The 71,485-nt window shown below is 44.3% G+C and overlaps 4 protein-coding genes across 8 annotated transcripts in view; 1 reads left to right on the top strand and 3 right to left on the bottom strand.

Annotated features, from left to right (window-relative positions):
* The window catches only part of LOC137534595 (oocyte zinc finger protein XlCOF6-like), a 15,153-nt gene extending 12,973 nt beyond the window's left edge, over positions 1–2,180 (bottom strand). For 2 of the 3 annotated variants that reach the window (XM_068256173.1, XM_068256175.1), the window contains exon 1: positions 2,121–2,167. The gene's annotated coding sequence lies outside the window, so the exon portion shown is untranslated. Of the gene's footprint in view, positions 1–2,120 lie in introns of all 3 variants that reach the window. The other variant, XM_068256174.1, reaches the window with a different exon arrangement.
* A 76-nt stretch (positions 2,181–2,256) lies between these two features.
* Positions 2,257–9,624, top strand: LOC137536355 (uncharacterized). Its single transcript, XM_068258536.1, has 2 exons — positions 2,257–2,328; positions 6,738–9,624. Exon 2 carries the CDS (start codon positions 6,743–6,745, stop codon positions 8,102–8,104), a length of 1,362 nt encoding a protein of 453 aa, XP_068114637.1. The 5' UTR covers positions 2,257–2,328; positions 6,738–6,742; the 3' UTR covers positions 8,105–9,624.
* A 6,992-nt stretch (positions 9,625–16,616) lies between these two features.
* Positions 16,617–38,013, bottom strand: LOC137534592 (gastrula zinc finger protein XlCGF48.2-like). Its single transcript, XM_068256169.1, has 7 exons — positions 37,960–38,013; positions 27,712–27,808; positions 25,579–25,722; positions 23,512–23,590; positions 22,872–22,969; positions 22,676–22,775; positions 16,617–22,597 (listed from the first exon to the last, which is right to left on the bottom strand). The coding sequence occupies exons 2-7, from the start codon at positions 27,784–27,786 to the stop codon at positions 21,591–21,593; spliced, it is 1,503 nt and encodes a 500-aa protein (XP_068112270.1). The 5' UTR covers positions 27,787–27,808; positions 37,960–38,013; the 3' UTR covers positions 16,617–21,590.
* Positions 38,014–53,735: 15,722 nt separating this feature from the next.
* LOC137534591 (oocyte zinc finger protein XlCOF7.1-like) lies at positions 53,736–67,031 on the bottom strand. Of its 3 annotated transcripts, none has more exons than XM_068256166.1 (7): positions 66,953–67,031; positions 65,463–65,595; positions 64,149–64,325; positions 63,940–64,063; positions 62,616–62,713; positions 62,347–62,455; positions 53,736–57,511 (listed from the first exon to the last, which is right to left on the bottom strand). In XM_068256166.1, exons 2-7 carry the CDS (start codon positions 65,535–65,537, stop codon positions 56,382–56,384), a joined length of 1,713 nt encoding a protein of 570 aa, XP_068112267.1. In that variant the 5' UTR covers positions 65,538–65,595; positions 66,953–67,031; the 3' UTR covers positions 53,736–56,381. The 3 variants fall into 3 exon arrangements, with proteins under 3 accessions (XP_068112267.1, XP_068112268.1, XP_068112269.1); XM_068256167.1 differs by having other exon boundaries at positions 66,924–67,007; XM_068256168.1 differs by lacking the exon at positions 66,953–67,031 and adding an exon at positions 66,722–66,903.
* Positions 67,032–71,485: the final 4,454 nt, after the last annotated feature.

Raw genomic sequence — 71,485 nt, 5'->3', positions numbered from 1 at the left:
TGCTGGAGAGGTACGCAAACAGCGCACTTTTCCTGCGTAGACTGGAGCCAACTGACATAAGTGCGGGGACCCGGTTCCCGAAGCTGCGCACAGCAGCATGGGAGTGATCCAAGCGGATGGGGCTGGAGGAAGCCCCAGGTATGTATAAATCTTTTTCTTTTTGTCAGCTCCGAGTCCCTTTAAAGAGGAACTCCAGTGCAAAAGATAGAGCCTGTTATTTAAGGCTCTGATGCCAGGATCAATGGGTATCCGGGTTTAATAACTCAATTGTTTGGCCGTAATTAGAAAGGTGACACTCCGCAGAACACCCTGACCACCCCCACCCATGGAAAATTTGCAGCAACACTTTTTTTTTCAAAAGTCTTCCAAAGGTCTAGCCATGCCTACCTGCGTTGCCATGCCCCCCCCCCCCCCCCCCATGCCAATTGGGCAGCGGCAACGGATGTGGGGGTAGCCACAGAGCTTCAGGAGGCTTCGGAAAGATGGCTGCGGCAGCCTTGCTGCTGGAGGGGGCAGCGCTTTACCTGTCTAATAAATTACAAGCAAGCAGGCAGGCAGGCAAGTTATTAACCCTGAGAGCCCTGATTCTGCAGCATTAAGTCTTACATGACAGGTTGGCTTTTACATTGGAAGTACTGTTTACAAACCAATAGCCATCAATTAACTAAACAGAGTTGATGTATTTTTTTCTCTCCAATAAGGTATAAAATAAACTGTGTTAAACAGAATGAATTACCCATCTTTTTTATATTTATATATTGGTATGTAGCCCTGCACTCCCAGTAATATTTAGCCTAAGCTGTTGTCACAAGTTCACTTTACGGAACACAGCAGGAAACTTCATAAGGAAATTCATCTAAAGTGATTGGTGGAATGGCATCCTCTCGATCTGCTAGGTTTCAAATAGGTTGTAGTAAACTACGCCCACATTATTCAGCCAATCACAACACCTTGTGCTGTAAGAGGGTACTGTGATTGGAGAACTGTTCCCTAAGAGGTTTCCAGTTGGGTTGCCTAAAGTAGACTAGCGCCAAGCTGTTAAGTTATGCAGAATTCTCCTACCAGAGCATTTTGGGAGACAGGTATTTTTTCTACTGGCTTCGGAACACTGAGCATTCAAACATTCCGTAGAGATGCACCTGGCAGGAGTAAAGATGTCACCGCCTGTGATACATTTCACAATGTATATCAGGGTGAAAGAAGATGTTACAATGGGCAAACACTGACTAATAATTTAATCATTTAATTACAATAGAGTAAAGTAATATTGTAGAAAATAAGCAATGTTAGTAATTACGTTATTTTTAGTACAGCTCCTTTTTTAACTGTATGTGAGAATACTCTATAATAGCAGAATCCAGAGAAGTAGTGTGCTTGAGGCAAAGAACTGTGTGGCATTTCACAGCCTAAGCCACATGTACACTGATCAGCCACTGACAGATGAATTATTATCTCGATACAGCAGCACCTGTCAAGTGGTGAGCACTTTAACGAGGGATTGAACTTCATCCCAATCAGTAGCTGATCCCCCCTTTCTCATGAGAAATCTTCCCCTTTTCTCGAATAGATCATCAGAGGGCTCTGTGTGACTGATATTGTAGTGAAATCCCTCCCAGAGTGTGATGCCATGACAAAGGTTCTGACAGTTAGCTGACTGTGAAGCTTGTTGCATTGTGGGAAATAAGGTATTTTTCCAACCTCCAAGCAAGCAGTATCTCCCTCTGTGTGTAGAATGCTCAGTAACGAACATTCCATACAGATCACCTGGCAGAACTAAAGATGACACCACCAGTGACACATTTCAGAATGTAAATCAGGGAGAGGAAATATTCTACAATGGGCAAACACTGATTACATAATCTATAAATGAATATTGTAAAGAAATAAGAGGAATTAGTGATGAACAGTCATTTTTGTAGCTGATAAATTGAATACTGTAGCAATATGCAGAGTACCCCCCCCCCCCAAAAAAAAAAGGCAGTGTCCCACAAGTAAGTTAGTAATATATAGTGCCGTCATCCCTCCCTCTCAAGAACAGCAATTTTGCAGAGTGCCCCTGTATATCAGAACACCCAAGCAATGCTGTTCAGTGGTTCCTGCAAAGAAGACAGCATACTCACCGGAAACTGCAGGCATAACAGTGTCCCTGGCAGCACCGATCCCCCTGCTGTCTCCTAGCCGGAACTACAAGAAGACCAAGACTGATGCGCCAATCAATGCTGTGGTGATAGACGCTGGCGGATTAATACAGACACACCACGCCTGGTCTTCATGTAGTTCCGGAGGTTGGGTGCTGGTGCTGCCGGGGACAGGGAGGCCGCTGTTCCGGTGTGTATAAAGTCTTAATATGCAGACACTTTATACCAGCGCAGCGCGCAGTCACGGCCACAGCGGGCCCTAACTTTTAATACACATTCCAAGAGAAGTCTTCAGGGGCACTATAGAGAAAAGGCAGTTTAGGAGCCGCTGGTCTAGGTAGATAGCTATGCCCCCCTCCCCATCACAGGGTATCAACAATCAATAGGACCCCCTCATTTGGGATGGTTGGGGACAGAAATAATGCCATTGCAGCCTAATGTCACTAGTCCACTCTAGCAGTGGGATTTTGCTATTGCTGTGGAGTTGGTACAATAAGCATTCCACTTCTCATTTTATAGTTTATGAAACTATTGACTATGTTCATAAAATTGTTTCCACACCAAAGCCCTGGGTTTTACCTCCTGGCTGTCTAAGGGCAGGTTCACATTCGTTTCGATTTTGCTGTGATTTGCGTTTTGATTGCCATTCAGCTGAACGAGAATCACAATGCAATTGCCCCCAAAGCGCTGCTGGTGATCAGCAAGCGTTTAAGTGTGAACCAGCCCTAATGCGACACACAAACACAACACACACACATTCACTCACTCTCGAGTGCCGTAATAGATTTGGGCGCAGCCGGCGCACCATAGACCGTAATGGGAATTTTGGCTTTAGCGGCGCACAGGGAGTAACTTCGGTGCTGTCAGAAGATGGAGCTGAAGTTACTTTTAAAACACTGCAATTCAGCCAATAGCTGGAAGCCGAATTACATCTTTCCGCACCATTCACGTGGACCTGGAGGGGGAATAGTAACACTGCCGGGACTTGTGCAGGTGCAGTCATATAGTGGCTATATCCTGCGTCCAAGTCCCAGCATCCCAGCGGTGATTTCATATGTATGCCTCTCTCTCTACACACACTCTCTCTCTCTGTTTATTGCTGTGGAGGGCAATGAAGTGGCTTCCACTAGGTGGGGTAAGGAGGAGAGTAATGTGGTAGGGCATTGTTGCTAAACATGTGGTGTGCCGGATCTTTAGGTTACGTTTTAAGACATCTGTACATACACAAGGTTCTTGGCATAGACAGTCCTAAACGACCGCCTCGACTGAATGTCATCTAGTGTGTGTACCTAGCTTAAAGGGGTCAGAAGTAGTCAACAGGGTAGTGATTCTATGGCTGGGGTTTAGGTTGGACAATCGTCTTGTCATTTAACTGTCCTTCTGAGGGGCTCACAATCTAATCCCTACCATAGTTGCATGTCTATGTATGTATTGTGTAGTGTATGTATCGTAGTCTAGGGCCAATTTACAGGGAAGCCAATACACTTATCTGTATGTTTTTGGGATGTGGGGGGGAACTGGAGTGCTCGGAAGAAACCCACAGACACAGGGAGAGCATACAAACTCCATGCAGATAGCGCCCTGGCTGAGATTCGAACCGGGGACCCAGCGCTGCAAGGCGAGAGTGCTAACCACTACGCCGCCGTGCTGCCAAAGTTTGGTGGGAGGGGGGGCCAAGTAGCTGATCTCCATACTTGTTTTGGGTCAGTGCTGTAAAGTATAATTGTCAATATGCAACATGTTCCTTCCCCTAACCAAAAACAAACAAAAACCAAGGCTGAGCCTTCTAAGTAGAATTACACCTGATATGTGTGAGAACCAGAGACAAAGCACCCTCATGGATTTTACTACATTTATCAGTGGGAACATGACAGTAAACACTTACACTGCTTTTAGTTTCACTCTTCTCTGCTCAATTTGCCTGTTATCAGCTGTGATAATAATCCCCGACTGAGCATTCAGTCTAGGTTTGACCTGGAATCATTATAGCGGAGTCAGTCTTCTGTGAAGTCTTTTCAAGCCTGCCCCCTCCTGGCTCAGCTTTCCTGCTCTGCATACTCAGAGCTCTGATGACATGGGAGGGGCTGCTCTGCTGAGAAAGAAGTTCTGAGTTTGAAACAACAGACAAGTGTGGCTGCTATGTGATCTGTGTGCACGGTGCAGTCATTTTCATTCCTATGAGAGACACTTCCTACAGGCAGCCACACAGCATACCAGAATAATAAAGTTGAAAGCACACAGATGAAAGCACACAGTTGAAAGCACACAGATGTGCTTGTCTAGAGCCTAGACAGCACATCCAGAACAACTCATAACCCGGAAGCAGAAGGGATATGAGCTGGCAGCCATATAGGATTTTTCCTGGAGCAATAATGGATAAAAAAAAAACACTCAAAAAGGCACACCAGAGCGGTGAAATTATCATTTATTCTTTACAAGCTATTGAATGATATGTTTATTTTGTGTGAAACGTTCATCTCTGCTTCCCTTTAACACTCACTCTGTCGCTTCCAAAGGGGCCTATTTGAACCATATTATTTATACATTTCCTTTTAACTATTGATACAGTCTTAAATAGTCATACATCTGGATACCCAATTATTGTATTATGTTTGGTTATCCATATTGTGCCAGTAAAGTGTTGTCCGGTGTTAGTTGTGGAGCACATATGCAGACCATCAAACCAACGTTGATTCAGACAAGACCTTTAACCACTTCAGCTTTTTGGGGTTTTTTTTCACCTTATGCATCCGAGCAGTTTTCACCTCCCATTCATTCGCCAAATAAATTTATCACTACTTAACACAATAAATTGATCTATATCTTGTTTTTTTGCGTAACCAATTAGGCTTTCTTTGGGTGGTACATTTTGCTAAGAATTATTTTTTTCTAAATGCATTTTAAAAGGAATATTAAGAAAAAAAATGGAAAAAAAATCATTATTTCTCAGTTTTCGGCCATTATAGCTTTAAAATAATACATCCTACCATGATTAAAACCCACATATTTTATTTGCCCATTCGTCCCGGTTATTACACCATTTAAATTATGTCTCTATCACAATGTATGGCGCCACTATTTTATTTGGAAATACAGGTGCATTTTTCAGTTTTGCATCCATCACTATTTACAAGCTTATAATTAAAAAAATAATACTAATATACCCTCTTGACATGCATATTAAAAAAGTTCAGACCTTTCGGTACCTATTTATGTTTTTGTATTTTTTTTTACTTAAAATTTTTATTTGGGTATTTTTTGTAGAGTGTGGGAGGTAAACAGTTAATTTCTATATGTAATTGTATATCTGTTTATTAAAAAATTGTATGTAGATGTAGTTTTACTATTTGGCAACAAGATGGCCTCTTTTTTTTTTCATCCTGTAAGCGAGCGCTCACGCTTACAGGAAGTAAAGGGAGGGCGTGAATTTTATTTTTTTTTACTTCAGAAAGATCGCAACTTCTCATTGAAGCTGTCAGTCTTTCTAATGGGGACTTAGATCAATGAATGGGAACTGTGTTACCATTCATTGATCTCCGGGCTAACAGGCGGCGGCACGGGAGCGCGCAGCAGCCTTTTGGACGTAGCAGCTACGTCCAAAAGGTTTCATTTTTAATGACTAACTGGGCATCGTTTAGTGCAAGCTTTCGAAACTATAAGTTTCTTCTTCAGGCATTATACTGAATTGGATCAGAACGGATCTGATCCAGTTCTATATATTGCCTGAAGAGGAAACTTAACATTTAGAAAGCTTGCACTAAATTATGCCCATTTAGTCGTCAAAGGTCTTGCTTGATTAAACTTTTGCTGGTTTGATGTCTGCAGTATTATGCCAGTGCACCAGCCATTGAATAATGTTGGTGCGGCCTTATCTCTGGGGTGTCTTCCATGTTATGGCCACATCCTTGCCAGCTGTTTGTTCAGTGGAATGGAGGCAGAGCTTTCAACATCTCAGTCGTAGACTTCCGCATCTATGTCCTTATCAAAAACCCCATTCCAAGTCAACAGAAAGCCCACCCATCGTCTCCCTCCTACCTTTTCAAGGTAGACAAGATTATGTAATTATTTACAGCTCTCAGTATAGAGGTCTTGGGCGATAGACCACAAAGTTAATGAATAAGTCCACTTTCAGATTGGAGGCTGAACTGCGCGTTTGCCGAACAGTTCAGTCTCCTGTCTGCCGCTCACCAGTGTAATTCGGGTGCAATTTAAATGCAGCCAAATCGAAACGGTAGTTACACCACATGTCGAGTGCTGATGTGTGGTGTTACGGTGGCAGAGAACTGCGGCATGTCGAGGCAGCGGCTAGAACTGACTGGTACTGACCGCTAACAAGTCCCCAGCCGGTGCAGAAGAGCAGATGACAGACGGTGAATTTACCACCTGTCAGCTGCCTGTGTGAAAAAGGCATTAGTCTTATTAAACCAACATTTTGGCAAGCCTTGCTGTGGTCCAGTATTGTCCAGACAACAGTTTAGATACATTTCTATAAATTCAGACTAGGTTTTCGGAAGCATGTTCCCAGCCCTAGAATACTATTTTTAAACATGTTACTTTGAATGTGCTGTTTTCTTAATGCTTATGTTGTTATGATTGCAGACAGAATGCCTTCCTGCATTGTGAAGGGCTGTAACTTTTCCTGGAAAAAGAAAGACCCAAATGTCATTCTACATTCCTTCCCGGGTGATCTTAATGCCATCAAGGCTTGGCTGCTGGCATTGAGACGAGCAACGCAACAAGAGTTTGATAATATAGATGAGTTTTGCCAAAAAATCCTGATGGGTAAGCCAAAAGGTTTATACCGGATGTGCTCTCAGCATTTTACAGTGGACTGCTATTACCAAAGAGGTATGCTTCTTTCCTTAAAAAAAGAAGCCCTACCAACAATCTTTCCTGACAAGCAGACCATCGGGTTGAAGGCTTTGAGACCAAAAGTCTATAAACCTCGACAGAAAAAAGTTCCTCCTCCTGACCCACCGATTATAACTTCTGGGAATACTAGCTGTAGCAACGTCCCCACTTCAGAAGTAATGTGTCTTCCATTAAGAATCATTAAACTGGAGAAAGAGGATCCACTGCCCCAAAGCACCCCAAGTCTAATATCAGAAAAAGGGTACTATGTACCCTGTGTAGATGTCTACAGTCAGAAAAGGAAATGGACCTCACAAGAGAACAATAGTACTGAAAAGGCTTTTCCTCTACACAAGAGAACCAAATCTCTTGGCACTAATACAGAATATTTTCCAGGCCAAAGACATAAATCAACCGTCACTGATATATGTACTAGTGTGAGGCATAAGGAGGTACAAACAGAAATTACTAAAGACAACAGGATATCATGCAGGTGTAATCATAATGAAGAGACAAGATGGGCCACAGATTCCCACCTTGGAATAAGAACTGCACCACCAACCGTGATAGCTTCAGCAAAAGCTCTTGAAATGACCCCAGAGTTACTTCCCACGAGTGAGAAATCTCTTGTAGCGGAACACCATCGTTCAGAGGTAGGGTCTTTATTAGATGTTGATAGAAGATCCACAGGGGGTGCACGTTCCCATAAATGTAGTTATTCTACTTCAAACCACATTGTCAAAGAAGAAGACTCATTTCTGATTCCCATTTCAAGCCCAGAAAAAGATTTACTAGATGTGTTCACATTGCCTAAAAATCAAAATATTACCAGTAAAGGACAATCAGGAAAATGTAACATTAAGCTTGAAGACACAGATTTAGAAAGTGTAGAAATCCCAGGGGCAAGTGGCCAACAAGACTCCAATTCTGAAAAAAAATATATTGTTTTTGACAGCTGCCTTAACAGACTACTTATGTACTGCAGATGTCTGGCCGATGATGGCTGTAATGGACGTATAGTGAGGTTTGAAAAATATTGTACTGGATCAAGTGTATCTGTAAGGGGTGAGTGTTCAAACCACCATGAGTTCCATATGTGGGACAGTCAACCATAAATGCCAAAAAATACAACGGACAGTTGATTGATTGTAGTTAGTATACAGTGCACCAGTTTGTGAGGTTTTCTTTTGTTTGTTTTCTAGAAAGTAAGTTTATGATAAAATACATTTCATAGGAATCAAGTTCAGCTCTCTTGAATGCACAATTTTTTAAGAGTCCAAGAGCTGAGGTCTTCCAAATATTCTAGGAATCAAGTGCTGTTATCGTGAATACATGGCGTTTCATGAACCATGGCCTTCCCAATGCCTAGCGAAAAATTTGCAATGGCTTTGGTTATCCATTGTGCCACCCTATTTTAATTCCTCCTGAATTTTTCAGTCAAATATTGTGGATCATTTGACAAAAAAATTCACATCCCAACAAGTTTTACCAACCTTAAAATGTTTACATAGACCCACAGCATATTTATAGAGATGGGTCATCTTGAACCAGATGAGTTACAATGGCAGATTTGATGAAAAGACAATCATGGAAGGAACCACGCCAAGAAAAACTAAAGCAATGCTGATATTTTATTGTGAACTGGCTGGTTGTAGAGTATCTGATGAAAAGAGGACCTTTCCTACCAAACTGTATTGTCCGCTCCCATGGCTTTCAGATTTACCAAATGATAGATGCAGCACCCCAAAAAGTATAAAATAAGGTATAGTTAGCTTACTTCTCCCATGGATTTAAAACCAGTCAATATAACTCGATTCAAGAGTTTATTGCACAAAATAGGGTCAAACAACTTGTACCTACCCAGAAGCTCTTGAGTCTCAGTAGAGTAATATCGGCTCTTTTGGCTGCCTTGAAACCCACGAGAGAGGTAAGCCAACTACAGCTCTTCTTTTTAAACTGTTTTTAATGATTTTATACTTTTTGGGCACCTCCATCTATCAATTATTACTTACTACACCTCTGTTGGGAGGTTGTATTTTTAGCATAGCTCTTGTCCCCAGGACCTACCTAACTACCAGGAGTGCCACCTTCAAGGATCATTGCAAGCCTGAATGGGGGTGGGTTTTCCTCTGTAAGCCTTATTGTTGCAGTTTTTTTGCAACCTGAAATTTGTGTCTGACTCTCTTTACACCATTTATCCTGGCGTTATAATGTATTGCACTATTGGCTCCCGGTATTTTGTCTGCCTTGTGTTTTCTAGGCCCACAGATTGCCTTGGCCCACCCCTTTCCATTTCAGCTTTAAACATTTCAGAGATTAATAGCAAAATCTCTCCAGCTTGCTCAAATGACTGCAATCTGCAAATAAAATACAGCCATTCAAAACTGCTTCTATTAAAAAAAAAGATGGGAGTGCCAGACAGCTTGCAGACAGTAACAAGGGCTCCTGCTTTGTGCAGCTAGTAATGCTAGCAGGACAGTGGGAGTTTCTGGGCAGGCTGTACTACACAACAAATACTGCTGCATTGGTGTAAAGAATGAATATTTGACCTTTATTCGCTTTTGTTTCTTTACCGCTGTCTGCAAGTCTAAATGGAAAAAGCATTTTAAGAACTTTAAAGAGAACCAGAGCTAAAGTAAAGAAAAGATTCTATACATACCTGGGGCTTCCTCCAGCCCCATACGCGCTGATCGATCCCACGCCGCCATCCACCACTGCCCGCATCTACGAGAACCGGCTCCCCGCTCTTCCGTCAGTCGGAGCCAGTCTAGAGTAGCAGAAGTGCGCTCTTTGCGTATCTCTGCAGCAGCCGCTGGAGAGATACATAGAGGGCGCACTTCTCCAGCGTTGCCCGGCTCCAATGACGTCAGTAACGGGAGCTGGTTCTCGTAGATGCGGGCAGCGGTGGATGGCGGCATGGGATCGAACAGCGCGTATGGGGCTGGAGGAAGCCCCAGGTATGTATAGAATCTTTTCTTTACTTAAGCTCTGGTTCCCTTTTAAAGTAGAAAAAGACTTGCAAAGCACAAAACTTTATCACAATTTACCACGAAAGTGGAATATTTTACTAAGATATTCAAGTTTTTACAGTTTCAAAGTGTCATCTGATGATAAGCAGTCTATGGGCATATTGGACCTCCTACATAAGGTGTGTAGAAGAGTCAGTGTGTCTCCTAGCAACCAGTTTGCTCCTCTCTTTCCTGTTACCATGGTTTGTTACAGTAGGTGAACAGAGCACTGGTGGTAAATAAAGTAAAAAAAAAAGTGCTGTCCGGCGAAACATTTCATATATACCAGTCTGTGTTATGCTATTTCAGTGCAATTTTTCTTCCTGGCCTTTCCTGCTGCCTGCAGCTCTAAACTTTCATTGTGGACTTTATTTATTTGCACAGTGTACTTGTTTTAGATTTTAGGATTTTGTGAAAGTTATACTACCTTTGCTTTGAAGTATACACTATGTATTAAACATCTATTATTCTTTTAGTCTGTCTTGTCTGTATCCTCCTTTCAGTCTCTGAATTGTGTTACTCATGATGCACAAGAATGTTACATTATTGTCAGATACCTCTGGCACAATGAAAGATGATCTGACGGGGTTCTGATGTTCCAAAACAGACCCAAACTATAACATTCCCACCACTATGCTTTACAGTTGATATATGGTTCACCTGGTAAAATGCTTTGCTTGTTTTTTTCTTCTGAAAACGTGCCAGATAACTATTGTTGCTTCATGTGTCCAAAGTATGTAGTTGCATAATTTGTTGCCTAGATGCTCATAAGAAAACTTATGTCTTTCCCAGGTGTTGATTCTGGACAGCAAGTTTCCTGCTGCTACACTTACCAAGTAGATCTATTTTGTGTAGTTCTTTTCTGCTGGTTGGTTTATGCACTTTGACGTCAGCAGTGGTGATCTGTAGGTCACTCGATCAACTTTTGAGTATCCTTGGGACTTTTTTTCAGGGTCTTGTGCTTTTGCTGGGGCAGCCTGGTTTTGACCAGATGTTTGAAAACTTAAGGTGCCCATTGATGGTACACTCTTTCAAACAATCCTCCGTTCTGATCGGGGATCGGTTGGAAATGATCGTTTAGGCACATAAATGAGGGAGGAAAACTGTGATGAAAGCCAATGCAGTCAGTGGGTTCGATCTGAAAAAATGTATTGTTGAAACAATCGATCAGAACCATCAATGCTGTGTAGAACCAACTCATCAGATGGAAGAGTGTACCTTTTAATTGGAACCTTTAATCCCTATCAGATCATCTTTTAGGCAGTGAAACAATTGATGCGTAATTGCTTTGTGATTGTCTGCCAGATTTTTAAATCATTTTGAAGACTCGGACCTCTTGCACACTACATCCATTTCCGATTTTCAATTTTGACGCAATTTTACATGCAATTCCGATTTGCGAATTTTAATCATTACTGCATGCTGCGTTTTTTTCTGCGTTTTTCTTTTGATAGCGTCCAGGGAAAATCGGAATCACAAATCAGATTTGCGGTGTTCAGGGAGCCTCATAGTGTCATCTATAACCTTCTTTCTGAAGACCCCAAAAAGTACCAGCGCCTGCGCAATATCACGGCTTCTTCTCCATGCACAAGTGACTCCGTGATACTGCCCAGGCATGAGCCCAGTGGCACCTGCACAGTGGAGCTGTGCTGGTACACAGAACAGACCGTGAAGATAGAAAGTCCCGGCCAGCAGAAGAAGGGTCTAGAAGCATTTGGAAAGCCTTTGAAGGATCCAGAGGCTTCCCCCTACTGAGGTAAATATCTAACTTTTTTGTGTTGGATTACAGGTGTGCTTTAAGTTGTAACAGCAGTAACCATTGTGCTTTAATCACTGCTAGTCACGAGGCTGTCCTGCTGATTTACTTCGGAGTAACAAACCACTATGCAAGCAATGGACTCGGAATCCCCGATCTGCATACTCATTCTGGGTCTGTGACTTACAGAAAATGTGACAAAAAAAAAGAGACCTTAGATACTTACTTCAGCAGAGGGAAACTTCTGTATGATGTGCTTCTCTGACCCTTCTCAATCCCACCGCTGTTTGCTGGGACCCTTTTAATTTGCAGCCACACTCACGCCCATGTAAAAGCATACAGCCGCAAAATGCAGCCAGTGCCGTAGCAAAAAGCAATGGACATGTTACTGTGCAAGCGCAGACCCGTACATGCGTTTGTGCAATGTGGCCGTGCTTGTACATGGACAGGAGGGCGGCCGCGAGGTCAATTTCAACAAGGCTTGTGGGATATATTCAGAGGCTTCCAGCGCTGAAAGGCAAGGTCAGGGAGGATGGGGTAAGCTGCTGGACCACAAGTGTCAAACTTAAAGCCCACAGGCCTTCATGCCATTTTATGAGGCCATTGAGAGCTTCAAATGTGCATCATAAGCAGTAAAAGAATGACAGCACTTTGCCTTCCTATCAAAAGGAGCACACCCATGACAGCGTTTCTGGTTGAAAATATCATCTGTTTGAGCCAGGGAACAGCAACAACCCATAGGACCCTTATAAAATTAGCATGGGGCCCCCTCTTGGGATCCAAACCCCCTTGTGTGACTGGCAAAAACACACACAAGCCTATAGACTTCCCTTGCCTCACATTGCAGAGTAGCACAATGGAGCAATGTAATGTTTACCCGCTCCACCGATGCGTCGGATCTCTTCTGTTCTTCCATACCTCCTACTGATCACATGACATGCAGCATAGAGCATGTGGCTGTCAGGAGGATTAGATGAGTCCCAAAGCAGCACTGGAGCAGGTAAATAATCTGATCCACAGAGCTACTCTGCTGAAGGTGGAGGAACAAGTCTCCCCATGATCGCTATAGTTACACCACTTAGATTGCAACTGTTTATTAAATGTTAAATCTTAATAAATAATTGGCACGCAACTTAGATTTTGGCCCCTTAGGTGATTGAGTTTGATTGACAGCCCTGCTCTGGACTTCCTGGGACTATCCAGAGGCTCCTTCTACTGAGCTATCTATATTTTCACTTTTTTTTCCACAGGTCCACTTTAAGCAAAACTGCTAAAAACCTGCAGTATACAAGCAAGTAAAAAATGGCCCCGTCCAGATTTCCTCACATCAGGTTCATTTTACCAATGGATTAAAGGGACTCTGAGCAGAGGCATACATTGAAAATCTGGACTTACCTGGGGCTTCCTCCAGCCCCCTGTAGCCCACGAGGTCCACCAGCATCCTCCGGGTCCCGCTGGCAGCTCCAGTAATGCAGCAATTTCGGCTGAAGTTGCGCACCCAGTGTGTCATCACGCCGGTCGCAATAAGCATTCTGCACATGCGCGGTTCTCTAAAGACTGAACTGCCAGTCACAGCCCCAGGTAAGTCCAGATTTTCAGTTTATGCCTCTGCTCAGGGACCCTTTATAAAGAACCTGTTTGCAGAGTGGCAAACAACAAATTCTGATAAAGTAAACATCTGTATATAGTCAACTCAGTCATCAGGTCCCAGCAGATGCGTCTTTATAAGTAAACAATGTATGGCCAATTCTGATATAGTAAAGTTCTGATATAGTAAACTAATTTTCCTGGTCCCTTCCTGATTTACTATAAAGAAATTCCACTGTACTACAATCATGAAGTGGGAACGGTGATAACTGAAATCTAACCCGAGAGCAACAACAGAAGAGACTGTAGAAAAATAAAACTTTTATTACCGTACATAATAACATTATAGAAAAAACTTGACAGCAAAGGATAATAGCAAACACTTTGTGAAAATAATTATAGTTAAAAAAAAAACATTTTATGAACCTTTTCAAAGAGACATGCTCTACCTCTTCCATATCTGTATAATTTACACTGCTCTTTGTGAACTAAATACATTTTTTACAGTCCTAAAACGTTAAACAAATGAGTCCAAAACAAAAGTCTCAGTCTCAATCCTAGGTTCAGCGAAAACAGATCATGCAAGTAAGACCACCCATGTCCATCAGTTGATGATCTTCTATAAGGATGAATGGGCTAAAATTGCTCCAATATGATTGACAAACTCCTAAAGCTCACTGGGGGTAACTCTGGACTCTGCACTCTCATTTAGACCACATATTAATCCATTAATTACCTCCTGCTACTTCCAGCTCAAAAACATTTCCAGAATTCCTCTCTTCCTTGCACAGGAGGCTACTAAGATGCCTTTATATGCTGTAATCATATCCCATTTTGACTATTGTAACACCCTACCAAAAACCAGATGGGCACCTTTCCAGTCCCCACTGAACTCTGCTGCCCGCCTCTCCTCCTGCTCCTTTGATGCAGCCCCCCCCTCTGCTAATCTCTCCATTGACCACCTATTAAACAAAGGATCCAGTTTAAACTCCTTACCTTATCATACAAAGATCTATATACCTTATATACTCACATATAAGCTGACTCGTGTATAAGCAGAGGTACCTACATTTCCCTCAGAAACCAGGAAAAAGTTATTGACTCATGTTTAAGCCTCCTCCTCAGTATAGCCCCCTCCACAGTAGCCAGATGTGCCCCCAGTACAAGTCAGCCCCCTCCCCATAGCCAGATGTGCCCCAAGGATGATATAGCTGAGTCTCAAGATATGAGACACCGCGATTGCCACACAGTAAGAACAGCAAAAAATTGCACCGCTGACACATTGCTTGCTTGGTCCACTCCACAACCCAGGGTACACAGGTAGTCTTAAGCAGCGCACTCTGCACAACATGTTGCAGGTAATGGGGGGCACGGACACACCAGGAAGCCAGCTGGCAAGAGCAGGATCAGTAGTGCAAGATCCGTACAATCCTCTGCCAGTAACAAAACCTGCTCCACCATCTGTTCTGCTCCACTGACTCTCATATGAGCCGAGAGGGTAACTTTTCAGCACATTTTTTGTGCTGAAAAATTAGGCTTATATGGGAGTATATAAGGTAAGTTGTACCCTCCTTACATTTCCTCATTAATCTCCAGATTCCATGCCACTCAGAGCCTTCACTTCTCCCAGAAGACCCTCTTGTCATCTAGCTTAGTCACCTTCTCTCACTCCCACATCGAGGACTTCTCATGATCATCAAATCTGGAACATTTTCCCACAGCCTGTCAGTCATGCTCCAAGCCTGAAAACCTTCAAACATACTCTAAAAACAAACCTTTTCAGACAAGCCTATTAGTTGCTATAGGTAACATTAGAGGTTCACTGCCTTGACCGCTAACCCCCAGGTCTCCTTCCCTAACGTCTCCAAACCACTACCCTCAAGATTGTAAGCCCACAAGGACAGGGACCTTTTTCTGTTTCTTATTCTGCTGTAATTTTATCATATGAACATGCACCAGTATTAGTGATGTCTATGTATTTGCATTGCTGGATGTCCTGAATGTTTTGAAAGTCTTATGTATCTCTGCTCCCCACTATTTGTTTTGTACTATGTACATCACTATGGTAGATGTTGGAGTAATATAAATAAAATATAATGAAAATAATGTTTTGCACTAATCTATTTAATAAACTCATTTTAGGACTTATTTAACCCCCTTGGCGGTATGAAAAATACCGCCAGGGGGAAGCGCAGCAGTTTTTTTTAAATTTTTTTTTTTTTTTTTTTATCATGTAGCGAGCCGAGGGCTCGCTACATGATAGCCGCTGCTCAGCGGCATCCCCCCGCCCGCTTCGATCGCCTTCGGCGATCACCGATCAGGAAATCCCGTTCAAAGAACGGGATTTCCTGGAGGGCTTCCCCCGTCGCCATGGCGACGGGGCGGGATCGTCGGGACGTCATTGGGAGACCCGATCCACCCCTCGGCGCTGCCTGGCACTGATTGGCCAGGCAGCGCTCGGGGTCTGGGGGGGGAGGCCGCGCGCCGCACCGGATAGCGGCGATCGGGCGCGCGGCGGCGGCGATCGGGGTGCTGGCGCAGCTAGCAAAGTGCTAGCTGCGTCCAGCAAAAAAAATTAAGTAAATCGGCCCAGCAGGGCCTGAGCGGCACCCTCCGGCGGCTTACCCCGTGTCACACACGGGGTTACCGCTAAGGAGGTTAAAAAACAGTTCACATTTTAGGTCAAAATCCGGCAAAACTATTGCAATTCAAAAAAGTTTAGCACCACTGTATATTAGGGTTTGCCTACTAGACTCTTCAATGTCTACCACCAAACAACTACTGTTTTCCACAAGTAGCTCTTAGGCTGTTGCCAACCCTAACGGGAACCCAAGGTGAGAGTGACATGAAGGCTGCCATTTTTATTTCCTTGTAAACAATACCAGTTACTTGGCAGTCCTGCTGATCTTCTGGCATACGTAGTGTCTGAGTCAAAACCCTGGAACAAGCATATGGCATATCCAGTAAAATTTGAGTCAGCTGAGTCAGAGTACCTGATCCACATATGCTTGTTCAGGGTCTATGGTGGCTAAAAGCATTAGAGACACAGGATCAGCAGGACTGCCAGGCAACTGGCATTGTCTAAAAGGAAATAATTATGCCAGCCACCATATCCCTCTCATCTCGGGATCCCTTTAAGAAGAAGCCCCAAGTGATTACTCTGGTGACTCACAAACCTACAAGTATTACATTATTATGATTTACATTACCTTATATATTTGGCATTCAAAACAGATGGAATTTCCCCTCTCAAAACAAGGGACCTTCGACCCCCCCCCCCCCCCCCCAGCCTTGTGAAACTTTGCCTCCCCAAAGATGGGGGTTTGGGGATACCGGATGTCAGATGCTAAAATACTGCCTATTTGACGAGGCATGTGCGTTACTGGAATTCCAGCACCTCTGTCGTCTCTGGAGGCCTCGATGGCAGAACCTTGGCAATACTCTTTGGTAGGTCTTCTGCATGCAAGCTGGCCACAGCTACCTATTTGTCTTAAAAATAGTATTTTACTGAGAAATACTATAGTCACAAGAAATCTGTTATGCTAAACTCTTAGTGCCCATTTCCACTTGTGCGAGCATCTGTCTTTGTAAGGGATGGTCTGACGCAAGTACGTATCTAATTCCCTCTTGCATCCATTATGCAAAAAAATGCTGCTGACCGTCTGTTTTTTCCTCCCATTGCATGCTGGGAATCGCTCTAAATCTCTCCTAGTGGAAGCGAGCCCTGATGTTACTGTCCTGTCTGGAGGGCTTGTTGAAGTAAGACCTTCAACATGAGGAGGCTCTAGCTTGAACATACATATATACTTGGCACTACTGTGTCATTTGGAAGACTTGCACTTGGCAGTATTTGGCATTTTTTAGCCTCTGACTCCTGTTGTCCCTTTCGATGCATGCCTTACTTGATGCAATCCTTTTTTCTTAGCAACAGTACCTTTCAGAGATGCCGTATTTGATAGGTATGCGCACTTAAAGTTTGTACCCCGCAGGTCCCAGCATCGGTTGACCTGCTTAAAATTCCAAGAAGTTCTCAGCAACAACGCCATGTCTTTTTTAGGTGGAATAAGTTCCTCACAAATGTCCTTTTAGGCTGTATATTTAAGGTGCATCTAATACTCCACCTTGAAGATAAAGTATCGTGTTATGTAGTCATCCAAGTCCAAAGAGTCTTTGTCTTTACCGGGTTTTCATAAATTACATCATATTACACTTGCACTCTTATTTAGAGGGTTGGTTTCTACGGCTTTCAACTCCAATGGTGGCATCTTCTGAGCTTGTTAGAATAAACCCTGACCTCCTAATACTGGTTTACAGTTATTTTCCTATAAGCGATTCAGTCATCCATTTCTGTCCCTACCAAATACCAATACTACTTCCTAAACATGGTCATATTATTATTTAGTATTATATAGCACTGACATCTTCTGCAGCACTATACAGAGTACATAGTCATGACTCTGACTGTCCTCAGAGGAGCTCACCCTACCGTAGTCATTGTCTTATGTCCTACCATATTATTATTACTGTATGTATTTATATAGTAGTGTTGCTCTCTAAGAGTAGCTATGACTATATAGCCATGGCATGAATTTTCCCTAAGAAGGCTCACAATCTAATCCTTACCATAATCATTGTTTTGTAGGCTGCTGATCTTCTCTACTACAAAGGCATTTACACAATGTTGACACTTTCCCACAGTGTAATAATGCTGGCTGATCCAAGTTTTCAAACCACAACATTCCTATTACTATGCTCCACAGTTGTGGTACTCCAAAGTTTTACCTGGATTATGACACTCCATCGTCTCTAACCTTTTGATGGAAACATTTCTCACAATTTGCAACCATCTTGCATGTTGCCTATCACCATTACTCTGTTCTTGGGTTATTGTAGTGTGAGAAAACCTTGGAGAAAATTATTAGCTGTACATTCGTGAATGTCCCCCGAAGCATGCAGACTGGACTGCATGAAGCAGTTTGTTGAGACATGAACCTTAAGATGCCCATTAACAGTACAATACTTTGCTCAGATGCTATCATTCAGTCAGATTCGTGGGATTGTAAATAATCAGAAGGTAATTATTGATTGTTCCCATAACCAAGTCGATTAGGGCACTATAGGGCAGTGGCTTGATAGTGTACTGGTTAAGGGCTCTCTGCCTCTGACACAAGAGAACAGGGTTCGAATCTCAGCCCTTCCTGTTCAGTAAGGCTGCACCTGTTCAGTAAGGAGACCCTGGGCAAGACTCCCTAACACTGCTACTGCCTATAGAGCGCACCCTAGTGACTGCAGCTCAAGCGCTTTGAGTCCGCCAGGAGAAAAGCGCGATATAAATGTTCTGTTTCTTGATTTTCTCTCTCTAGATACGATCGTAAAAAATCCAACATTCCGATCGACAAAATTCCTTGTTCCAATTGGCCATATAATTGTTTCACGACGATTCTGTCCAAATACTGGGTGTTTTTCTGTACAATTTGATCATAAAAATCTCATCAATGATGATCGCATCTGAGGAAAATATTGCACCATTGAAAGGCACCTTTAGTGGCTTTGCCAAAAATGGTGTCAGGAGTCAGGCTATTAGCGATCATACCCCTCTGACAGGCAGCCTCATCACTTTACCTGCTGTTTTATCTCTAATCAAGTCCCATCAGTGGAATATAAAAATAGGTTTAGTGGAACACAACCTACCCCCCAAAAAATCATACAACTGGAAACTCAGTTTGGGGTATCTGCTTCTTCAAAGCTAGGCCAGCCCTATTATGGCTTGCAGGCACAATTCTGTCTCTAGATTACAGGTGTCAAACTCAAAGACTGGATGCCGAATCCGGTCCGCGTCGCTATTTACGGTAATGTGGCCATGTGAGAGCTTTAACTGCATAATTGTCTCAAATAATAAATTACACCTTCCTCAATATACTTCGATTTTGTAACCCATGAGCCACAGGTGTAAAACTGGCATAAAAATATCAGCAATCATTCCCAAAATGTCCACAAAGAAAAAAGTAGATGCCAAAGGAAGACAATTTGATGGAAGATGGGACAGCAGTCCATACTTCAAGAAGACAAACTGGTATGTACTGTATTTGTTGGACCATAAGACTCACTTTTTCTTTTTCACTGCTGGTGAAATAGGATGGGTAGGGATGCTGTAAGTAAGATGAATAGGCCAGCCAGGTCATGATTCCGCAGGCCCAACTTACACACCATTTTAGGAGATATCCTTGTCATACAGTATCACAAGTGGGGTAAAAAAGTCACTGCGTCTTATAGTCCAAATGCAGGGAGTTCCTGACTTGTGAATGCCTGCCAATGCAAACCCACCCGCCACAATGTCGGGGACTCCCCGTACTGTGCCCATGCAGAGGAGGATACAGGGGGACACAAAGGGGCATAGAGGACGACACAAGGGGGACACAAATGGACAAGGAGGACAGAGGCAGACACATGGGCGACAGAGGAGGACACGGAGACACAAGGGGGCAAGAGGTACAAAGGCAGCATAATCCACAAGATGCCCCTTCACCATGGATACACCTGGTTTAGTATATATTTTCCCCTGGTTTTTGACATCTAAACCGAGGAGAGACTTATGGTCAGGAGCGTCTTATAGTCCGAAAAATATGGTATTTCATGTACGGAGGCAATGTCAGTGGAGTAGAAAAACAAAATAAATTGGCCTTTTGGTGCCAAACATGGAGCTAAGCATGCCAATATACTCTTCAAGAAAGAGAAATTGTCCAATAATTAAAAGGCAGATTGCAACAGCAGTAGGAAACGTTTACTAAAGCTACAGCCAACAATGATGCGACAGTGAAAGCTAGCTTCATCATGCCTGAAGAAATCAGAGGCTGCCTTTTTGAAGCAATGTATGCTAAAAGTTTGTGAACGAGAATATTATTAATTTACTGTATATGGAAAAAAGTTGTTGCGCTACAGTATGTTCAAATTCAAATTTCTGATTGAAACACTGTTAGGTTGAGAATGTTCAGAAAAGGTTAAATCTTGATGAATAATTTGGTCTGCAACTGTTTTTTACGCTTTGCTACCATATGTGATTGAGTCTGACACCCTTGCTCTAGGTCAAGAATAAAGTCAACTTATCTAGCACTATGGGTAGTAGTGATGGCCAATAAGATACAAACAATTCCAAGTTGATACAAAATTATGTAAATTTTGTGTGCAAGTACAAGATGGATAAGAGATGCCCAGGAATGTATAAGACTTCAGAGGGGCTCTGCACATGGCTTTTGATGCCCTTCGGGACTTTATTTGGCCTGAGGAAATGGCCTGGGACCTACGAAACGCATTGCCCGTGCTTATAATACATTCATTGTATTTATATAAATGAATGTGTAGTTATTGAGGTAAGCCACCTCCCCCTTTATATCTCTCGTTTTTAACTCCATTTTATACACTCCTGGGTGCCTCTTACCCCCTTTGCACTGGTTTCCTTTTTTGTGAGGGCTAAGTCTAGTCACCACATGGCTGATGCCACATGTTAGGACCTTACTACTGTTTTTCAAGAGTGCGACCATCACCACCCTCTCTGAGTACTCGAAAGGAGTCGGGTTTGTGCATCTCTACCTGCTTCCAGTGGTTGGTTGGCTCCCTATGTGTCTCTGTGTTTTCTTTTTAGGGTGCATTGCTCACCCTTCCACACAGTTTGTATGCAGCTTGAAAATAGACCAATCAAACCACCAAGGTTTAATTTAATTGATCCATTTTCGAGCTGCATAAATTTGCATATAAAATTGACATATCCCTGTATGAACTCAAAATTATTTGCATATCATTGCCCATTGATAGATACCTATGCCCATTCATGGCCGCATCAGTCTGATGGCTGGTGGAGAACGTGTTCTCTGTTTTGTGTAGGTCCACCTATACAATGACCAACTCCTTCACTGTTTCTGTACCACTATTCAGGACATTCAATGACCTTCTCAATCACTGGTGGTGAAATAGAATGGGTAGGGATGCTGTAAGTAAGATGAATCGGCCAGCCAGGTCATGATTCCGCAGGCCCAATTTAGACATCATTTTAGGAGATATCCTTGTCATACAGTATCACAAGGCCCATCTATTCATAGTTCACAATGTTCCTACCTGCTGCAGCAAAAAAAGGAACACCATATATACTGAACAGTTATGGGGACATCCAAGGTACTATTATTGCCTGTTGTGTTTTAAGACACATATAACAGAAATATATCAAAAGGTCAAGGCAGAAAACAAAACAACAACAGCTTATCTCGTGTGAGTTTTGCGATGTCTGAAAAGGGACACTGACTGGGCAAAACACTTCTTGCAATCTGGACAGGCAAACGGCTTCTCACCTGTGTGAATTCTCTCATGGTTACGGAGAATGACCTTACGTGCAAAACGTTTCCCACACACAGAACAGCAAAAAGGCCGTTCCCCGGTGTGGCTGCGCTGATGAACACCGAGAGCGCCCTTCAAAGTGAAACGTTTCCCACACTCCTGGCACTCGAAGGGCTTCTCCCCTGTGTGAGATCTGATATGTCGCACTAAATCAGATTTTTGAAGAAAGCTTTTTCCACAATCTGAGCATGAATACTTCTCCAGGCCTGCCCTCTGGGCAAAGCATTGCCTGCAGTACGGGCAAAGAAGCTGGATCTTCTGCCTCCGAATCCTGCGGTGTGCCTCCAGAGGTAATTTTAGCGAGAAACAGTTGCCACATTCAGAACAAATGAATGTGTTATTTCCCTGGCAGTATTTATAATTGGTAACTGTGTTGGAGTGACCAGGATGTTGGCCAACGAGCATTAATGGCTGCAGAAAGTGAGCACCGGAAACTTCTGTATGAAAAGTAGGGTTGATAAGGTCTTCTCCAGGAAAACCTACTGTGAAGTCGTCATATTCTGTTGTGTCCTCCAGAGATAAAGCGAGATGTCCTTGTGAGACCTCACTGGTCTTCTGACCACCAATTACAGATAAATGTTGTCTTTGTGAAGTCTCACTGGTCTTATGCTTACTAACCACAGATAAAAGATGTCCATGTGAGACCTCGCTGGTCTTCTGTCCCCCAGTCATGGATAAAAGATGTCTTTGTGAGGTCTCACTGGTCTTCTGTCTACCAGCTATAGGTAAAGAATGTTTGTTTGATTCCTCACTGGTCTTCTGTCCACCAGGCATAGATAAAAGATGTATTTGTGAGGCCTTCCTGGTCTTCTGTACACCTTCCATGGAGAAAAGATCTTCCTGTGAGGTCTTACTGGTCTTCTGTCCACCAACTATTGATGAAACAAAGTATTATTATTTTCTCTCTAACATTACTCTTCTCTAAGGCATTTCTTGTGTTTATTCCTTACCTGTGCTGATCTCTGGTGGAACTTCCTCCATATACTGCTCATCACCATTCACATAAGGCTCTTCTTCAACTTCAACCTTGATTTTAATCATGTCACCATCCTGCAAATAAGGACAACTTTTAGTGTCATCTTCTATCATAAGTATAATTACAGTGTATCGTAATGAATAAGACAATCTAATTACTTGTCTACCTACCTGATAACGGTGATGTATGTTTTGCTGTTCCTGTATAGAACTCCGGGAATAAAAAGAGTCTGCACGTCTCGTTAGTGGGTTCCCCTTACTGGATCCACCTGGAGAGAACACACAGACTGACATTACTTCTGGCCATTTTCACACTGAATATCTGAGGTTTGCAGTGCATCCCAGGGGCTGCAACGCACCACCGAAAACAGCGTTTGGGGATTACTGCATTATTAGGCAGTAATCCCTGTCTGGCAGCTGGCCAAGCAGGAAGTGACACTCACTTCCTGTGGCTGAATCGATAACGTGCATGGAAAAGAACTACTAAAATACTTTTCCGCGCATGTGTGACGCATATAACTTGCGGCAGTCATTTTAAAAAACATTAGTCGCCACAGACTTACATGACTTCTGGTCCACCACTCATCACCACACAATAATGTAGGTATGCGCTCACGTCGGGGATGCGGCAAAAACATCACTTCCATTGCATCGCACCGCGTCGGTATGAAAGGCCCAATAGACTTTTACTGTTGTATCGGTGGCCTGCGGCGAAACCAGGCCACCGCAACGCATCAGTGTGAAAGGGCCCTAAATCTTTTTGTTTCAGAGGATATGGATAAAGAAGAAGGCCCTCTACACTGCTCTTTACCTGGTGATGTGTAGGGTGATCCCTTCTCCATGTAGACATCCTTGCACAGGTTCTGGTGTCCATCTCTGCACTCCTCTTCCTGCAAGGACATACAAAAAGTGTCACTGAGGCAGCTTATAGGGACCTGATGCATACAATTACGGTACTCAGGAAACTCATTGGCCTACATGGAAAAAATGCAATACTAGGGCAGATAATTATCATCTGGTATCATCCTAAGTTTTCTCATAATTCACGATTTGCAAGTAAAACTGTTGTCACTTGTGAATGCATGAAATAACAGAGAAGCACTGCTTCATGTAACTAGCTTAGTTACTACAGGAGACAGGTGCTCTTCATGTTCTCTCTGAACTTCTTATGTAATTTGAAGTGGCTGTTCACTGCTCAAGAAAACTTATTTTAATGAACTTGAGGAAGAAAAAAAAAGCAGTTTGACACCAAATCATGAAGGTTGATTGTCAGACCAAAGGGAGCCAGCAAGCCTGTAGTATGTAGTCTCTGCAACACTGATTCAACCAGCTGGCATGGCTTTTAGCGTATGAGCATATGGGGAGGTTCTTTTCTGCCCCTTTGCAAAGCTGTGTGTTGATGGATGCCACTGCTTGTGACCTGAACTATGCCTGACCGTCCTGACTTCAAGATCATTACTGAAATATACCCAATTGCAGTCTGCACCTGACTTTTGCCCAATTACTGGAATGCACCTCACTTCAGCCTCATAACTGGAATAAGCCTGATTGCTGCCTGCTCTGACTTCAGCCTCATTACTGGAATATGCCTGATTGCTGCCTGCCCTGACTTCAGCTTCATTACTAGAATATGCCTGATTGCTGCCTGCCCTGCCTTCAGCCTCATTACTGGAATATGCTCCATTGCTGCCTGCCCTGACTTCGGCCTCATTGCTGGAATATGCACCATTGCTGCCTGCCCTGCCTTCAGCCTCATTACTGGAATATGCCCCATTGCTGCCTGCTCTGACTTCAGCCTCATTACTAGAATATGCCTGATTGCTGCCTGCCCTGACTTCGGCCTCATTACAGGAATACACCTGATTGCTGCCTGCCATACCTTTGGACTGATTACTGGGATATGCCTCATTGCTGCCTGCCCTGACTTTGGCTTTATTACTGAAATAAGCCTGATTGCTGCCCAGGGCTGTGGAGTCGGAGTCGAGGAGTCGGAGCAATTTTGGGCCCCTGGAGTCGGAGTTGGAGTCGGAGTCGTGGTTTCATAAACTGAGGAGTCGGAGTCAGGAGTCGGAGTCGGGTGATTTTTGTACAAAATCCACAGCCCTGTTAAATATTAGACTAAGGAGTCGGAGTCGAGGAGTCGGAGCCATTTTGGTTACCCGGAGTCGGAGTCGTGGTTTCATAAACTGAGGAGTCGTAGTCGGAAGATTTTTGTACCGACTCCACAGCCCTGTTGCTGCCTGCCCTGACTTCGGCCTCATTACTAGGATATGCCTGACTGCTGCCTGCCCTGACTTTGGCCTGATTACTGGAATACACCTGACTGCTCCTGTCCTGGCTTTGGCCTCATAACTACAATATGCCTGATTGCTGCCAGCCCTGATCTCTGCCTCTTATTCACTGTCCCTCTCATTCGCCAGCCTTAGCCTGGATATTAACTACGTCTGCCTGCCTTCTGCCAATAACCCTGCCTGGATATGCCTATTGTTGATTGTTATGCCACTTCTACCAGAATTATCCTCATTGTGGTGTCACCGTTCGCCACAAGTAGACGTCATCCCAGTTGTAACTACGCTGTCCATCTTCCCTTGCAGGGTGCTCAGGTAAAAACCCACAGTCACTTAGAACACCACACCTGGGGAAAGATCCATTCCAACTAGTGGAGGAGTCCAACGATTCACACCCAGAATAACACAAAGCAAGCATGTTGCTTGCCATGCATCCCTGCAGTTTACATACCTGAATGGAATCGGTCATGTTTTTTCTCTGAAAATGTGGAATTTCCCTTTAAATAATAAAAAAGGGCAAAACTCTCAAAACCCAGCGACAATTTTAAGTGCATCAGGCCCAATGTCTTACAATTGCCAGCACTTCTCACCTTTCCTGCCAGCAGCTCAATCATCTTGTTGATGACTTCTAGAATCTTCTTATCAATATTTCTCTCAGGTGTCAGGGAGTGAGCTGGAGGCTGCTTGATAGGCACCAGAGGATCACCTGATGTTTTCCTCACCACTGCGCAAGCCTGTACATTAACACATAAATATTTAATATACAATAGATGTAACAAAATATAATCCTCCTCACACGTTCAGTCAGGTCTTTATTTTATAAATAGAAAAAAAAAATTATATTTGGAGGTGCAGAGGCGGAGTCATTTTATTTTATAAATAGAAAAAAAATGTATATTTGGTGGTGCAGAGGCAGAACCATCGGCTATTAAAGTGTCGGCCTTAGTCCCACACTTTGATCTAAAGGGGCTGACTCTGTGATGGATTATATTTTACAATGACACCCCTAGCAGCAGTATTTATCATCGTCAGACTATGTCCGACATTAAAAATGAAAGTCCATGAAAGAAAAATTATACATACCTGGGGCTTCCTCCATCCCCCTTTAGGCTGAACAGTCCCTCACTGTCTTCCCGGGCCACCTGGATCCACTGCTAGGCAGGTCAGTACTTCCTCCAGTTGGGTGGGGGGTGTAACTGCCATGCATGGCCCATCTGCGTACCCCATCGCTGGGGGCGTTCTGCACAGTATTACTGCGCAGGTGCAGAACGCTGCCGGCCTCTGGAGTGCAATGAGGGAGCACGCGTGGCTGGATTGTCCCGATTGGACCCAACTGGCAGATTTACCAGCCTGCCAAGCGGAGGATCCCAGCAGCACAGGGGGACAGTGAGGGATGGAGGAAGCCCCAGGTATGTATACATTTTTTTTCATGGTCTTAGGTACACTTGATCAGGGAAAAACTGCAATGTCGGACGTAGTCTGACGCAGATTCGGAAAGGATAAATAGAGATATAAAAGTGATGTCATTTGTCACACCCAGTCAAGTTTGTGCTTTAGGACAACGCTATTGGAAAACCGAGTTTCTGAAAATTCGTTTCTGACACATTGTAGATTTTCATAGCAGTGGCCCCAGCTCAATGGCCATTCCTATGATAATCTACAACGTGTTACATTAACTTCCACAAACACAACATGGTTTTCAATAACATGGTTCCCAAAGTGGTTAAAAATATAAGAGTGATGTCAACTAGCAAGGCCGTGGAATCGGAGTCGAGGAGTCGGAGCAATTGTGGGTACCTGGAGTGTTTCAATAAACTGAGGAGTCGGATGATTTTTGAACCAAATCCATAGCCTTTGTAAAAATTAGACGTCGGAGTCGAGAAGTCTGAGTTGGTGGTTTCATAAACTGAGGAGTCGAATGATTTTTGTATCGACTCCACAGCCCTGCAACTGACACTCCCCAATTCCTCACTTCCTCTTCAGTCTGGTCTGTGCTTTATTAACAGCAATGTGAAGACATGATGTGCTAGTTGTTGGCACTTGCATCACTACGGTTCCAGGTTCAAATCTAGGCCAGGACGGTCTCTGCATGAAGTTTGTATGTTATCACCATACTTGCATGAGTTTCCTCCCTATGACAATAACACTCTAATAAGTAAATTACCCTGAGGATGGTTTCACACTACTTACCTGCGTTGCTGGTGCAATGCAATTAGATGGTTGCATCGCACCGCAACGCTAAGAAAGGCCTTCGAGGATTTCCACGTTTACGCGTTATTCCCCTTTCTGGCCGTAAGCTAAGCAGGAAGTGAGGCTCTCAAGTGCTCACTTCATGTGGCAGAAATATGAATTGCGTGGAAATGTACTGAAAAAAAATACGCTTCCGCGCATTACCTTAGCGTTACTAACGCACCACAATGAAAACACCCAAGAGTGAAAGGGGCCTGTGACTATGATATAGACAAAAGGCCATGGTAGGGTAGCCCATTTGAGCTTCACTCCTTGTACAGTAAAACTAACAAGCAAGTCAAATTGTACATCATGTCTCTAGTGATGTCATGTGACACTCCCAGAATACTCCTCACCATTCATCAGGTCTGCGTTACACAGAGATATAAGTAATGTCATGTGACACTCCCAGAATCCTCCTCATCTCTCCAGTCATGTCTGTGTTTTATAGCAATACGAGTTATGTCTTGTGACCCTCCCAGAATCCTCCTCACCTCTCCAGTCAGCAGATAGATCATCTCCATGGTGAGGTCTAACATCTCATTTGCAAGACTTTTTCCTTTCTTCATCTTCTGTGAGTCAGCCACACAGCTAGCAATAAATTATATCAGATAATGATGTGACAAAATACAAAAAGGTAAGCCGTGCAAACATTTTAAATAAACGTTTAAAAAACAATTTTTTTAATAGAATTTAATGGTAGCCTTGGTATCACTACACCTATCAGCCAATCTCACAGTCCTGTTGCAATGCCCATTTTTAAAAGAAAACTGCCAGAAAGACAGCTGTATAGCCAGACCTGCTCTCGCTACCAACTGTAGCAACTTCAGTCCAGAGGAGATCAAACATCAGAGAATGTCTTGTAGGAGATCTCTGAAGACTATGTTACAGGTCCACAGGGCAGATGGTAACTGACTTTGTGATGTCTTATTGGATACAGGAGTTGCTATTGACTCCTCCCCTCACTTTCATAACCACCTTCTGACACCGTATTGTAAGTTTGACATGGCCATTTTCCCCACCCCACAAACATGATGCCTCAGTGTCGCCTTCAACTCAGCCTCTCTAGTCTTGTAACTTTCACCTATGTGCAGGGCCAATTCTCTCATAAAGCAAGGTGAAACATTTGCATCAGGCGCAGAGATTAAAGGGGCAGCATGTTTGTACTGTGTATTTACATGAACCAGCATGCAGTCAGAGTAGGAAGAGAAGCAAGAGGAGAGTGGTGGAGAGATCATCATTGGGGAAAAGCGGCTTGTTGTGCTGTGTGAGGAGTCTGACAGTGAGTGAGGAGGGGGGTGGCAGGAGAGCAGCAGTGTTTGATTTGACTTGCACAGTAGAAGGGAGGAAGTGGCACTGCTGCTGACTGAAGAGGAATGGAGTGGCTGAGGGTGAGTAGTTTGTTTGTCACAGACTCACAGCCAGCCTGTGTAATTGTGTTGAGCTGCAGCATGTCATGTGAGAACATTAAATGAAGCAGAGTAAATTGTCGGGTGCTGTGCGATCATTCCAAATCGGGAGGGGGGAGAGGATCCTCACAAGTTTACCTCAGGCAGCAAAAAGTCTAGAACCGGCTCTGTCCAAGCAACATCTCCACTATACACCTCTTCCTATTCTCAGAGACCAGCATGCTCCTGGTACAGGCTCTTGTTATCTCTTGCTTTGACTACTGCAATACCTTATTATCTGAATATTCCACTAACAAGATTTTTGGCTTCACAGTGTAACGATTGGTGTCAGCACGAAGAGAGAATCTGATTATTGGTGATCTGCAGTATCACCAAGAATGCAGATATATACCTGATTATTGATGATCTGCAGTATCACCGATAATCAGATATATTGCTAACCTCTGGACACCTATGGTATGTGAGTGTTTGGTGTAACAGTAATACTTTGAGTAATGCACCTGCTGAGCAGGTGATCAGAAGCAGCCTGGAATACTGCTTATGCTGACACAGGAACCTTCCAACAGCCTGAGATTCTCAAAGGGGTGGAGTCAGGCTGAAGGTAGTAGGAACCTGCACAGGAGTGACACCTGAAGGGTGGATGTCACTAGCAGGTCAGGAGACTATCTCTTAAGGGAGAGAGATAGTTCCCAAGGTGGAAACAGATATCAAACAATGCCTAGTCTTGGTGTGAGGTCCGTGGTCTCTACACCCTGGAACTAGTCTGATGCATAACACAATGATAACACAGAGTCCCTAGTCTGGTGTGAGGTCCGTAGTCTCGACACCCTGGAACTAGTCTGAAGTATAACACAAATGATAATACAGCTCCCTAGTCTTGGGCGTGAGGTCCTTGGTCTCTATGCCCTGGAACTAGTCTGAAGCATAACACAAATGATAATACAGTTCCCTAGTCTTGGGCGTGAGGTCCTTGGTCTCTACGCCCTGGAACTAGTCTGGAGCATAACACAAATGATAAGACAGTTCCCTAGTCTTGGGCGTGAGGTCCTTGGTCTCTACGCCCTGGAACTAGTCTGAAGTATAACACAAATGATACACAGTTCCCTAATCTTGGGTGTGAGGTCCTTGGTCTCTACACCCTGGAACTAGTCTATAACATAACATAATATTGACATGTGAGAGAATTCTAGCTTAGTGTGAATTCCCAGGTCCGTCCTGGTTCTAACACACTGTGGGATCTGACTATGGTCTGAATGCTTACACGTAAGTGTTTGCAATGGCAGACAACCAGCAACTGGCAAGCAAGCTGTATAAATAGCTGCTGGAGTCTGCCGCCCCCCCCCAAGCCACTCAGCCAATCATGAGTCCAGCAGGAATCAGCTGATCCTCCTGATCAGCTGACACTTCCCCTGCTGGTATAAAGGTTCTGACATCTGGGCCGCGCGCGCGTAGTTCTCCATCTGCCCATGTGAACTAACAGAACCAGCCACACCACCCGCACACCGGCGCGTACAAACCGCAGCGTTGGACGCGGAAACAGCCGCCTTGCTGTCAGTACCCGCGGCGGCTTTTCCACGTTCTCTCGTGGTGCCAGGCGCACGTCTCCGCATGCCAGCCGCTGTGCTGGACGCGGATTCAGCCGTCCTGCCGTTAGTACACGCGGCGACTTTTCTGCGTTTCCTCACACACAGACTATCATGAATGCTGTAAGCTAGACTTATCAATCAATCTCACTATTTCTCTCTCTGAAAACCTTCACACAAGCTTCAGATGGCAATCAAAAGATTGTGCTTTGTCTTTAAAGCGGGCGTGAACTCAGAGCTTCCTCTCTGCTTTAAAAGATAAGCAACAGCACAATAACCTTGAGGCCGGCTTCACACCTGGGAAAAGCATTGCGGTGAAATGCACCGCCCCACATCGAATCACACTACAATGCCGAAAACTAGATTTCGATGACCCTGCAGCAGAGTGTGCCAACAGGGTCATATGCAAAGCAACCCCCCCCCCCCCCCCCACACACACACACACACACTGGCTTTGCCGCCCATTAACATACTCCCTGCTAGACAGGAAGTATGTCGATGGAATTCCCAGCATCCCCGTCATTCCACGCATGCGCGCCGCACTGTCACCGCTAATAAATTTAAAAAGTATGTGTCGGCCATTGACCTCCATTCATTCCCCCCACCGCTGCGCCACCGTGGAAATTGCACAGTAATGGGGTTGGCGGCAAATCGTAAGCTTCCAGCACAACATGATGCAGTTAGTGTACTAGGCCCTGTACACTTTCTTCGCTGTTAGGCTAATCTGTGTGCAGAAAGAGTAAAGCAACGTAAAAATGTGCCCTAGTGTAAAAGGGGCCTTTAAGTGAACCGAGCAGCATTTTTAACCCTAAGGATAACTCAATAACACATTAAACATTCATACTAACAATGTGGCTTATTCATAAAAAAAATTCTATTCTACCACTTCTTTTTACATTTTAATGTTTGTGAGAGGGTTTAATTGCCCTACTTCCACAGCCTGCCATCCACAGAAAGAGCAGGCAGATAAGGACTGCTGGAATTAGCAGTAGCAATGAGCAAACAAGAGTTTTCATCAACAAGGGGGCGGGAATAGGACACTTGCACATCAGTTTAGAGAAGTCACACTTAATTACATTTACACCTTCCCCTGGATAAACAGGCAGACAGAAGGGGAGGGGGGGGAATGGCAGCTCCTACAGCTATTGGAAACCAGGGCAAAATGCAGGGGAAAAAAGCTGCTTAGATCGCTTTAAAGAAAAACATTTCTTTGTTACAGCTTACAGAACTTCTGCAATAAATCTGCAGTGTGTCTGCTTCCTGCTTACATAGAAGCAGACATCCTGTGTTTACATATTAGCTGTGTCTAGCGAGGACTGACGAATTTCTGTGCTAACACAGCTAAGAGATCAAATTACACTAGTGATTACTTACAGATGAGGTGGAATTAGAAAATCTCTTCTATCTAAAAACACACAGGGTGCATTTCTCTCCGTTTTCTTTATGTCCTGTGCAAGAGTTCAGGCCCACTTTATTTATTATACCATCTATACACATCCAGGAGGAGATCGCTATAAACAGTACCTAATCCAGTGGCTACATTTCTGTCCCTCGTAGTTGGATCTATATGAAGATTTTAAGAAACTTAATTCTGCATGTCACTGTCTGGCATTTTATAAATAATAAAATAAATTAATAGTAATAATAATAAGAAATGTATAATAATATGCATACATAAAGTTGTAGATAATTCAGACAAGAGTCGACTTGGACCAATCTGCTAAATTTTTCACAAGAACAAAAAATAACTACATATCCCCCAGTACATACAACAGACTTACAATAAAATTGCTGCATGAGATGCTAAAATGGTAATAACTGAATACATCAGCAGCACATATATAAGCTATAGATGAATAACTTATTTCCTCCTATTCAGTATAACAAGACACAGACAAATAATATCCTCTAGTGAGGAACAGACTATAAACAGGAAAATTGAATACTCACCTTCCGGTAATTTTCCTTTCCTGGAACAGAAGATGGCGGCATACCTCTGGGTTAGGCTCCACCCCCTGACCCCAATAGGACAGCTTGCTTATAAAAACAAAACCCCGCCTTCCCCCGCCATTCTCATGAAAATCAGTCCTCGAATGGACAGGAGGGTGGGATTCGTATGCCGCCATCTTCTGTTCCAGGAAAGGAAAATTACCGGAAGGTGAGTATTCAATTTTCCTGTTTCCTGGACAGAGATGGCGGCATACCTCTGGGACATAAAAAATCACAACACGAGGGAGGGAAATGCAAAAACAACATATTTTATTTTACAACTGCCGACAGAACAGCTTTCCCAAAACTCAATGTAGTCAGAGAAGCAGGATCAACATGGTAATGGGATAGGAAAGTATGTGGAGATGACCAACTTGCGGCCTTACAGATTGTATCAACTGAGACTTTCGTGAATGACGCCCAAGAGGCAGCCATTCCTCTGGTCGAATGTGCATGAACTTCGACTGGAACTTCTAAACCTCTACTTTTGTAACTTTGCTGAATCAACTTGACCAGCCAATTAGCAATTGTTTTGGCCGTAACTGAGGCTCCCTTTTTTGGACCCTGAATATTTACAAACAGACGATCTGTTGACCTGAAAGAGGCTGTATTGTCTAAATAAGCCTTTATGCTTCTACCTACATCCACTGGGTGACATTCATGCTCCACTGGGAATGTTGGCAAAGTCAATTCTTGATTTATGTGAAAGGAACTAGCGACCTTTGGGATATAATCAATAACCGGTCGGATTACAACTCTATCTGGGAAAAACTGAAGTAAATTCTGTGAACACCCCAGCGCTTGCAGATCTGAAACACGTTTTGCAGAAGCTATGGCTACTAAGAAAATAGTTTTCAAAGTTATATTCCACAGGGAAGCAGATTCCACCGGATGAAACGGAGGCTCTGATAAAACTTGCAATACGAGAGACAAATCCCACTGGGGAAAGAAAGGCTTTCTCGGAGGCCTAATCTTCTGAACTCCTTGTATGAACTGCATCACCAACGGATTCAAGGCCCATCTTTCGTTTGTTAAGGCCGATAAAGCCGAGACCTGAACCTTGACTGCTGATAAACTCAACTGCTTGTCCACTGCTGTTTGTAGAAAGTTTAGAATATGATGGACATTAGGCATCAACACATTAAAACGTTCTGTGGTAGCAAATGCTGCAAATCTCTCCCAGATTCTGTGGTATGTTGAATTCGTAGATCTCTTTCTTGCCTGCAGCATAGTACTAATCACTTCCTCAGAACATCCAAGGGACCTATATTTTTCCCTTTCAACTTCCATGCCGTTAAACTGAGGCTGTTGACATTTGGACACAGCAGGCTTCCCTGCGAGAGCAGGTCTGGAATCGTTGGAAGGCTCCATGGTTCCTCCATACTCAGTTCCCATAGTAGTGTGAACCATGGTCTTCTCGGCCAGTAGGGCACAATAGCAATGATCGTGCATGATTCCCTCGCTAACTTCTGCAAGAATTTTGTTATCATTGGAAACGGTGGAAAGGCATACCCGAGATTGAAAGTCCACGGGTGCAAGAAACAGTCTGTTCCTAAAGCCTCTGGATGGTGAAGGCGTGAATAGAACCTGGTTACCTTCGAGTTCTTGACTGAAGCAAATAAGTCTACCTGTGGGGATCCCCATCTGAGAACAAGTTGCTGGAATACCTTGTGGTTCAGTGACCATTCGTGGGTACTGGAGAAGTGTCTGCTCAGCTGATCCGCTAGGATATTCTGTTTCCCTGGAAGATATACAGCTGTCAAATCTGACAAGTTCTTCTGAGCCCAGTCCATGATGTAGGCTGTTACTTCTAAGAGGGACTGACTCCTTGTCCCCCCTTGCCTCCTGATATAGGATACCGCTGTAGTATTGTCTATCTGGAGAAGTACTACTTCCCCTTGGATCAGATGACTGAACGCCCTTAAAGCTAAAAAGGCTGCCTTTAGTTCCAGGAGATTTGAAGCGACTTCTACTCGAGGGACTCTCCACTTCTCTTGTACGCAAAATCCCTTGCAGTGTGCTCCCCATCCTTGCAGACTTGCATCTGTGGTTATCACTACCGGAATCTGCTGTTGTATCTGGTGACACGTCTTGAGGTGGGCTGACAGCGTCCACCACCACAGCGAGTTCCTCACCTTCAGAGGTAGAACAAACCTTTGAAATTGGTTCCGCTTGTTCCATGATCTGAGGAAGAAGATCTGTAACACTCTCATGTGCCAATGTGCCCATTTCACCATCGGTATTGCCGATGAAAAGGTTCCTAGGAGACTCAGACACTGCTTGGCTAATACTACCCTCTGGGCTAAGAACGTTCTGACCTTCTGTTGAATAATCACTATCTTTTGATCTGGAAGGCATATCTTGTTCTCCTTGGTAATAAACCTGGCCCCCAGGAAAATCATGTCTTGGGATGGTCTCAGTTGACTTTTCTGAAAGTTTATCATCCAACCCAGTCTCTGCAACTCCTCTACTAGAATCTTCTGATGCTGTAGTAAGACTGACCGATCTTGATGAACTAGCAGAATGTCGTCTAGATAGTGAAATACCCTCAGACCTCTGCGTCTTAATGAGGCAATTGCTGGGAGAAGGACTTTGGAAAATGTCCTTGGAGCCGTTGACAGACCGAAAGGAAGACTCCGGAACTGCCAGTGGTGATCTTTTATTGAGAATCTGAGAAATTTCTGAAAACTGTCTTTTATTGGAATGTGGAGATAGGCGTCTGACAGATCGATGGTCGTCATCCAGTCCTCTATTCTCACCAATTTTATTATGGTTTGCAGAGACTCCATCCTGAAGTGATGGATCTTTATGTGTTTGTTTAGAAATTTGAGATCCAACACTGGTCTCCATCCCCCTGAACTTTTTGGAACTACGAACAAAGGTGAGTAAATCCCTGAAAACTTTTCCTTGAATGGAACTGGAACTATTGCTCTTACTTGGGCTAATGAGTCTACATAGCCCATCAATACTTTTTCCTTCAGCCCGTTTCTTGGTAGTTTTGTTTCTATAAACTTTCTCTTTGGTGGAGTTCTCTTGAATTTCCACGAATGCCCTTTTCTTAGAGTCCTGTGCACCCAAGAATCTTCTATCGATTCCACCCAGACTCTCCAGAAGTATTGCAATCTTGCTCCTACTGGCATAGACCGGGTGGACGTACCTTCAGAATTGTTTCTGATTTTGCCCGGAACTAAGAGTGGACTTAGGTTTTCCTGACTTGAGAAAGGAAGACTGTGAACCTTTCCAGTTTCTGTTGAACTGCTTCCCTGGTTTATAAGATCTTGCCTGCTGAAATCTGCTTGTTGATTGTTTTGTGTTTGACTGTTGGCGAAAGGGCTTAGCTCTTCTATCTTGTGGCAGCAATCCGGACCTTCCTCCAGTAACTTTTGCTATTGCGCCATCCATTTCAGGGCCAAATAGGTGTTTTCCGTCGAACGGAATCTTACACCAATTATTCCGAGATGATTGGTCTGCCGACCACGGTTTTAACCAAAGAGCCCTCTTTGCTGTCACAGTATGGAGCATTGCTCTTGCCGATGATCTGATGGTGTCGATAGCGGCTTCTCCCATGAATTCACTGGTCAACTTCAACTCATCCAATGCCTTTATAATTTCACTTCTGTCAGTGTCAGAATTTAAAGCTGTTTCGATATTTTCTATCCACACCTTCGCCGCCTTTGCCAAAGAAGTCAATGCCACTGCTGGTCTACAAGCGGCTCCGGCTGCCAGAAAAGCCTTCTTTAAATCCGTATCGATCTTCCTATCTAGAGGGTTGGTGAATGAAATTGCATTGTCCATAGGGAGAGTTACGTGCCTGGCTAACCTCATTATTGAGGCGTCTATCACTGGCGGAGACTCCATTATCTTAACATCATCCTCATTGAAGGGATAAAGCTTTGTGAATCTATTCGCCAAAGACGGCTTCTGTTCTACTTTGCTCCATTCTTTATGAAAGATATCCTTAATCACTTTCATAAAGGGAAAGTTGTTTGGTTGTTTGTCAAGGTGGGGATAATATTTATCCGGTTCTTGTGCCGCTCCCTCTTCTTCCCAGCCTATCGCCGACTTCACTTCCGATACAAAGGCTGGAATTAGTGCGAAGTCAAAGCCTACTGGTGGTAGACCCGCAGAGGTAGAAGCTTCCTCTGGCTGATTCTGTGGGTTAACTGCAGGCGCCTGAGTAGCAGCCAATTTTTCAAATGATTCTTGAACCGCCTGTTGTATAAACATCATTACTTGCTGATTATCTGACTCCTTCTCTTTGCCCAGCTCCATAAAGCAGGTCTCGCATACCATCTTGTCAGGCATTGCTGCCTGCCCACATGACCAGCAACCTGATTTTTCTGGCTGAGAATATCTTTGTGCTTTGCTCGGTCCTGGAGAAGATCTTCGTCTCTCATAAGGACTGTTAGAGCGTCTATGTCTGTGAGATCTGTATTCTGGTGAATAATTTCTGCGCTGTGGAGACCTACTCCTGCGTGAGGAATAATATCTGCTTGAATAATATCTCCTAGGAGATCTGCTTCTACTGGGAGATCGTCTCCTAGACTGATGCTCCTTAGGCGATTGTCTTTTATCAGGTTTCTTGCTCTGTCTTCTGGGCGAATCCCTTCTAGATGATCTTTCATCTCTGTTTGACCTCGAAGGGGATCGAAGTTTTCCAGAGGATTGGCGCCCTTTAGACCCCTCACTCCTCCTTTCTCCATCAAGCGGACTGTGGAAACACAAAAAGATATGTTCCACTAAAACATCCACTCCTACTGATGGGAGAAAATAGCCCTCTTTTAAGCCCGTGCAATTAACTTTAAATATACACCCTGGTGCTGTGATAGAATCAAGAGCGATTAAATAATCCCTCATTACCTCATCTGTTTCTTTGAGGCAGTTTTATCCGCATCCTCCATCTTAAAAAAGCAAACAATCCAAACATCAGATGAATCCAAAAGGTAACCAAAAACAATATCACCTGCTCCTGCAGACTTGGCGGAATACCTTGTCGTTCCTGCACCGGGTGGTCCTCCTGCGTACACTCCAACTGCAGCCTGGATCGGAGCAAAGCGGTACCGCAGCAAGCCCACTGCACCCGCTCTGGCGTCCTGCACAATACTTCCTGGTAATGTGCCTAGTTAAATGAACGCCCGGATCTCGCGAGATCCTCTGACGTCACTTGCCGCCCAATCCGGAAGGTAAAGGAGAGAGGGCGGAAGATAGCAGCCACTCTCGCTGGGTAAGACGGCTCACAGCACACAGGGGGGCGGCAACAAAGGGATTGCCCTCGCATATTTAAGCCCCATTTAGAGGCCGCAATGCGTACCGCCTGACGGGAGAGGCTGAACCCGTCAAACTGCCCAAAAATTCAAAGAAAGGAACAAAAATGGCAGCTTTAAAAATAAAAAAATGAGAGAAAAAATAAAAGCAAACCTGCCCATGAGAGGACAGAAAAAAGAGAATGGCGGGGGAAGGCGGGGTTTTGTTTTTATAAGCAAGCTGTCCTATTGGGGTCAGGGGGTGGAGCCTAACCCAGAGGTATGCCGCCATCTCTGTCCAGGATTTTTCACAAGAACAAAAAATAACTACATATCCCCCAGTACATACAACAGACTTACAATAAAATTGCTGCATGAGATGCTAAAATGGTAATAACTGAATACATCAGCAGCACATATATAAGCTATAGATGAATAACTTATTTCCTCCTATTCAGTATAACAAGACACAGACAAATAATATCCTCTAGTGAGGAACAGACTATAAATCTCATTACCAGATCAAGTCACATCAGCACCAATTCTTTCTTCTTTTCTGCTATTATTGTTCAAGCCGGAAGTTTTAAATAAAGTTCTTCTTACAGTCTTAAAATTCATCTGACTTCCGGCTTGTGCGTTCTATCGACCTGCACATTCTATTTGCGTTCCAAGCGGTGATTATTCATGGTAGTGAGAGCACTGTGCGTGCTGCTCTGCCATCTTGTGGCCAAATAGGAGAATTCACGTTATTCTGATAAAAATAAAAAGGACAGGACAGTTGCCGAGCCTATTTTACCTGCTTCAGTTATTTCTTGCAGTTGCGTAGAAATATGTGATCGAAAGTAGAACCATTGCTTATCATTTGTTTGTTTAAATGTGCACTATAGTGAAAATGGTGAAAAATAAAATAAAAAAATAATCAAACTGTATAAAAATTAAGCAGTACGATTACTGGTATACAGGGCTGGATTTACCATAAGGCACTGTAGGCACATGCCTACAGGTGCCTGATTATGAAAAGACAGCTCACTCCCTAAGTGCCTCCCTCCCGCCTTCCCTATGAAAAGTCCTGAGAAGAGTGTAAATGAGAGGTTACTCACCCTGCTCTCGGCATTCCACTCATGAGATCTCCCTTCAGTCGGGAGCACCTCTAACTACTTAAAGAGGAACTCCAGTGAAAATAATGTAATAAAAAAAAGTGCTTCATTTTTACAATAATTATGTATAAATGATTTAGTCAGTGTTTACTCATTTTAAAATCTTTTAAATCCCTGATTTACATTCTGACATTTATTACATGGAGACATTTTTACTGTTGGCAGGTGATGTAGCTGCTGCATGATTTTTTGGCAGTCGGAAACAGCTGTAAACCGCTATTTCCCACAATGCAACAAGGTTCACAGACAGGAAACTGCCAGGAGTACCACGGTACTCAGAGTTTCTTGTGGGAGGGGTTTCACCACAATATCAGTCATACAGCACCCCCTGATGGTCTGTTTGTGAAAAGGAATTTCTCATGTAAAAGGGGGTATCAGCTACTGATTGGGATAAAGTTCAATTCTTGGTCGGAGTTTCTCTTTAATATTCAGGGTACTTCTGCCTACTTAATGCTAAGGGACACATGCAACTACCTATGACAGGCAAGGGAAGTAAGGGATGAAGTGACAGCTGGGCCAACTAGCACACAAGTGGTTCAGCTCAACGGGGGTTTGTAGGTTTATGGGGGGCAAAGTCTAAGGTACCAGGACATCTGTACCTATAGGCTCTAGTGATGTAAATCCAAGCCTGCTGGTGTATAAACAAGTTTAAAGCACCAATACAGCGAAAAAGTAAGCAGGTAAAAGAACGAACAGGTTTTGGACTAGTCCATATCCTCATCAGGGATTCCCAGGGTTTTATTTGTTTTTAAAAGCATTCTCTGAACGGCAGTTTCTAAGTCTAACTGCAAAAATAGTGTGGAAGCAAGTAGGGAGGCTGGCATCTTACTATTTTGGCAGTTAGATTTAGCAACTGCAGCTCAGGGAATGCCTTTGACAAAGAAAACCCTGAGAAACCCCCAGAAGGATATGGACAAGTCTTAAACCTGTCAGTTCTGTCACATTTTAACTGCTTCCCTTTTTTTCTGTAGTGATCCTTTTTGAAGTTTAAAGGAAATCTGAGACGAATTAAAATAAAAGTATATTAAAGGGACTCCAAGCAGTAACTAAATTCAAAATCTGAACTTACCTGGGGCTTTCTCCAGCTCACCGTAGGTCGGAAAGGTCCCTCGGCGTTCATCTGGCTCTTCTCCCAGGCCTTGGTCAGAAATGGCTCCCCGGCGGCTCCCGGCGACACTGGGCCCGAGTGTCGGGCTCCTTCTTCCTGAAAGGTGACATCAGTCGTCACCACACCGGCCACCTCGCATCATCACGGCAGGCGGCGCGACAGTACTGCGCATGCGCGGGCTCAGTGTTGCGGGGAGCCGCCGGGGAGCCATTTCTGACCAAGGCCTGGGAGAAGAGCCAGATGGACGCCGAGGGACCACCCGACCTACGGTGGGCTGGAGAAAGCCCCAGATAAGTTCAGATTTTGAATTTAGTAACTGCTCGGAGTCCCTTTAAACATACCTGGGGCTTCCTCCAGCTCCCTCCGCACCAATCGCTCCCACACCATCTTCTTTCATCTCCTCGCGTTCTCGGTAGAAGCCCCGTTAGCTTAACTGGGTCAGGATGTACTGCGCGGCACCCGGCCACTTGCACGCGCCCCGACATGCTCCCACTGCGCCTGCGTGGTACTACTGCACAGGCGCAGAACACTCCCAGCTGTGTGAGCAAGATGGAGTCTGTGCGTGGGCAAACTGTGCCTGCGCCAATTGACCCTGACTTGCCAAGCTAATGGGTCTTCTACCGAGAAAAGGGAGGAAGACGGCATGGGAGCGATCGGTGCTGTCCGTGCAGAGGGGGCAGGAGAAAGCCCCAGGTATGTATAATACTTTTATTGTAATTAGTCTCTGGTACACTTTAAAATAGACCAATTAAAAGGTTTAACTCTATAAAATAGGGTGTTAGTAAATCCTCTTTCCAATGGAGTTTGGCAGACAGGCAACAGGGGAGGAAACATGCAGTTGTTTGTAGGTAGACGTGATCCCCTTTAGATCATTAGAAGTGTAGTTTGATCATTTGATCCCTTGATGACGCAAGACTGCGAAACCGGAACTGGAAGGAGACAGGCGGCACTGCTGTTACTGGTTGTGGACCAGCATGGGCAGTAGCACAGAGCCACTCATGCATAGCTTTTTCCTCCGTGCAGAAGAGACTCCATGCTACTGCGCAGGTGCAGGCTGTTCACCTGCGCAGTGTGGCTGCACTTATATATGGACGGGAGCACTGCCATGAAGCATGTCCCAGTGAGGATCAGCAGACCCAACAAAAGCAATAACCTGCACTTACTCGACCACGTAGTGGAGCCTGTATACTGCTAAGCAGGATTGACAGCAACAAATGACTTGATAAGTAGAAAATAATGAATAAAGTGCCGTCACTCCGCAGGCCATATATATATAACACTTTATTGTTTGAAAAAGACACACATGGGGGTAGTATTAAAACCAATTAAAAATATATACTGGAGCGCTCCTGTCACAAACAAACCACATACCTCACACTCATTCCACCACCCATACAGGGGTACCGGTACCTCAAACTGGATATCTACCCTGCAGGGGGGATTGTATGGTACTGAGCGGGATTGTGGACAGTCTGTAGGCATCAAGTGGCTGACCCGTGGGGACACATGGGGAACCCAAGTATCGGTATTGGATAGTGTAAACTCTTCACCCGCGATGCGGGACTCACCACTCTTCGTCCAACTGACGTCTTGGGATGACTGCTGTGCGCACAGCTAGGCTGACAAGTCTTCACCGGACCTCAATCCCTCAGGGAGAGGCACCCGGCCACATGGAGCCAAGGCAGGCCAGCACCACCAATAAAGGTCCCAACTGGGAGACGCACCGGAACGCTCCAGGACAGCATGCGGGTTGAGTCCCCGCCCACCTACGCGTTGCGTCCGCCCTCTGCGAACTTCAACTGGGTGTTGCACCTGCGCCAATTGACCCTGACTTGCCAAGCTAATGGGTCTTCTACCGAGAAAAGGGAGGAAGACGGCATGGGAGCGATCGGTGCTGTCCGTGCAGAGGGGGCAGGAGAAAGCCCCAGGTATGTATAATACTTTTATTGTAATTAGTCTCTGGTACACTTTAAAATAGACCAATTAAAAGGTTTAACTCTATAAAATAGGGTGTTAGTAAATCCTCTTTCCAATGGAGTTTGGCAGACAGGCAACAGGGGAGGAAACATGCAGTTGTTTGTAGGTAGACGTGATCCCCTTTAGATCATTAGAAGTGTAGTTTGATCATTTGATCCCTTGATGACGCAAGACTGCGAAACCGGAACTGGAAGGAGACAGGCGGCACTGCTGTTACTGGTTGTGGACCAGCATGGGCAGTAGCACAGAGCCACTCATGCATAGCTTTTTCCTCCATGCAGAAGAGACTCCATGCTACTGCGCAGGTGCAGGCTGTTCACCTGCGCAGTGTGGCTGCACTTATATATGGACGGGAGCACTGCCATGAAGCATGTCCCAGTGAGGATCAGCAGGCTGCAGGAGGATCGAAAAAGCCTCTGGGTCATCCAATGGCTTCCCTATGTAACTTTTGGCTATATAACTACACTACACTATAATTATCACCCATAGGGATTCTGCCCCGCCCCCCCCCCCCCCCCTCCCAAAAAATGGTAATATTTCATGCACCCTCCCAATCCTACCTAATAAAAGGCAAGTGTCGCTGCGTCCCATGTCCGTCCATCAGTGCTTTTTGTGCACTGCGCATGTGCAGGGACGCAGAGACACTGCCAAGAGCCGGAGGAGGACGAGGCCAGAAGGGGCGTGCGTGTGTGCGTCGCACGTGGCGGGCATGCGTGCGACGGGTGCGCGCCATGTGCGTGCGTGATGGGTGCACGGTGGGCATTAGGGACAGACCTAGCCCGTTTTTAAACGGGCTTAGGTCCACTAGTGTGTTTATAAAAGAATGAAAAGAAAAGAGCAAAAAAAAATGCAGTCTTATTGTAGGAAGAGTAGGGTGATAAGGTACTTTTATAAACACATTGGGGAAGGTGTGGGAAGAATGAAATGCATTATTATAAACTGAGCAGGGTGGAACTGCAGTGCTGACCACAAAGAGTCCATCTCTCTAAGCATAAGATGAAGGTGAACTGGGTCAGGTGATCAGCTCCGTGCTGGAAGAAGGACTCAACCAGCAAGTACCGCTCAACAGATTTATGGCAAAAATGAAAGATGTGCTAATTCAAGGCGTGTTGGAAAGGTACAGGATTTCACCATGCTTGTGTTCTCACAATTCTAAGGCTAGTAACTCTGTAATGAACCAGGAAGGGTGAAAACGGCATCTTCTTTTTCCAGTATGACTTTGGATTGCTTTATAAATTTCAATGAGGCCTTGTTACAGATGTAGGAATGTAAAGCTCAGCAGATCGGCATGGTACTTGCTCTACAACATGGCGGCCTCTAGTTATCCCATGAAAAATGGCGCCTGGAGCAGTCCAAAGGCTGTGGACAGGGTGAAGGAGCAGCGTAGAGGCCGGATTTATACTTCTTTTGCCCCGAGGCCAAGTATGTTGTGGCTCCCCATCCATGTGCTGCAGCGCCCCTCCTCTTCCATGTGCAGCCCCTTCTTCCATGTGTATAATCCATGTACAGCAGCCCCTTTCTTTCATGAAAACCCCCCTTGTGCATCAGTTTCCATTGTCCGTGTGCTCCCCATTTCAGCCTGCTTTTTTATATGTAGCAACCCCTCTTTTCCATGTTTAGGTGCCGCCTTGGACTGCAGCCGCCCAAAGCCCAGGCCTTTCCAGAAATCCAGCCCTGCACAGCATTTAAATGAAATGTGAAGCCAGTGGAATACAACATGAGTGTATGTGTTATAGGCATATCTGCTGTGTGAAAGCAAGGACTGAATTCCTCAATTTCAGAGCTGATGGAGCTAAAGTTCCCTATCACAAATCCTTCCATAATAGCCTGTGGCCAGAAAGAAATACTGAGGATTTGGAGACATATAACACTGTGGACTACAAAAACACCCAGCGTAAAAAGTACATAAAGCATTAAAGGATACCCGAGGTGACATGTGACATGATGAGATAGACATGTGTATGTACCGGTACAGTGCCAAGCACACAAATAACTATACTATGTTCCATTTTTTCTTTCTCCGCCTGAAAGAGTTAAACATCAGGTATGTAAGTGGCAGTTCCTGTTTGAGTCAGGACTGAGTCAGACTACAGTGTGACCCTCACTGATACAAAATTACAACTATAAAACACTTTCCTAGCAGAAAATGGCTTCTGAGATCAGGAAAGAGATAAAAAGGGTCAATAGTTCATAGATTTTAGCTTTGGCATATTTCAATGAATGTGTCATTGAGCAAAAACAATAAAAAAGTTAAAACTTAAAAAGTAGACTTAAAGAGACTCTGAAGCCTCCTTAAAATTATGTTTTTATTTTAAAAACCTCTTAAGCATGTTTGCCCTAACTAAAACGCCGCTATCCCACGGCTGAAAACTAAATTAATCACCCCTAACACCCCTGGCAAAATCCATGACTTTCTTGGTCGTGGATTTTGCTGCCCAGGGAGGCAGAGCTTACGGCTGCAGCTCTGCCTCCATGCGCGTCAATCCACGCGTATCTCCGCCTCTCCCCCGCCCCTCTTAGTGAAAGAAGACTGAGGGGCGGGGAGAGGTGGAGATCCGCTGCAGATGGGTGCGGGTAGAGGCAGAGCTGCAGCCAAAAGGAAGGAGCCCCGCAATCTGCCCCAGCAAGTTTGGGGTGATTAGTGTCATTTTCAGTCGCGGGGATGCTGCATTTTAGTTAGGGCAAACATGCTTAAGAGCTTTTTAAAATAAAAATATTATTTTAAAGAGGCTTCAGAGACTCTTTAAACATAAAATAAAACTGTGGAATATCTTAAAACGTAATTTTTAGGAGAAGGAAGATGGATACAATCATTTATTTCATTTGTTTATTTTTGCCTCGGGTGTCCTTTAAATGCACAACGTTTCGGCTTGTGGGCCTTCTTCAAGTGCTTTCAAGTGTTTGCAAACATTGTGCATTTTATGCTATGGTACTTTAACCTCCTGGGCGATAATCCCGAGCTGAGCTCAGGGTATGTCGCGCATGAGGATTTCTCAGGCCCTGGTGGTCCGATTTGCATAATTTTTTTCTTGTTACACGCAGCTAGCACTTTGCTAGCTGCGTGTAACTTCCGATCGCCGCCGATCCGCCGCTACCAGCGGTGCTGCGCAGCCACCCCCCCCCCCCAGACCCTTTGCGCAGCCTAGCCAATCAGTGCCAGGCAGCGCTGAGGGGTGGATCGGGACTCCCTCTGACGTCACGACGTCGATGACGTCATCGCGAGCATCGCCATGGCGACGGGGGAAGCCAAGCAGGAGATCCCGTTCTCAACGGGATCTCCTGCTTGCGCTGAGCGACGGAGGCGATCGGAGGGTGTGGGGTGATGCCGCTGCACAGCGGCTATCATGTAGCTAGCGCTAGGCTAGCTACATGATTTAAAAAAAAAAAAATTTAAAAAAAGTGCTGCGCCCCCTCCTGGGCGATGTATTTGTATCGCCCAGAGGGTTAAATAAAGAAAGCTATAATTGCTGAAATCCAGGTGGAGACCCAGTCACTCTTGTCCTTTGCTGTGTATCGCTACACCCTTGGTGGATCTGGGTGTGGACAGGTTGACTCTTTGGTGAATGTTCCAGAGCTGAAATAACTGCAAGAATCGATACTTACCCAGGGTTTCCTCCAGCCCCAAAGGCATTTGGAAGTCCCTCGCCGTCCTCCTGCGGTCTGCCGTTCAGCCGCGATCAGCCCCGGGAGCCGTCTCAGTTGCGGAGCCTGTTACCAGGGATGATCGGAGGCACGCGGGAGGACGGTGTGGGACTCCGACGTGCTTATGGGGCTGGAGGAAGCTAAGTATCGATTCTTGTTATTATTTCAGCTCTGGTTTACTTGAAGCAGTATGATCAGCTGGGCTACCCTTTCAGTCTGTAACTGAGTGTTTCAAGTCTTACCCCCATAGAGCCACATTATTTCATGCCATGCACTGATGAGGATCAACCAATTCGAAACAGTCTGTATGCATGTTGGATCAGTGTGGCTCTGTACAATGAAAAAGCTAACACATCATAGTATTCCAGCGGATCTGGAGGATTGGTTAACTTACAGGGACAACAAAGGATGATTTGCATATTCAGCAGTAATGCATTGTGGGAGACATCACATGCTCACTCCAACCTGGATTATCGCAAATACCTTCCGTTTTAAGAAGGCAAACTATTGTTTTGTCTGAAAGTACATAGAGGCACTGCTGTGTTACACAGATAGAAAGTGCAAAGTATATTATGTTTTAAAGGGGAACACTACACAAAACAATAAAATCCTTCAGCAGACTTCTATCTAAAGTAGACTATACACATGTTCGAGTTTGTAAGCCAGCAGCAAAATAGTTACAGATAGCTTTTTCCCACGTTTTCTGCTTATCTCATCTGAACATCTGACGCAAGCGACTCATGCTGCCAGCTCGTATTTCTGATTAGCCTCATCCTATAATTTCATCTCTGCAGTGGAAGTACATTAGAACATCATATTAGCCTATAAAGTGAGGTTATATTCCTGCTTAATTTGCATTTTGACACCCCTCACAACTCATCAAAGCCACATCAGTGTCTGAAAATGTGAGCTGGCAGCATGAGTCAGTTGCTTTAAACTTTCACCCAAGACATTTTTTTACTTGGTATACTGGTGAACTGTCTGTTGAAGGATTTTTGATAGCTCTGTATGGCATAATAAAATTGTAATAACACATCAAATCTACTTAAAAATATATACAAAAACCCCAACCCTTTTTTATAGGTGGTCCTTAACATGGGAGTGGCTGCTCTGTCCTCATGTGGGTTTTCCAATGTGCGATGAGATTCTGGAGTAACTGACAGGAGATGATTTATGCTCTCCCAGCTCAAATATTTTGGCTTTATCCAAAAATTTAAAACTGTAACCAAGCAGCACGGGGTGACCCAAAATCACAAGAAAAGTATAGGGGACTAAAAGAGACTGAAAAGCCCTCCTACTAAAAAGCAAACATTTTGTAATCTTAGAGAGGAGCCATCTCGGATGAAAATTGGGCATATGTGCGGTTGTCCCCCAAGCTTGTTTAAAGGCGAAAATTATGCTGTTCCATTATCCCCAGCATAAGTTGTTTAATAGGGACAGCATAAATTTATCCATAGAGCTTGTGTTAAAAAAAAATAGCTCCTAACACTAATTCTACTCTCCTACACAGCTGATCTGCATCACTAAATCAGCTGTTCCTGATAGGGTAGCGACAGGCTTGCTGTACCCTGCTCCCCCCTAACTGCTATCAGCCTTCCCTCTCTCTCTGCCTACAGCTGATTTATAACTCGACTCACAATCTTCAGAGCCATGTTGTTGCAGTCTTATCAAATGTTGCTATAAAGCAACTAAATAAACAACAACATGGCTCTGAAATTTGTGAGCCGAGTTATAAATCAGCCGTGGCACTATAATCGTCCAGATAGACGCTCCATAAGTCTAACTGGATGCGTATCCACGTATCTGCATCCAGTGTTACTGCGGCGGGTGCACGCGCATGTGGTGGAGATTGGTGAAGGGGAGCAAGTGTTGCCCAAGCCAATTGGGATGGACGTGACCCTGATCAGGGCCAGGGGCTATGTCCATTCATAATAATGAAATTATTTTTAATGAACAATTAATAAAATTAATCCTTTCCAAAGCCACCCCTCCTCACCAGTTAACAAACACAAGAGAAAAAAAAGTAAAAAAAAATACATATATAGTTGCCTTAGGGCTTTTTTTTGAATGCTAAAAAAGCCCCTAAGGCAACTATATATGTATTTTTATTTGTATTTATTGATATGCAGTTTAAACATATAGAATTTTAGAAACATTGGAAAAAAAATGGAGATTTAGAGGTCTCACAGGTGAAACATTGCATAGTAGTACAATAACACAGAAAGGAAGCAGCAACAAGGACATACGATACATCCAAACAGCACAATATGGTTTCTTTTTGGTTTTACAAAGAGGATTCCAGTTGCAGCAAGTAAACACAAACATGGTAAAGCTATCCAGCGTTGGAAGTGGTTCTTTAGGCATGATAACAGATGGAGGATTGGTATTTAATCTAAACATTTAATATATTAAACATGGGGACATTCCCCCTGTGGTCTACCCATGGTCTCCATACCCTTTCAAAGTTCTGCATTGTATCATGGACTCTAGCATTAATTCGTTCAAATACCATTTTTTCATCGATGCGCGTTAAAATAACGTTATATTGTAGGTCAGGTTTTTTCCATTGGGAAGCTATATATAGCTTTAGTGATGAAACTATATGTTGAACGAGTTTGTAAGTAGCATGTTGCATTGTATTCGGTTTGTGGCCTAAGAGGAATATCTGGGGGTACTTAGTGAAGGAGTTCTGAAAAGCTCTGGACATTAACGTTGCTATCTTTGTCCAGAGCCTGGAGATCACAGGGCATTCCCACCATCTGTGGTACATTGAACCTGGGAGGGGACAACCTCGGAAGCAATTCAGGGAATGTGAGGGATATATTCTAGCAAGTCTTAGTGGAACTAAATACGTTCTGTGTAATAGTCTGATGGATACTTCCATGGTCGAGGATTGCATACTGCCCTTAGATAAAATGTCAAGGGATTGTCTCCAATCTACATCATCAAAAGTGACGCCCATCTCTGCCTCCCAGGCTGCATGGAAGGGGAGCTGGGTATCCACTGGGGGTGCGTTCATTACTGAATATAGGTATGATACCATCCCTTTCATTAAGGAGTCTAATTGACAGTATGTTTCGAAGGTGGAGGTTTTAATCCCTATCAGGGGATTTATTAGGGAGGATATGAAATGATGCAACTGTCTACAGCGAAACAATTCAGAGGCAGGAGGTTGAAATGTAGAGATAAGGTCTTCCAGGGAGGGTAATTTGTTGCGTATAAGGATAGGTTTTAGGTGACATACGTCTTTGGAGTGGCACCCACGAAATACCCCGGGTTCCAGGCCTACCTGAAAGTCAGGGTTGCCTACAAAGTTTGTGAGAGGAGATGTGGACGATTGCAGCTGATACTTAAATCTAGATTTCCTCCATACTTGTAAAGTATGAGAAGTGACTGGGGAGCCTGAAACTACTCGTGACGGAATAGGTCTATGTGACCATATGAGGCCTTCTAGTGTATAGGGCATTAGTATACTGTTTTCGACACGCACCCAGGATGGGGTGTGAAACCCTGCGTATAGTGATGGCAGTTAAGCTAGTTGGGATGCTTTGAAGTACTTAAGCAGGTTAGGGACTGAGAGTCCTCCATCAATACTATGCCTCATCATTAGATTTTTATTGATTCGGGGGTTTTTGTGATTCCATATGTATTGGGATATGGCTCGTTGAAGAGCTAGGACGTCGGGTGCGTACACGGCACGCATGGTGATGACAGACCTAGAGCCCATTTTCAAACTGGCTTAGGTCACTAGTTTTCAATAATCTGAAACATGTAAGGCCATTTCAGTGTATCGAAATCCTTCTCTATGTCAATAGTGATGGTAGTAATGGTAGTGGGGTTTTAGTGTTGTTGGCTTGTTGAATTAAGAGTACATTTCTTCTAATATTGTCGGAGGCCTGTCGGTGTGGGATAAAGCCCACTTGGTCATTGGAACATGAGAATATTCACATATTCTCTGTATACTGTGGCCAATAATGCTGCACAGCCTGGAAAAAATACTCCACTGTTGGACAATGTAGAGTGACCAGACGTCCCGGATTACCCGGGACAGGTCCTGGATTCGGGGTCCCAGGCTGCATGAGGTCCCGGGAAACGTCTCGCTTTTAGCAGTGGGACGTCCCGGCCTCGGGACTCTGGCCACCGTACTGAATGAACTAGCCGCAGCGTCTCATAGACGCTGCGCTAGTTCATTCCCCGCAGCCCCACTTCAGCAGCCTGCATTGTCCTCCAGCAGGCACAGGCAGAGCAGGGCTACGGGAAGATGGCATCCGGAGGCGGAGCCCTGTACTGGAGACTTTGTCCCTCCAGTACAGGGCTTCGGGCGCCATCTTCCCGTAGTCCTGCTCTGCCTGTGAGAGCGGGAGATTGGAGGAGGATCGTCCGGGGGAGCTGCGCGCTGTCAGGTGAGTAAAAGCTTTTTTTTCCAGGTGAAATGTGCCCTCATTGCGTTTATTTTGTACTGACATGTTTCCTGCAATGTGTTTATTTTGTGCTGACATGTTGCCCGCAATGCATTTATTTTGTACTGACATGTTGCCCGCAATGCGTTTATTTTGTGCTGAAATGTTACCCACAATGCGTTTATTTTGTGCCGACATGTTTGCCCCCATTGCGTTTATTTTGTACTGAAATGTTGCCCGCAATGCGTTATTTTGTGCTGAAACGTTGCCCGCAATGCGTTTATTTTGTGCTGAAACGTTGCCCGCAATGCGTTTATTTTGTGCTGACATGTTGCCCGCAATGCGTTTATTTTGTGCTGAAATGTTGCCCGCTATGCGTTTATTTTGTGCTGACATGTTTGCCCCCATTGCGTTTATTTTGTACTGAAATGTTGCCCACAATGCGTTTATTTTGTGCTGACATGTTGCCCGCAATATGTTTATTTTGTGCAGACATGTTGCCCGCAATACGTTTATTTTGTGCTGACATGTTGCCCGCAATACGTTTATTTTGTGCTGACATGTTGCCCGCAATACGTTTATTTTGTGCCGACATGTTGCCCATTGCGTTTATTTTGTGGCGTCTGGGGTAACTGTTGCTGCATTTATTATTTAATGGTCATAGTTGGCTATGTTTGCTGCTTTAGGGTAACGGTATACTATTAAATAGCATCACATAGTTTTTGCACACCCATGATGCGAATCCTCGTTTGACCACATCATGGCGTAAACACTGCTTTCTTATGCCTCGCTGTTACATCATTACATTAGCTCCGCCCATACAATGTCATGGCCACGCCCATTTTCCGGCGCAGCGCCACTACATGCTTTTGCACGCCGGAGTCCCCGTTTTAAATTAAAAAAGCAGAGTGACCCGTGTGATTTTATTTATAATGACATACAAATAATTGTAAGCAGCCCAGATCAGGATATAATCAGTACTAATAACTATGATCACATACCAGCTTCAAGTTCAACTTTCTTATTATTGTTACAAACGGAAGTCACTGATAAAGCTCATGTTGTTACATCAATACACCTCTGCGGTTCAAGTTAGAGGCCTGCAGCGGGTCGGGTACCCGCGGGTAACACAAAATGCGGTTCGGGTTCGGGTACCCGAATTGATTTAAGCTGCGGGTGCGAGTTGCGGGTGCGGGTAGCGGTCTGCGGGTGCGGGTAGTGAAAGCAAGCTAAAAACCTTCTTTAGCTTTGGTTTGTGTATAAAAATAGGTTTTATTAACTTTACAGCTCAATGTTACTTTAAATGTGCACTTTAGAAGAAAATGTAAAAAAGCGGGTCGCGGGTCAGGTAGCAGGTATCAAATTCACCAGAAAGCGGGTCCCGGGTTGGGTGCGGGTAGCGGGTCGGGTGCGGGTATGAAAAAATGGACCCGCGCAGGCCTCTAGTTCAAGTTACCATTTTGCGTTCCAAGCTAGAGGACTATTTTCCCCCATGCTTATAGCCTTATTAAGTCCCGCGCTGCCATCTTGTGGCCAATTATGAGAATACACGCTATTCCACACAAGACAAAAAGAACTGACGTTTCTTCACAGTCGTGGGTTCACATTTTTACTGTAGTCATAAGGGTATCGCCTAATGAATATAAAAGTAGATAGAAGTGACAAGTGCAGTAAAAAAAATTTTTTAAACAGTTTTAAAAAAAAAAAAGAAGGAGGTGTGGACCAGAGCAGGATTATCCACAGGGCACCCAAGACAAAAGTCGAGGTATTTGCCTTAAGCCTGTGGGACACACAGTGGATAATCATGGGCCCCGAGTGGTGGCACCAGGCCCACCAAAGCTTCATAAGTGTCTGTGTGGCTCCCCCTAGTTTCCCGTAATCATTATTCCTGCATCTTTGCAGCTTTCAGCCTGCTTGTCTGCGTCCATTCACGCTGCATGCTGCATTCTGAGAATAAAATCCATAAAGTGCATTTGGACAAGGCAAGCAGGCTGGTGGGCACATAGAACAGTGAGCACCAAGAGGATTGGCATTGATTACAGTGAGTCACTACAGTGTATGGGGACACAGGATATTAGAGCACAGGTGAATACCAAATACAGAGTGGAGGGTACACTAATGTAATCCCGGGACAGGAGGTCACTAGGGGGGGGGGCACAGTAGAGAAAAAGGGCATACAGTTGGAAGGCTAGAGGGTCACAATGGGGACAGTAAACACAAGGAGGGGGCAAATTTGTAGTCATGATTAGCACAGCAGGACAAGACATCAGGGGTTAAGGATAGGCAGGGGGTGTTAAGGTTGGGTGCCCACTTTGTTAGGGGGGGGGGGGGGGTTAAAGGACAACTGTAATGAGAGGGATATGTAGGCTGGTATTGTTTAAAAGGAAATAAATATGGCAACCTCCATATCCCTCTCATTACAGTTGTCCTTTATCCAACCCCTGGTGGGTGCCTAGCCTTAAACTCCAGGAAAAGTTAAGGGTTAGGTACCACCAGGGTAGTGGTTAAAGAGACTCTGAGATGAAAAGACCTAAAGATTTGATACTTACCCGGGGCTTCCTCCAGCCCCATAAACACGCGCGGATCCCTCGCCGTTCTCCCACGGTCAGCCGCAAACACCCCCGGTAACTTGCTTAGTTGGCTGCCGCTACTGAGCAAGTTACCACGGCTGGTCGCAGCTGAATGGCAGACAGCGGGATGACGGCGTGGGACTGAGATGAGCACTTATGGAGCTGGAGGAAGCCACGGGTAAGTATCAAATCTTTAGGTCTTTTCATCTCTGAGTCTCTTTAAGAGTTAGGCATCACTGGGAAGAGGGTGTGAAAGGTTAAGCAGCCCCAGGAAGGATTCTGTGTGAGAGTAGAGATAAGTTAAGTTATAGTAAAATATCATTAAATATTTAAATAAATATAGATCAGCGCATGTCATCATAATAGAAAGGGGACGTAGGCAACAGTCTCTTAGAACAAGGAAGACAAGGGGTAACTCCCCTCCACCGAGGGTGGAAAGTAGCAAGGATGGTACAGAGGTGCAAATAAAAGGATAAAACCATTAAAAACCTTTAAAAAGAAGAGGTAGTGGTGGACTTACCACCACCATCAGGCAATAACAGGAGCAATAATTAGTACTGGTCAGTGTAGCTGCCAAGCACCTCTACACTACCCAGTACAAGTTATTGCTCCCGTTATTGCCCGATGAAGCGGCTTAATCCTGCAAAACGCATTGCATTGCGGAGTGTATACATTTTTCATTGTTGACTATTAAATCAACCAACTCGGTGTCTACTTACTGGTGAGGTAAGTCCACCACTACTTATTAAATATTTGTTTTTAATTAGACATTTTGATTTTGTCTAAACAACCACAGAACACAGAGCAGTAGATTTCTTCAGCAACTGTATGTGGAAAAAAAGACTTCCTCGTGTGCTGTTCAGTTCAGTTCCCCTTTAACACTAATCTTTTCCTGATGCCAAAAACTAACCTCCCACCTTAACATTAACCCATTCCTGATGCCTAACTTAATCATTATAACCCCAAGAACTACAACTAGCCCTACCCTATTCCCTTACCCACCTAATCTATCCCAAACCCCAGCCAATACTCACCTTAAGTGGCCCATTTCATCCTCGCAGTCTGGCACCCAGTCTGTTATCTTCTAAGTGATAAGTTTCCAGCATCGATAGGAGGTACCTGTTGAGGATGTGAGTAGCTACCAACCACACCCAAACATGCACCACATATACCAATAAAATTAGATCCTAAGCACTCAGTGTTACTGCTTGTTGCAGCCACTTGCTACAAGATGTACTGCTTGCCATTATTAGGTTGTTAAAAAATGTGAAGCAGTGGCAAAACACAATGAATATATAAAAGCTGCATAGTAAAGAATTAGAATCTACATTTCATGTATCTGAAAAAATGTAGCCTGTCCAGTAAAAATGGCTATTAGTGTAACAAATATCCAACATCAAGATAATATGAAGCTAAAAAAAGGCAAACAATGCACAGGTATGGGTTGTAAAAGTATATTTGAACTTTATTTAAACAGCGTATGGGTCACAGAAGATCCTGCAGTAAGGAAATCTTAGCTAGCTGCTCATCCTGTCCTGCAAATAACACATGCGCACTTCCTGACAGCCATTGATTTTGCCCACAAGTGTGTGTTACTGGATTTCTCACATATCTGGGATCCGTTATCTGCACATTAGGTCTGGCCACTGACAGTCAGACCAAATGTACAGATGATTCCTATTTGTTTACATGCTTCATGTTTGCATGCGATCCCATCTGCAGCCTCAGCTCTTGTCCCACTACAAACTGCCTTGCTACACTACATTGTGCTAACAGTAAACTAATATCAGCCTACTTACAGGTAACAAAGGGTACAGGGTAGGAGATATGTACTGGTACCCATCCACTTGCAGATGGTACGCAGATCTATAGCTGCCAGTGTAGTACAAACAGATTTCCGATAGATTTCAGTACAGAAGTCAGCACGTGCGGCGTTGTCACTAAGGATGGTCCTGCCTAGGAGAACTGATGGAGAACCATGTGATCAGTTTGATCAGCTGATAGATTTGTAAGGTTCTGATTTGCTGGTCATGATCATCCATTAAACCAGGAAGCCATCAGAACTTTATAAATCTATCAGCTGATCAAACTGATCACATGCTTCTCCATGAATTTTTCCGAGACAGGACCATCCCTAGTTGTCACATGGTTCAAGCGGACCATGGGGAAAGAAGTGGGACACAAGAGGAGATGCGCCAGCTGATAGGGGAGCCCGAAGTTCGGGAGATGTATCATTTACATGGGAAGGAGAACGGGCATCAGGGGTCTGTCGCAACTACCGCTGTGCACTTTCTTTTGAGCGAGACCTTTCCAGCACACCGGATCAATCATTTCAAACAATTTTGGAGATAAATTGCTAAAAATGATGACCAGGCAGACATGTTGTGGCAATGATCTCAATCATCAATCAATCATTATGATTGCATTGGCTGGGTACCGACATCACAAATCGAGTAATGTGTAGGAACCCTTGAAGAAGAAAAGGAGATTAGAGTAAACAGATCTTCAGATGCCTCTTTTGCTGTAAGATCACTAGTCCTGTAAGCAGAAAGATAGTTTACTTTCTACTGCACAGTATTAAAATGTATACAGGTGTGAAGGATAAAATGCTATGGGGCCCGTAGTCAAGGGGGCCCCATGTGAGTGGCCAGTTGAGATAAGGAGGTCTACGGTTGGCCTAATGGAGTCATGCAGTACAGGTAGCCAGATGTGACCCGCCTCTTCCCCCATGCAAAGTAGCGTGAGTGGGGAGTAGGAGAGAACTTACATCACCAGGCTCCACTGGCGGTCTATTGTCTCCAGGCGCCTCTATCTCCATGACTACAGCACTCCCTCTAATCATATACCTTATTCTTGGGGGGATGATTTCTGGCTACGCCCCTGTCCTGCATACTGCGTTCTTCTCAACAGGGCTGTGGAGTCGATGGTTTCAATAAACTGAGGAGACGGAGTCACATGATTTTTTGTATCGACTTCACAGCCCTGGTAAGAATTAGACTAAGGAGTTGGGAGTCTGAGCAATTTTGGGTAACTGGACTCAGAGGTTTCATAAACTGAGAAGTCGGAGTCGGATGATTTTTGTACCGACTCCGCAGCCCTGCCTCTCAACTAGTCAAAAAGAAAAAGTAGTATCACCATTTTTAAAATCAAAAGGTATTGAGCATTTTCCAAGAGCTGCTGGAAGGCAATAGAGTAGAGGCATCCCATCACCCAGATGAAATCACTACTGCAGTAAGAAGTTACCTGAAATTGCTGCAACTCCAAGACTCAATACAGATACTTATTACATATGGGAAGCAGGTTGGCATGTATATACAGGAAGGACAAATGCTTAATAATGTGATTAGAATTTGAAAAAAAGTTATTATAGTCCTCCTCGTAACATGAGTGGCCAGTCATAGCAGGACAGAGGCAGGAGCTCAAAGCAGGCAACACAAAAATGGTTCAATGCAAGTACGGTGCATGTAAACAAATTGGCAGCTAATGGCTGCAGAAGCTTAATCAACTATGCAACATTTGCATAGCGGATCATGGCTATTTTTATTAGTTACCCCCAAAACAAAAGTTTATAGTTTATAATAATTTTAAAAAGTCAGATAAAAGGCATATTGCCAGAATATTTTTACACCTGGTTAGTCATTTTAAGATAGATAAGACACAAACGTAAAAAAAAACCCACCATACACAGAAAAGCAGCAAAAAGATAAAAACATGGGTCCATTATTTTTATATTTTAAAGGATAAGTGAAACTATTATATAACTCATACTTCCCCTGATCAGTAATGCAGCGTGTATAAGTGTTACTGTACTGGAAGCCACAAGAGGAAACAAGTTTATCTAGGAAGGAGGTGTAGAGAAAAAAAAGAACATGGCCAAAGACAAAGCCTTGGGGAACTACAGTAGAGAGCTACTTCCCCATTGAATGCTATCAGGGGTTCTCAGAAATTTGGAGGGAAACAAAATTATCAATAGAGTATAATTGAAGGGGTTATTTGGGGTTAATTGGCTTGTTTAAGTTATAAGTACACTTATCCTTTAAATGCCTGTCTCAAAGGAAGATCAACTTCTTTTCTAAAAAAAAACACTCAGTACGTCCCTCCATCTCCAGCCCAGGCGTACGGCTTTCCGAACATATGAGTGAGTTCATGTTTTGCCAGATGATATTTGAAAGTGAAGCACCTCCCACATTCCGAACATGAAAAAGGCTTTGTGTGGACTCTCCGGTGGCTGTTGAGTAGAGATTTATTAGCAAAACATTTCCCACACTCTGGACACGGAAATGGCTTGTAGTCCGAGTGAAGTTTCATATGTCGGTTGAGGACAGATTTGGAGGTGTAACATTTGCCACATTCTGGACAGGGAAATGGCTTATAGTCTGAAAAGGTCCTCTCATGATGTTTATAGATTGCTAGGTTATCTGTAAAACAGTTTCCATCTTCAGAAAAAGTCCCCTCTTCAGGTTCCATCTTGGGATGTCCATGGAGCAACCACTTATTACCAGAGCATTTCAGACACTCCTCATTTGAATGAAGACCAAGAAGAGATGACTTCTCAGAGAATCGCTCCCCACATTTGGCACATTCCAGCCAGCCTTCATCAGCGTTCATCTTCTGGTGCTCAGCCTTCTTTTTAAACTCGGGGTATAGACGTGGCTGATTTCCACTGTGGCTGCGCTGATGTCTAAAAAGATCTGACTCAACTGTGAAACATTTTCCACACTCCAAACATCCATGCATCAACTTTACAATGTCAGCTTTGTTTGGTTGAGGTAGACCTTCGTGATGCTTGAGGCTACTCCTACAATCTGGACAGGAAAATTGCACTTTGTGTGTGATGGTCTGATGTTCTTCAGGAGGTAACTTTTGCAAGAACCATTTTGCACATCCCGGGCAAAAGAAAGGTTCCATGACTCCGTGACTGTCTGCAGCGGAGTCCACATTATTGGCAAGGATGAGGTCATATGATGAGGTATGAGTTTGTCCACCTGTACGGCGATGCCCTGAATGGACATTTGGGGAAAGGGTGTACAGTCTATCAGAAGACAGGTCCTCAATGTTTATGGGTTCCTGTAATCTATCTCTGCTATGCAGTCTTGGAAGACGCTTCCTGGAACTTTCTCCTGCAGAGACCACTATGATATCATCATCATCCTCTATGTCGTAATCTGGAGACATTGTGAGGTGTCTCTGTGAGCTCATGCTGGTCTCCTGGTCACCTGTTGGGGAAACAAATACAAATAAGATTAGGTTTTCTGAAGTAACGTCACATAAAAAAGGAAAAGGTGCGGGGGGGGGGGGGGGGGCTGCATGCTGCATTTATCTTGGGAAACCTTCAGAGCATACAAATGGTTATGATTAATGGGACATATGCCTGTTTGCACTGAAATATTCCACATTGACTGTAACAAAGACACTTAACCCTCTGCACACTCACTTTGCACGTTCTCATGGAGATTCATTCACACAATTCATGCATGAACTACACGCTATCCCTACAGCTAAGCTAAAAGCCAGGGTCTTCGTTACATAAATAAAGTCTTTTGCATAGTCACATACACCACGCAGAGATTCCCCATTTAGTATGTGTCCTAATTCTGGCCCCATAACATGCATAGCACAAATGTGCAAGCATTAAGTGCATCAAACCTTTCTATAGATTAGGAGCACCTGTCTTTACTGTCCTCTCCTGGGACAGATGCATCAGTGCATATCATTACTACCCTCTACTGGGTGCATCAAACTAATCACCCAAGGAAGCTACCAAAATACAAAACGAAGACTTAGCTGTACGGATAGTGTGTAGATCATGCATGAATTGTGTGATTGAATTTGCATGAGAACTTGCAGGTGAGTGTGCAGAGGGTTAATTGTCTTTACTGCTGTGCCACACCACCTCCAGCACCTCCTCATTACATATTAAAATATTTAAATGTCCTAACTTGAGGTGAGGAGCTTTGACGTTGTGTTACATTGACTGTAACAGACTCGTCCAAGACTGGGAGTGCCAAAGCCTCCCTGTGGCCAGTCACCCAGTTTCTGCAGATGTGGAACATAACCAAGAAGTGTTGCTACTCTCTGCAGCTAATTACTCCTGCAGGAAAAAGAATATACCTGGTGTGTCTGCACCAAAACTAGCACAACACAGAACAGCGATTCCAGACTGGAAATGTAATAAACAAATGCACACATTTGTATGGTGCTTTTCTGCCGTCAGCCTCAGAGCTTAAAGTGTACCGGAGACCTCACACAGTAAAGATTTGAAAATTCCCCCGGGCTTCCTCCCACCCAATAAACACGTGTGAGTCCCTCGCCGCCCTCCTGCGGTCTGCCGTTCAGCCGCGTTCAGTCCCGGTAACAGGTCCAGTCTGGGTCTTCTGCGCATGTGCGGACCTCCCGCACATGCGCAGTAGATCCAGACTGACGTGACTGATCCAGACCAACGTGACTGATCCAGTTATCGGGGCTGATCGCGGTGACTCACGTGTTTATGGGGCACGAGGAAGCCCCGGGTATGTATCAAATCTTTGCTGTGTGAGGTCTCTGGTTTCCTTTAAGAGCTGCAGCCAATTGGCACGTGCTCAGTAGGCCACTCTGGAGCTTTAGGGAGTTTTGCTCAACGGTTCCCTTACTGGTTAGATACTGGCTCCAACCAAGATCCCAACCCTGGTCTTCTACGTCAAAGGTGCTGCCCTCAACCTGTACACTATCCAGCCACATCATTAGGAAAATTATAGCTTGTTGTAAATTGATGAGAAAATAGGAACTAAATAACTCTAAATTTTAAAAAAAACTGCAAAGGGTTAATATCAATATATTTTGTTTAGGCCACACCAAGCTTATTTTAAAGGATACCCGAGGTGACATGATGAGATAGACATGTGTATGTACAGTGCCAAGCATACAAATGACTAGGCTGTGTTCCTTTTTTTTTCCCCTTCTCTGCCTGAAAGAGTTAAATATCAGGTATGTAAGTGGCTGACTCAGTCCTGACTCAGACAGGAAGTGACTACAGTGTGACCCTCACTGATAAGAAATTCCAACTATAAAACACTTTCCTAGCAGAAAATGGCTTCTGAGAGCAGGAAAGAGATAGAAAGGGTCAATAGTACATAGATTTTAGCTCTGGCATACTTCAATGAAAGTGTCACTGAGCAAAAACAATAAAACAGTAAAAACTCAAAAAAATAGATTTAAATATAAAATAAAACTTGTGGAATATCTTAAAAAGTCATTTTAGGAGAAGGAAGATACAATAATTTCATTCATAATTTTCACCTTGGGTAGGACACCCAAGGAAGGACTTCAGTTCATGAAAGAAGAGCATGGTTCCATTTGTTCGTGAGCATGAACCCTTTCCAGCCCTATTTTACAAACACGCCTCCATGAGCACTTCTTTTATTCAGTATTCTGGGGGGATATTAGTGGTTGTGAAAACTGCATTGGCGGCGGTGATCCAAAGTGTCTGTACCTCCTTCCTCTGAGGGGAGCGGCTTCAGGGCGAAGAGAGGCCAGCACCAGCTCACACAGTGTAGCTCTGCCCCCTTGCATACGCACCAGCGTAATTCTATTATGCACCAGTGCGTGGTGCTGGAGGGGATCAAGGTGTTGGACTTTGTCTGATACTTTGATCCACATAGAACAGGGGTAGGGAACCTATGGCTCGGGAGCCAGATGTGGCTCTTTTGATGGCTGCATCTGGCTCACAGAAAAATCAGTAGGAGTTGATTCACTAAGCTACACTGCTCAAGCAGCGCAGCTTAGTGTGGCAGCGCAAGTAACATTTTCAAAGTAGTGCACGCTACTGATGTAGCATGCACTACTAACTTACTCACACTCTCCCCAAAACGAACAGCTGCTCCAATTGTCCCACTCTGGACAATGTCAGGTCCAGTGACTCTGTAGAACGAGATCTCCGGACTTTGATTGGCCCAATAGGCTGGCTGTCACTTGACAGGCAGCCTATTGGGCCAAAGTGTCCAATAGTGCATCTCGTCCTACAAAGTGAATCAATCCCCAAGTCAGTTAGCCAATTGTACAAGCTGTTAGTTGGTATTTCCCCTGTCTGGCTCTTTGGGAAAACGTTGCTAAAACCCAAGAGAAGCTGAAGACGTGTCTGACACTTACGCAGCCCGGCGGATCAACTGTATACACATCGCCATGGCACATAGGACTGGAATGGGTTAAAGCGCTAGTTCACCTTCCCAGATTTCACTAGCAAAGGTGAAAAGGGGAAAGAGAGTCATGTGACCCAGGATCCCTTCACAAAACTGGCAACTACATATGGACAGGAGGAATTCCCAAACTAGAGAACAGCTCTCACTCCTAAGCACAACGCAGACCATCTACCTCTGCTGTCTTTAGTGCTGGAAAGTTAGAAGGGTCATTGCTTCTGTTTGCTTTGCAGCTCAAGAAAGCAGATTACACATCAGACTCTCACGGCTGTTGTGTAGAATACAGTCTTAAAAAGACCAGAGATTTTTGACAACCAGTTACACAGCGTCCTTCATCAAACACCTCCCCCCGCCCAACTCTTGGCCATAATCAGTTTTTCATATTTGACAAGCAGCTGGTAGAACAATGGGAAAAGGAAGGAGTGGCATAAGCTGCAAAGGGACACCCAAAACACACACCCCCTGCAGCATGACACACGCCTAGTCCATGCCTCCAGCACCTGCACCTCTGAGGGACATTTGCTAATACCGGGAGAGGACTAAGCATGTTCAGACCTTAGGTCCTCTTGTGTGTGGCGCTCCATGAATACGAATGCATTATGTGCACGGACCCATGGCCCAGAAGTGGTTCCAAGAGGTCACCATCTTTATAGGGATCCCGAGATGAGAGACCTATGGAGGCTGACATATTTATTTCCTTTTAAAAACTGCACATTGCCTAGCTGCCTGGCTGATCATCTGCCTCTAATACTTTTAGCCATAGACCCTGAACAAGCATGCAGCAGATCAGGTATTTCTGACAAAAATCTGACAAGATTAGCTGCATTGCTTGTTTCAGGTGTGTGATTCAGATACTACTGGAGTCAAAGAGATCAGCATGACAGCCAGGCAACTGGTATGGTTTAAAAGGAAATTCGTATGGCAGCTTCCACATCCCTCTCACCTCGAGTTCCTTTAAAAGAGAACCCAAGGTGGGTTCTAAGAATCCTAATAGCAGACAGAGGCTGGCTGTGCATATAATCACCAGCCTCTGTCGCTATATATCGTCCCTCCAGGGCCTCCCTGCGCTCAGCCCCCCATAAATCACAGCCGCGCTGTCGACACACAGCGTGTCACCAGCCGACTGTTTACAATTGCCAATCAATCTGTGCCGCTCCCCCGCCTCCTCCATAGCTCCAGTCCCCGCCCGCTTCCCTTCCCTCCAATCAGCGGGGAGGGAAGGGACGCGGGCGGGGACCGGAGCTATGCAGGAGGCGCGGGGAGCGTCAGAGATTGATAGGCAATTGTAAACAGTCGGCTGTTGACACGCTGCGTGTCGACAGCGCGGCTGTGATTTATGGGGGGCAGAGCAGAGCGCAGGGTGGCCCTGGAGGGACAATATATAGCGACAGAGGCTGGTGATTATATGCACAGCCAGCCTCTGTCTGCTATTAGGATTCTTAGAACCCACCTCGAGTTCTCTTTAAAGAATTTCCAAGTAAAAAAAAAAAAAAAAAAACATGAAAGGAGCAAAGCAAAGTGGCGAAAATGGTCCGGATGAAAGGAGGAGGTGCTGCTGCTAAAGGTAATTGTTTATGTATACTCATTTGGAGGTTTGCTTGAAGGGCTTATACTTGCTTAAAGCGGGATTGTCATCATAAAAATCAAAATTGCAGCTGGACTGCGCATGCTCCGACTGGCCTCAACTGAAGGAATTACCAGGCCGAATTGCGGAGGATTCAGGTGGCGCGGGAGGACGGCGAGGGAGCGATCAGCCTGGAGGGGGCTGGAGGAAGCCCAGGTCTGTATAATTGAATTCTATCCCAGTCTCAGGTACATTTTAATTACTACTGACAGAGAGGGGTATGTGGAGATTGCTGCATTCAGTACCTATTCCTCACCTAAGCTTAGCTGTGAAGGAATCGCCACCTCCTTACACGACTCATCATCCCCCACATACATCTCGTCTTCATCCATGACGTCTACTTTACTGGTAATCACATTTTCTCTCTGATAAAAAGATGATAAACAGAAATCAACGTTAATAACAGCTGTTTGGTCTGGAGAATGAAACGCATGGACAGCCCTTTATCCACACCGCTAGGAACATTTACATACTGCAATGTACAACATCATTTTACTGCTTCCTAGGAGTCTCAATACCACCTACCTGAAAACGCTGAGGAATGGGGTGGTCTTCCCATGCATGATCCTGGGAATAAAGAGGACCTGTGCGTCTCACTGGTGGGTTTTTGTTCCTGGCTTCATCTGCAGGAAACACACAATGGCTGAATACACTGTCTCTATGCGTTTATCAGATGATAGAAGGATCTAGGCGGACCCTCCATACTGGTCTCTCCCTTTGTAAAACGTACCTGCCTCTGAGAAGCTTACAGCCTGGAGGACTTTATATTATATTTGATGGCTACACATTAGTCCTTCCCATTTCATGTGCATTCTTTTTATCAGAGGAAGTATGTATCTAAGGGCCTGATGCACAAACCACTGGCAATACTGTCATGCACAGGCAGTACTTTGCAATATTACCAATACTAACCCATTGCTATGATGGGGTGCCGGGACACCCTATTGGAAAAAAAGATACAAACACAATGGGAGCCCAAATGGCATACTATGTTTTGACGGGAGCAGACAAATGCAAATGGTAGAATAGCTGGCCATAAAAGAGGGTTGCAAAGGGGCAACCAACCACTGGAAGCAGGTGGAGACAATAAACCCGACACTCAGGGGGTCCAGATGGAACTGGATATGGTCGCTTTACTTGTAGCAAAAAAGGACTGGCTCTCATGCTGGTGTCAACCAAATGAGACCAGAGAGGACCCCTCAAACCTCGATGGGGGGGGGGTTAGAGAAAGTACAACACAATCAGGTAAAAAGGTGACCAAGTATTAATAAAACTAGGTTAAAGACACTTAAAAACTATTTTACTATTAAACTATTATACTATAAAAGCTGAGGTGGCTTACCTCAATAACGGCAATCCCTTAAGAGAAGAAATGTATTTAGCACAGGCAACGCGTTTCATGGGTCCAATACCCACTTCTTCAGGCCAATACAAGTGCCAGACTGAAAATTAACCAAAAGCATCAAGCGCTCGATGCTATAGGCTAATTTCAGCTCCTACACTTGTATTGGCCTGAAAAAGTGGGCACTGGACCCACGAAACGCATTGCCTGTGTTAAATAACTCTCTTCTCTTAAGGGATTGCCGTTATTGAGGTAAGCCACCACATTTTTTATGTTTTTAGTGTTTTTGACCTAGTTTTATCAATATGTGGGCGCCTCTTTACCCCACTGTGGTGAACGCATCGCTATGGTAAAGCATGTTGGGTTATTTGCATTATAACAACAGTTGCTTTACCCATCTACTGCGGGACGTGTTTATTGCACAACTTGCAGTACTCTGCTGGCCCTAGTACCGGCAAGTTAGATGCTTCATACTGTTCAATCCAATTAAAAAATGTCTTCGCTTACCCAGTGATGTGAGGGGTAGCTGATTCTCCATCATGATGTCCTTGTAGAGGTCCTTGTGTGTTTCTATATATTCCCACTCCTCCATGGAGAAATAGACAGTGACATCCTGACACCTTATAGGAACCTGACACACACAATGATACAGTCACCATCTCTACACATCTTTTGCTGGTACTGGATAAAATCCCATAATTTCCTGCATTGCTCACCTCTCCTGTCAGCAGCTCAATCATTTTGTTGATGGCTTTCAGTATCATCTTATTGTTGTTACGCTCAGGTATTCGGAAGGGAGGCGGAGACTCTGTGTTGGGGTCCTTTCTCCATCGTCTTGGCAGAGGGGGATAAATGTCATTCTCCAGAGATGCTGTCTTTACTAGGGAGTACCTCTGTGACAATCAGATAAAATGTCAGAGTAAGCAACTGCAGACCTATTGCTTTTTACAGAATCCACCCGAAAAACACCACCAATCTGGCATGTTTTGTTAACGGTTCACAAATATATTGTAGGCATTTGAAAAACGTGTGCACACATTCATATGAGATGTACATTTGTCCCAGAGTATAACAGACTAAAATGAATTATTCCTATATAAGACCTTTCCTATGTAAGTGTGATGCGCTGCCCCCCTCGCATTGCACCGCTAAAAAAGTGATGACCCTACGGCAAAGAGCGCCGACAGGGTCATATACATTAGGCTTACCCCCCCCCCCACACACACACGCCGCTCGCGCACCTCCCACACACCCTTTTCTGCCCCCTGGCAAGTGGCTGGAGAGGAAGTACGTCACAGGGATTCCTGGCTTTCACGTCGTATATGCGTCGTTCTGCGCATACGCAACGAATTTTAAATTTCTGAGCCGCACATTGCCTTCAATGCATTCTGCTGCAGAAGTTGCACAGTAAAGCACTGTTGACTTTGCAGTGGGTCGTCGGCGAATCAGATACTTCCAGCGCGACACGGAAAGTGTACTGGGCCCCGTACACTTTTTTTGCTGTTGCATTACCCTGCGTGCAAAAAGGGTAATGCAACGCAAAAAAATTGCCCATGTGCAAAAGGGGTCTGAATCTTTTGAAAAGCAGTCCCTACAAATGACCTATACAAAGATACCAGATGATCTCCCAACATACTGTAGATGCCACTACTCAGTAGGACTGTGCCACTGTTGTTAGGGGATTGCTTTTGAAAATAAAGAAAATCTTGAGAATCCCCTATGAGAAGTTGGACTAGTCCAAAACCAGTTAGGAAGAGGTCCAGAGCTACCAGATTGACAGCTACATAGGGAAAAAATAATTTATATTTACTCTGAGAAAAATACTCAGTACCTCTTATGTGTATGTGTAAATATGTATCTAACATTTTTCGTGATAGTGGTCTTTTAACAGAGGTAAGAGTGATGTCATTTGACACTCCAAGAACCCTCTTGCCCATCCCTTCACCACAACCTCTCCACTCAGCTTTGTGTTGTATCAGTAGAGATAAGAGAGGAGTGATGACATGTGACACTCCCAGAATCCTCCTCACCTCTCCAGTCAGCAGGTAGATGATCTCCAGGGTAATGTCTACTATCTTGGTAATGCGACTCTTGTCCTGCTTCATTTTCGTTGTGATTTGTGAACAGTGAGTCAGTCAACAATCCCAAGAATCAGTTCATGAACTAAGAAATCAGAAGAAGAAGGCATTAGTGTAGATCCTCATGAATGATACAAAAAAATAAACCAATAAATAAGAATTAACACTCTTGCACAATTTTTTAAAGCTTTACAAGTTTTGTAAAAAAAAATAAAAATAAATAATAATAATACCTGCTGCACCAATTCATAGACTGACAACTCTTTTTAAGTGACCTACAGTTGCCTGCTCACTTACAGCTAGTCTGAACCCCTCCCCTCTTAGTCACATGCACATGTATAGGGAGGAGCGATTGTTGTGAGAGCTGAAGCTGTGCCTCCCTACTGCCTATATCTGTGGTATAAAGGTGCAACTTTAATCAAGAAAAGGGGGGGCTGGGAGCAAGCAAGTCATTAAAAGTTCACTATATTTCTCTATATTTAAGGATCTATTCTACGGTATAAACTGGTGCACCAATTTTTTTGTGTGTGTGTGTGTACAAAACAAATTTTTGGGGCGACTAGTCTAGTTTAGGGGACCCAACAGGAAACGTCATAGGGAGCAGTAATCAATCACATAACCCTCTACAGCACAATGCTTTGTGATTGGCTGAATAGTGTGGGCGCCCTTTACTACAACCAATCTGAAACCTAGCTGTTTGAGAGAGGGCTGTCCATCTAATCACATTAGCAGAATTTCCCTGTGAGGTTTCCTGCTGGGTCCCCTAAACTAGACGCCAAATATATATATTTTTTTTTGTTACACACGATGATCTATTAAATGTACATAAAAAATAGATACATATAAAATTCTGTGCCCGAGCTTAGAATGTAAAAGCTATAACCCACTAACAACATCAGCATGCTGCCCAACCACCCAATGCTGCTAGGTGGAATTTCCCTTATTTTAATGGTACGATCATGGTTGAACCATGGGCTAAGCCAAGACTCTGGAATTTAATGAAGGAGTGGGAACCAGTGTTCCCTAAAGCAGAGAACAGGTAACTCAACACAGATTGCAACTCAACTTAGAGCTCATACTTAACTATTGAGCTATGGCCAGGCAGTAGAATGGTACAGTCCAATCCAGTAAACGCCAATCACATTTATTGGCTAATGACCACCTCCAACGTACAATATGTTTTTACCAGGTGCCTTCCTTTACCCACACACCTTTCAGATCTCCTCCTTTACAAACCCCATCAGCTCTGCAGGCTTGGAGCTTCTGGGGTGGGGTGTGTCATGCCCCTGATCATGCATTGCCACATATGCAAAGTTCCTGGGTGGCCACAATTCTGCTGTAGGGCAGGGTTTCCTTTTTTCTCACCACTGAGGGCTCACATCAAGGCTCCTCCAGGTAACAATAACAGCTTACCTAAAGAAAACGAATAGAAATGCCATTACCGAATTTGATCACATATCAGTTGCAGTCTTGCTTCTGTGCTATTATTGTTCAGACAGGAAGCTAGTAATAAAGTTCTCGCCTGGCTGATAATCACCTGACTTCCAGCCTCTGCATTCCGATTTTGCCACAGCTCTGCGTTCCAAATGAAGGCGGTGTTCGTATTGTACCACTGCCATCTTGTGGCCAAAAATTACAATGCAGTTCATGGATCCTTTCTCCGGGTGTGTACTGAACATGCCTCTAGTGGCCAACCTTGGTTAATTTCATATTATTATTATTATTATTATTACTGTATATTCCTGCATATAAGACTACTTTTTAACCCTTGAAAATCTTCTGAAAAGTTGGGGGTTGTCTTATACACCGGGTGTCATTGATGCCGGGTGATACGCCCTATCCTGTTACCGCCTCTCAGATCTCGCTGCTGAGGACTGCAGTGAAGCAGCGCAGGCGCACGTGTGTGAGATCTGAGAGGCAGAGAAGCAGGTAAATAGGATACAAGGGTGGGCCAGAAGGGTGACAGAGGCGTGTTTTATGGGCACAGCGCAATCTATTCTTCTATACCGCTCTGATAAACAGGTAGACAATGAGAGCTGAGTAGGCTTGCTCATCCCGAGTAACCATGAGTGGTTACTCGTGATTCAAATGAGGATTAATTGCTGCAGGTATGCGGTGGGGATATAAGGTGTTAATTACCTATAGTTCCCCGGTCCGGGCCGTATTCCAAGCAGGTCGCACGCGTCCTTTTGGATGCGTTGCAAGCCTCACCACTGCGCACTTACAAAAATCCCCCAAAGCATTGCATTAGCAAGAGCTTTTCAAATCAAAAGCGCTTAAAAAGCTCTTGCAGTGTGATCCAGGCCACAGCCAGCCTTACAATCTTTCAGAATTGTAATTTATCATGGATAATGGGGATCAATTCTCTTTATAAGGTCTGGTATACAGCACAGCCAATGAGTTTGTTTATTCTTGTTATACTGGTAACATGTTTCTGGGATGGACAGGGTTGGAGGTTGATCTACTAGAGTTTGCACAGTGATTAAACCAGTGGTTGTGCCATTTTATGGGCGGACTAGTCTGGTCAGGCACCCAGGGTGAAGCATTGGAGGAGGGAGCAGCACAGGCGTGGAAGGGGGAGAAGCGCAGTCTATGTAGAGAGCGCAGCAGAGCGAGAGGTAAGTGACTCACCATCTGGCAATGGAGAGACACACGGGATCTGTCTTCCTCTTCGGCATCATGAGACATTGCCTAACATTGTCCCCGGTTCTTCAACTCTCCACTCCCCCCCCCTTCACCTTTGTCCCAGGTCCTTCACCCCTTCATGCACCCCCCCCCCCCCACTTTCTACCTTGTCTACTCCCTCCTTCTACAGGGTTGCTCTCAGGTACTTTTTTCCCTTCATTTATCACAATTTTCCCCTCTCTCCAACCTTTGTCCCAAATTCTTCACCTCTCCTTGCTACTCCCCCACCCCCTTCCTTTCCACCTTTGTCCCGGATCCTTCACCCCTCCATGCACCCCCCCCCCCCTCCTCATCCCAGGTTCTTCACCCCTCCTTGCTTCCTCCAGTCAATCTTTGACCTGGGTTATTCACCTCTCCTTGCCTTCTCTCCCCTTCAATCCAAGTTCTGCTCTCTCTCTGTTTCCTCTCCCCTTCTTCAGGGTCATTCTCAGGCAAGTATTTTAACAGCTTCAAGGTGGATCTCTCACCATCAGGCATGGTCGGAATTGCCCATTTCCGTTACAATTCCGCATTCCGTCATATAGAAATTCCGTTACCGATCCATTCCGACGGTATACCTGGGTAATTCCGCGGAATTCCGTTTAAGTCGGAATTCCGCCCGAAAAATTTTAAAATTCCTCCTCCTCCTCCATCCATCCATCCATCCAGTAGGGAATTGCAGATTTTCAAAACAGCTTATATACCATAGCTGGGATTTGAACCCAGAACCTAGTGTGTAGTAGGTATGTGTCTTAACCTCTAGACCATGACCCACACTACATGTTAAAGCTGGCGGTAGCATAAACCATACTTCCATTATGATCAATTCGATAGAAAAAGTAGCATGATTAAGGATTTGTACTTTTTGAAAAGCATGCCTATATACCATAGCTGGGATTTGAACCAAGGACCTAGTGTATAGTAGGTATCTGTCTTAACCTCTAGACCATGACCCACACTACATGCTAAAGCTGGCGGTAGCATAAACCATACTTCCATTATGATCAATTCGATAGAAAAAGTAGCATGATTAAGGATTTGTACTTTTTGAAAAGCATGCCTATATACCATAGCTGGGATTTGAACCAAGGACCTAGTGTATAGTAGGTATCTGTCTTAACCTCTAGACCATGACCCACACTACATGCTAAAGCTGGCGGTAGCATAAACCATACTTCCATTATGATCAATTCGATAGAAAAAGTAGCATGATTAAGGATTTGTACTTTTTGAAAAGCATGCCTATATACCATAGCTGGGATTTGAACCAAGGACCTAGTGTATAGTAGGTATCTGTCTTAACCTCTAGACCATGACCCACACTACATGCTAAAGCTGGCGGTAGCATAAACCATACTTCCATTATGATCAATTCGATAGAAAAAGTAGCATGATTAAGGATTTGTACTTTTTGAAAAGCATGCCTATATACCATAGCTGGGATTTGAACCAAGGACCTAGTGTATAGTAGGTATCTGTCTTAACCTCTAGACCATGCCCCACACTACATGCTAAAGCTGGCGGTAGCATAAACCATACTTCCATTATGATCAATTCGATAGAAAAAGTAGCATGATTAAGGATTTGTACTTTTTGAAAAGCATGCCTATATACCATAGCTGGGATTTGAACCAAGGACCTAGTGTGTAGTAGGTATCTGTCTTAACCTCTAGACCATGACCCACACTGCATAGTAGTAGGTACCTGTCTTACCCACTAGTAAGGGAGAGGCTGCAGCCTCAGGGCGCAGTGTAGGAGGGGGTGCACAATTCATTCAGCTGTCATTCCCAATTGTGTTTGAAGCAGAAATAAGAAAAGGTGATACATGGCAGCGACTGCAAGCCAGATAAGTAGAGATTAAGGTGTTGGGGGTGGGGGGGGGGGGGGGCCTGGGGCACCTCTTAGTGTAATAGCAATCAGTGTGTAACAGCTGGGGTGGGAGGGATGGGGGGGCGCACTTTGCTGTCTCAGCCTTGGGTGCTGAAGGACCTTGTCCCACCTCTGACCACACTACATGCTAAAGCCTGGCCCTGAGTGTGGTTGATGGTCTAGAGCAGTGGTCCTCAAACTAAGGCCCGCAGGCCGAATGTGGCCCCCTAAGGCTTTCTTACCGGCCCCCCCACACAGAAAATGTATTGCTTATAAATGCAGTCAGCTACATCTTTAAATATTGGTGGTCCACATATGGAATAGCAGTGCAGCACCCCCCATCCACATGGAAGCCAGAAAGTACAAATCCTTAATCATGCTACTTTTTCTATCGAATTGATCATAATGGAAGTATGGTTTATGCTACCGCCAGCTTTAGCATGTAGTGTGGGTCATGGTCTAGAGGTTAAGACAGATACCTACTATACACTAGGTCCTTGGTTCAAATCCCAGCTATGGTATATAGGCATGCTTTTCAAAAAGTACAAATCCTTAATCATGCTACTTTTTCTATCGAATTGATCATAATGGAAGTATGGTTTATGCTACCGCCAGCTTTAGCATGTAGTGTAGGTCATGGTCTAGAGGTTAAGACACATACCTACTACACACTAGGTTCTGGGTTCAAATCCCAGCTATGGTATATAAACTGTTTTGAAAATCTGCAATTCCCTACTGCATGATATGGATGGATGGAGAGGAGGAGGAGAGAGAGATTTTTTTGTGGTATTCTGGAAAATTCCGTCGGAATTATAACATTTCCGCGGAATTCCGTTTGAGAGGTATAGGAATTCCGATTGACTACCGGAATCGGAATTAACCTAATTCCGGCCGGAATCAAAGAATTTATAATTCCGCGGAATTTTCCGAGCATCCCTACTCACCATATGTTTTCATTCATCCACATGGACTCATTTTTTCTTTGGCATCACACTTTACCTCTGACATTACCTACATCCTCCATGTCAGACGCAAGTACAGACATCTTTTGTGTGATGGACATTCTCCTACTTCTTAATTTTCACTTTCAGATTTATCTTCGCCTATGGATCATTGAAGGCTTTGGGCTTTTTGTCTTTTTCTGTGTCCCCTATCCACCATATAATATTAGTGTAAATGTGGCTGTGTATATAATATTAGTGACCACTCCCTAGGATTCGCACCATCTAAAATATTACTTTTATTTCAGCTTCTTAAAACATAATGGTTAAAATTCCACATGCGGGTATGTCCTTGATGACGCACAGGCGTTTCGGGCCATCACAGGTGCTTTCTCAAATCATAACAGGATTCGTCTTGCATAAATGACAACAAACTAAACAAACTACTGTAAGGCTAAGTTCACACTGAAAATGCATACACGTTAATGTATGTGCTTGAAA

The sequence above is a fragment of the Hyperolius riggenbachi genome, chromosome 10, assembly GCF_040937935.1.
Source record: "Hyperolius riggenbachi isolate aHypRig1 chromosome 10, aHypRig1.pri, whole genome shotgun sequence".
In the NCBI taxonomy this organism is placed as follows: domain Eukaryota; kingdom Metazoa; phylum Chordata; class Amphibia; order Anura; family Hyperoliidae; genus Hyperolius; species Hyperolius riggenbachi.
The sequence above is the reverse complement of the archived record's forward strand: the minus strand, read 5'-3'. Positions and strand labels throughout refer to the sequence as shown.

Bases quoted from the DNA above. Each gene is read 5' to 3' on its own strand.
- LOC137534592 (XM_068256169.1), bottom strand. From the start codon at position 27,786: ATGAAGAAAGGAAAAAGTCTTGCAAATGAGATGTTAGACCTCACCATG. The intron at 22,970-23,511 runs GTAAAGAGCAGT...TGTTCTCTCCAG, and splicing joins ATCACCCTACACATCACCAG to GTGGATCCAGTAAGGGGAAC. The intron at 22,776-22,871 runs GTAGGTAGACAA...CCTTATTTGCAG, and splicing joins ACATACATCACCGTTATCAG to GATGGTGACATGATTAAAAT.
- LOC137536355 (XM_068258536.1), top strand. From the start codon at position 6,743: ATGCCTTCCTGCATTGTGAAGGGCTGTAACTTTTCCTGGAAAAAGAAA.
- LOC137534591 (XM_068256166.1), bottom strand. From the start codon at position 65,537: ATGAAGCAGGACAAGAGTCGCATTACCAAGATAGTAGACATTACCCTG. The intron at 64,326-65,462 runs GTGAGGAGGATT...TGATTGTCACAG, and splicing joins TCTACCTGCTGACTGGAGAG to AGGTACTCCCTAGTAAAGAC. The intron at 57,512-62,346 runs GTGAGGAATAGG...TTTCCCCAACAG, and splicing joins TCCTTCACAGCTAAGCTTAG to GTGACCAGGAGACCAGCATG.